The sequence below is a fragment of the Mytilus trossulus genome, chromosome 1, assembly GCF_036588685.1.
Source record: "Mytilus trossulus isolate FHL-02 chromosome 1, PNRI_Mtr1.1.1.hap1, whole genome shotgun sequence".
Taxonomy (NCBI): Eukaryota; Metazoa; Mollusca; class Bivalvia; order Mytilida; family Mytilidae; genus Mytilus; species Mytilus trossulus.
Window position 1 is genome coordinate 74,412,740 of NC_086373.1, and position 72,089 is coordinate 74,484,828.

Genomic DNA, 72,089 nt, shown 5'->3' on the forward strand with positions numbered 1-72,089 from the left:
TAACAATTTACGTTAGCTACGTCATAACCTCCCCTATTACTGTATTGTATGCCTTTAGTTATTGTATTAACAAGTGACCTTATGCCATTTAAAAAACAGCTTAAAAAAGAGGTGAAAGATACCAAAGGGACAGTCAAACTCATAAAACGAAAATAAACTGACAACGCCATGTCTGAAAAAGAAAAAAGACAAACAGGCAAATAATAACAATTGACTCTCATTCTACAACACGCACTTTTATAAAGATGAATTCCATTAAAAAATAAAACTATATTGATTTTTTTTATCATAAAAGTATTAAATTGACATATCAGTATTATACTTAATAGTGTGACTAACTTTTATTTTTTATTTTATTTTTGAAGATTGCGTTGGTACTTTCATAAACAAATAAAATAGTTTTTTGTTGTTCAAATTATAATTAAATGTTTTAGAGAAACACAGTTTATATCAATTACATGCTGAGACCAAATGCTACATACATGATGAGGATACCTCCAAATTGGCCCCCATGTCAGTTTGTACGTAAATTGATATGACTCAATAATTGCAATTCAGACTTAATCAACTTTTCGAGTTCACATTTTAGATAAGTTAAATTCGACCAATTTTACTACACGGCCAATAAATAAAATGTAATCTACTGGATAAACAGAAAGTCACATCTTACTTTGTTAACTAAGCGTTGTCTTAGGGAATCTTTATCTACGGACAAGAGGATGAATGTTATTTAAACATTGATATACCCTAATAAAATATGGATCTCATTTCAAAATAATTGATTTTGTCGAATTATTTGTAACAGATCATATATCATGTTATAGTTCATTCTTTAGATAACGTCACAACTATTTTTTTAAATTAAATGTATCAAGTCATTTGGCATATGGTTAACTAAATTTTGTTTTAGCCAATTTACTATTGATAATTGTTTTTTTTTTCAAAATGATAGTACATGTGGATGCAGATTTTGAATATTTTCTTTCTGTGGTGAAATATTTAATTTGCTCTAAATTTGCATTTAATTTGTAATCATAAAACAAAGAAGCAACATTGAGAAACCTACATTTTTTAAAGAATCAAAGACGTAAATTCGTTCTATGAAATAGCAAAATAACCAATGTTGTACTACATTTTATATCATATCGATCTTGAACTCAAAATCATATCAATTATTGATATTAGAAAGGTGCACATCATCATAATCCATTACGAAATGATAAATTTAACTTGTTAAAATGCAGTAATTGTCAGTTTTGTTATTAATATCTATATTCCAGGCCTATGTCACTTTCTTAAAAGCCATTTCTAAACGTCATAATGACCTAGGGATTAACTTTCACAGCTGTATTCAAACAGATGAGATATACATAAAAACCCTTCAAATAAATTGCCATATATATTAATTTTGGTGCAGAGTTATTAAGTTAAGAATTTAGGTTAAGTTGCCAAATAGGAAAAATCCGATTTTGGATTGTATTCTGATTTCGTTTGTAAACTACTAGGGGTTCTCCTTATTGTAAACTTTCATATCGTTATAAGATAAGCTATTGATATTTTCTTTTGGGTCTTTCCTTTTTTTTATTTTTTTCAAGTGAGTTAGGTATGGCAGTGTTACTACTAACTTTTTTGTATGTTTTAATTTCCCTGCTAACCGTTTCTGTATGTGACAAGGAATGTGGATCGCTTAATTTCTGTGATCTCGGAATGCCTTTGATATGGACAAAATGTGCGCTTCCTTGTAATGGAATAAGAAAAAGAGAAATTCTTATGTGTTGTCAACAAACCAAGCAAATTGCTTTAAGTAGACACGATTGTTTAAAAATGTGTAATAAAACATTGAAAGATGTACTAGAGGAAAGACCGTGTGCACAAAGATGCGAACATGGTACCTACGACATTAAAAAAATATGTCATTGTCAACAGGGATATGGTGGTCAATGTTGTCAAACAGGTAAATATTGTAAAGCAACTTTATCATTGAATACAAATAAATGATTTATTAAACATAAACTATATGTGATAAAATTATACTCGAACTTAATGTGTGTCTTGTAATTCTGACTTATAATCAGGGGCATGTCAATGATAACCACATATCGAAAATAGTTCAATTACAATTTGTTTTGACAAATAGCTCTTGTATATATCTCTTTGAGTGTACTTTTCAAATTGATCAATCATTTCTTTCATCGCTTTCGTCGTTTTTCGTCTGGGCTACATGTATATGTTTACTAGCTTTAAGATTGTAGGAATTATTTTGCATTTTTGGAAGACATCTCTAGTCAAGAAAAGAAACGAAACAATGAAATGATTTTTCCATATATTATGCAATACATGGTTTGTTAGAGAGTCAGTAAAAGTTAAAAAAAAAAAAAAGAGACCGAGGCAGAATCCCTTATAGAATTCGCTATTTATCTATGTATCCGTAGGTTGTGAGCTATTTAACGAATTTATCGCACATTGGATTTTTCCGGCCGCGGTTGGATGTCATATTTCAGGAGCTTATAAGTCAACTATTGTCTTATCAAAATTGACGGTGGCAACTTTGCATCTGCAGTACTGTTATTCCGATTCTAATGCATTACAAAAAGAAAAAATACGATAAAACTTGAAAAAATGTCTAAATTTGACAAATAGAGAAAAAAAACGGAAAACTTCATAAATAATTTTGGCACAAAGACGTCATGGCTAAACATAACACATGAACACTTACAAACTGGGGTTTATTACGTTACCTGTACGCTTCAAATTCGGATGAAATTACAGTAAAACGGCGAATTCGAGGTAGGTGTTGTTTTATTTTCGATTATATAGTAGTAAATCGAACATTTGTTGATTCAATCAATTCAAAATGGCGGGTCTCTCCTTAGTTACGCCTGGTCAACTGTGGACTTGACGGCAACTTTAAGCCAGTGAAAAAAAATATTACATCTAAATTGCATTAGAATATGAATTAGCAGGTCAAGGTTGCCTAGCCTGTTTCGGGAATTTTTATTACAAACAAAAAAATACATCATGCTCCTTGTATACAGTTGCCAATATAGACGGATATAAGACAGAAAAAAAATTGTTGGAAGCGTTGGATTTGGTAGAAGAGACTAATGAAAAAGGCATTATTATAACCTAAAAAAATTATCTGTTTCAGTTTAATAAAGGTTACTAGTATCATAACTGTATTTAATATCCAACAGTTAAATAACATCCCACCCAAATTCTCGAGAAAAAAACAAACAATTATTTTCGGACATACTACGGGTTGTGTGTGTCTGTATCAGAAACCCGACCCCAAGACACGCTCAACATACAAAGGTACAAATTTAATATTTAGGAACTCTCTTTTTGGGGGACAATCAGGGACCGACCAAGCCCAGTGTTCCCTACTCAAGAGAAAAAAGGGGAATATACAACCATTCAAATACATAGATCTTTTAAATAAAACTCGGTTTCAACCTGCGAAACCCCAAACCCCGGATCTACCACTGTTTAATAGGGGAGGGGTGTCCTGGAGGTTTTTATCAAATATCAATGCTTTAGAATAGAGTCATATGGCTGGGTTAAAAAAAATACATTTAAGCAAAGGAATATTTTAAAGATTATTTTTTCGTTATTAAAATAGATGCTTAATTTATGTTTGCTATTGGAATTTCTTAAAGTGTCTTTTTAATATCTTGCAACAATTTGATTGTAGTGATGACTATTAGTAATTTCTTATGATCATGCTTTTAAAAAAATAATCAATTTCTATTGTTAGGAACAACAATGGACTTTGTTTGCGGGATGTAGAAGCAGGGGTTTCCAGAAACCCCGCTCGTCATACCCTGTGGTCAAAATCCATTGTTATTCGTAACATTAGATCTATCTAATTACCACTTGTTTCAGAAATAGAAGCTATAAAGTATAACAATAGAATTGGGTGTAAGTATAAATACACAGCAACGTACGGTCGAAATTTATTTATGACGTTCCTTCCGATGACACATGAAGGAACAGTACACGTGAAAGAACTATTCCAGGAACTGCTTGAGTGGTCTGTTAATGGCTAGTTGTAAGGCAAAGTTTTCTGCCCCTATTCAGGAGACTCGTTTTTTCATTGCAGCCAAAATTATCCATCCTAAATCCCGGTCGTAGCACGTAGTAAATCCTATCTATAAAATTTATTTATATTTCGTTCATGTCGGACATTTTTATCACTGGAATTTAAGAATCAACATCCAGTGTAGAGGTATTTTTATCCAATTGACATACTAAGCTTACTTATATATTTTAGATATATACGATGTCCCTTTTTTATCATTATATAATTTAGAATACAGTTGGCAATTTATATCCAGAACATAATCTTTAATACTTCCAGATTTGGATGAATGCATTTCTTCTCCTTGTAAACATGGGTTATGTAAAGATCATTTGAATGGTTATACGTGCACTTGTCAAGCTGGATTTACAGGAACTTATTGTGAAATTGGTAAGATTTATTGTTTAATCATCAATGAAAAGGAAAAAGTGATATAATTATTTGCTTTAATCAGCTAAAATGGTCCTTTTTTGTCAAATTAAGCTAGTAAACATTGATAATTAATTATTCACTTGCAAGTGAATAATTCGACCACATTAATTCTTTATTCATGTGAACTCCAATTAAACCCCGTAGAAAGTGATAGAATAAAGCAAGCATTGTCCGTGTACGCAGTGAAGCAAATTTATCAGACCATGTCCTGTAAATTGTTTATTTGATGTTTTTGATAGTTTTGAAAAATGTTAATCTTTGTTGTAAATAAAATATGAGAATTTGAGTCAAATCGGTGAACATGAATTTGGCAGCTAGTGCCCCTTTAAGAACAGTATGAAATATATTTTTAAATTTAAGAAATACTAGTATATGATTCTACAAACTTTCAAATATTTGGAGAGGATTGAAACCTTTATATATGGACGATTGTCAAGTCAATCATCAAAGAACGCAAACTAACCTCTTAAGTTCTTTCTTATAATATACATATATAAGTCTAAAGGTTTGTCCTACTAACTAATTTCCTCATTTTCATACACGTTTCCGCTTTCGAAAATACAAAGAAAACAAGCATTAGCCTTGCAAAAAGGGCTAGTCGATTCTTAGCTGATGAAAATGGAAAGTGCTCTCGCTTTGTGGATTAATTCATTACTAGAATAGCCACGTGCATCAATCAACAAATTTTACCACACATGTGAGGTCACACGTTATGAAGTAGTATATATCTTTTAGGGTTGTTGTTTACGAAACTCCAGAAGATTCGACTATTTATAAATAAAAGTAACATGTGCACCAATATCATGAATATGCATGAAAAATGACCGGGCAAAATCTAATTGCTAAAATAGAGAGGACAAATCCGATACTCTACGGGATTGAAGAACATTTACTAGGTTTGGATTGTCCTAACCAATCAATAAACTTTGATTATTCACGTCTCGTAATATCTTCCAGTCAGGTAGCTAGAAAAATTCACGCACTCACTGTCCATCGTTCTATACTTAATATCGACTCCTAGGAGTATATATATATATGTATTCCTAGGAGTCGATAATAAATTATCGCCGTTTAACTACAGTCTAGTGGTGAACAGCTTTGACAACCAAAAGTATAAAATTGTAATTCAAAGGAAAAATGTCTAACAACCAAAATTTGATACCAGAATAGCAATGTAATAGTAGTAATTAAGATTAAGATGGGAAAAAACGGACTGACATGTCTCAAATGGTAGAAACACAAACCATTTTTTATATGTATTCAAATATTAAAAAGAAAGATGCGGAGACTATATATAGACAGCGTTTTAGGCAGAAAGGAATTGCACTAAGAAACAAGCCGATTCCCAAAACCTTATTATCGAAAGGATAATAACATCACAATAACAGTACGGGTACAAAACACCACACTATCATGAGATGATGGTTAAATATACAGACAATCATAAAAATAAAACATAGAGGGTCTCAGTTTAAATATAGAATAATGCAGGACTGATAAAGTGCTCACCAACTGGTCAACATATAAGAGAGTACTTTTGACTCTTAAAGTTTCTTACATTGACTTATTATACAGCTGGTATATATCACTTTGGTAAACGAATGAAATATACATGTTCTTGTGCAACACGTGCCAATTGAAAGGACATAATATAAACAACTGTCCAAATAATATAAATTGCAGAAAATGCAATGAATATGTTCATACAATGTTCGAGTTCGTTGACGTTTTAGCAAAACGGAAAGAACAACAATCTGAAAAGGATGCGATAAGCAACAAGTATCAACAACAGATGATGTTGATGAAGTTCAAAACACAAACAGCACTTAAGAAAAACCAACAAGCTCAATGTCTTACAGATAAAGACACAAAGGATGATAGTGATGTACCAAATGAACTTTCAAAAGATGACGTTTGAGAAAATTTCTCACTTTCGATGTCAGTAAACATATGAACATCGACAGCAAAATAATAAAAAAAAATCAAAACAATCTGCAAAAAAATTGAAAAAGAATTCAAACGATAAAAAATATTTTTCTCTTTACTTTAACAAACTGACAACCTAGATGTATAAATTAGTAAGAAATATATACTTTTCATGTTTTAGATATAAATGAATGCAAATCATCTCCGTGTCACCACGGAACTTGTCAAGATAATATCAATGGGTATTCCTGCACGTGTAATCCTGGATACACTGGAACCATCTGTGATATTGGTAAGTAGTTGCTGTCATATAATTTCAAAAAGGCCTTATCTAATTCAAACATGTCAACTTTAATTTCTGGCTAAATTACGCAGATAAATATTTTTGTTGTCGTTGGGTAATACTTAAAGTTTTTGAGATGTGATAAGATTTCCAATGAATCAGCTATCCACATAAGTTCAAATGAAGTGGATGAAAGCAAATCTAGGAAACAGTACGGCCTTCAACAATGCAATCAAAATCTGTACCGTATTGTCGACTATTAAAGGCCCGCCCTGACATGAAAATTATGAAGCAATTCAAATGAGAAAACAAACGACCTTATTTATAACAAAACATGTACTATTTAAGATAACAAAATGACAGACACAAAACACTGAAAACCACTTAACTGCTGGCATATAAAGAATGTTGCGAGGTTTAACATGTCTGTCATAATTGTTTTTCGTGAATTGCTTTGTAATAAATTGGGCCGCTTCATTTATCAAAAGATTTTTGTCATTTGTTTTATACAAATTTTATTTCTAGCACTATTTCTACAATACCTTAAAATATGGTATAATATCTTGTTGATATAAGATTATTAAAAGTATAAAAAGTATCCTTAAAATTCTGTTGGAGATGTTTGATATTTTCTTTAGTTGCTAGCAAGAGTTCAATATCCGTGTCATACACATTTCTGCTTTAGCATGACACGCAATGGTTTGAAGAACAAATAAAATTCACAAAATGTTTTTTCAATCAAACTGAAAGGATGTTCTATCACTGAAGTCAAAATAACTTTTTGCAAATACAAAGATGATCATAGAAGTCTAAATCGATTTAAAAATATATAAGATTACACGTTTTAGATATAAATGAATGCAATTCATCTCCTTGTCACACCGGAACCTGTCAAGACAATATTAACGGATATTCCTGCACATGTAATCCTGGATACACGGGCACTAACTGTGACCTGGGTAAGTGATTGTCGTGGTAGACTATTATTCAGAGCATCATCTAAGTAAAAAATGTCAACTTTAAATTCCAGGTAAACTGTATATATAGAAAAAGGACGGATTTCTGCATTTTGGTATTGTTAAATATCATAGTTAATAAGGCCGAGATGTTTGAAGTTAAAAACCTGTGATATGAAATTTTATTACACCCCAGCTCTATTGTTATACTTCATAGTTTCTATTTTTGAAACACGTGTAAATTGAATAGATCTATTGCTACCAATAACAATTGGATTTTGACCACAGGCTGTGACAAGCGGGGTTTCTGGAAACCCCTGCTTCTACATCCCGCAAACAAAGTCCATTGTGTTATTCGTAACAATAGAAATTGATTATTCTTTAAATAGCATGAACACAAGAAATTACTTACAGAGTTCACTACAAATTGTCTCAAGACACAAAAAAAAACAATTTTTGATTTTCGGGGGGGGGGGGGGGCTATGTTTTTTTTGGAATAAAAAGTTTGTTTCCAGTTTTTGCCAGCTGCCACTATATGTTATGCTAAAATTAAAAGGAAGAACATTTTTCGGTTTGTCGCTAAGAAAATAGATTGTTTTTCGCCGAAGGCAAAACAAAAAAGTTTGTACAGAAAAAAAAACCGTCAATTACTCCTTTGCTGAAAGTAATATTTTTTTTATCCCAGTCATATGTTACTATTATAAAAAAAAAAGGGGGGATTCTAATTCTCGACCCCCCCCTCCCCCGTTATCGAGTGGCCGATCCGGGGTAGGCTTCCGCGGGTTGGACCAGATTTAAAAGATCAATGTATTTGACTTATTTGAACCCCCGCCCCTTTCTTTTGAGTTTGGAACCCCAGCTGGATCAGCCCCTCTTCCTTAGAAGAGGGAGTTACGAAATATTAAATCTGTATCTTTGTATGCTGAGCGTGGCTGCAAGTCGGGTTTCTATTGCAGACACACTTATTCCTTTGTAGGTCCGAATATGAATGTTTATTCATTCTCGAGTAGTGGGGGGCTTTTTCCCCCCATAAAACCGTAAAATAGAAAATATAGTTATGATTACCTTTATTAAACTGATCCGGGTAAGTACTTTGGGTTATAATATTGCCTTTATCTTTTAAATTAGTCTCAACTACCAAATCCAACGCTTGCTAAGAAATGTCGTCCGTCTCATACCCTTCCATATTGACAACTGCATACAAGGAGCATGACGTATTTTTTGTTTTTAATATGAATACACGATACGGTCAACCTTGACCTGCTGATCCATATCAACCCAAGGATTTATTTGGAATATGCAAAACAGCCTTGACATTGGTAAAACATACTCACTTGTCAAAGTGTGAACGAAATAACCAAAAAAGGCTACTAGTGGGTTTTCATGTAATAAGAAAAAAATCTTATAAATCATGGTTTGATATTGTCAATAAAATATATGCTATCGTTGTTTTTTTCATTTGATAATCAATGTTAACAATATAGAGTTTAAAAAGGGGTGTAAGTTAGTTATACACCTCGCGGGATACGGCATGTCTGGATAAGAAACCCCTACGGCCTCCGGCCGACGGGGTTTCTTACCCAGACATACCTTTCCCTAGGTGTATAACTATTACTTAAAATCTGTGTATAGAAGTTAGCGCATCTGTTCATGCATGATTTACTAGTACATTATTTTCTGTTTATTAACTAGCTTTCAATAATATGTTAAAGTTTTTATACATAATTATTAAGTTTTTTTCCCTCCCAGGATAAAAAGTAAAATAACAAAATCATTCATCTTGCATTAATATTCCAAGTTAATGATGTCATAGGGAATTATTCAACAGTAGTGCAACACATTATTTCTTCCTTATTGTAAAAATAACGAAGAACAAAGAGAGATCAGATATTTAGTTTTATTGCATATGTTATGCCAGAGAATGAGAGCTTTTTTTCAAAAGGAAATACTCTCTGTACGCTATTGATTCATGAATTCCACTCTTTTAAAATAACGAAAGAATTAAAAATGCCACCGTAGAATGAATGTTATAGGACTCAACAAGACTGTCGATATGCAAAATAGGGGAACCACAATGAGATGTATTCATTGTACACGATCAAACATCATCATAGACATCAGGATTGGAATTTTGAATTTAAAAAGATAATCTATTCCTGCGGTTGAAAAGCCTTAGTATTTCCAAAAAGGTTTTCTAACCAGCCAATCTATATTTATGACCAAATCAATTACCAGTCATGTCAACACAGAAGTGTGACTACTAGACTTGTGATACCCTCTGGAAATAAAAACCTGTTCAGCATTGGCATCGACTCAAAAATCATATGTATAACCCGAATCGAAAACTCCTTCAGAGATGTTTGACCCATCGGTGATAGAAAGATAACCTGTACATGTCTTATGAATACTTTTGTAATTAACATCAGTCTTTAAGAAAGAGTCTTCGACATAAGTTGCTATCAGAAGTAAAATGTATATTTCAAGACCATTTCTGTTTAAGCATGATTCGAAAAGAAATCAAGAAATCATCAATTACACGATATTTTTTTTTCTCTCAATCAAACTGACACAATGTTTCATTACTGAAATACACATAACAGTTAACAAATAACGAGATCATGATGACTTAAACAGTTAAAAAAATATATATAACATTTCTTGTTTTAGACATAAACGAATGCAATTCGTCTCCTTGTCACCAAGGTACCTGTCAAGATAATATTAACGGATATTCTTGCACATGTAATCCTGGATACACGGGCACTAACTGTGACCTGGGTAAGTGATTGGCGTTATAGAAATTCAATTTGATGAATCATCGTAGTGGAGATTTTTTGCCAAATTTTTAACGAAAAATTTGAATTTTATATCGAACGTAAATACCCCCTGTAAGCCCAAAATTTGTTATTTTAATTATTGTGATAAAGTCCACACGTTTTAGAACAACAACAATAAGTATTAATGCCACTGTAATTAAAGTATTTCAGACTCATCCAAACTGGGTTATTTTGCAAACATATTCAAATGTCAGAAGACCAAATGCATTACGAAGCTACTGGGCATTTTGTATCCAATGTTCCCAGGAATAAAAAAAAGATAAATATGTATAGCTGTATATTAGTTTATTGATGTATATGACCGTGACAAATTAACTATTAGTTTTTTATTTGTTGCAAATGGTACAAGTTTAATGTTGATTATGTTTCGATAATCAAACACATAAATCGTAATAAGGTGTAAACGATCCCATAAATCGTAAATAGGTGTTGAACGTTCACATAAATTGTACTATATCTGACGGTTTTTTGTGCGAAAATTTACAAATAAACATTGTAAGGTACTTTATTTTGACAAATCTACGAGGTTCAAACAATTGTTGAAATATACTAGGTCATTAATTTGAATATATCGTCACAATACACAAATTGCACATATTTAGCAAAACATAACAAGAGACTTTCAACATTTGATTTTTATGCTTTGACGTTATGCACAAATTGCAACATATCTATAGCTAAATATTTTTATTTAGATATACGAAAAGCATACACAGTATTTATCAATTTATATATTTTCGCTTGAAAATGTAAAATCTGCGGTAACGTCGACATGCAACGTCTACAAAACGTATTAAAATTAGCAACTTATGTATTTTATAGGCATTTATTTCTTTAAAACAAAGCAAGCATAGACTTTTGTCAAATGGTTCTAAATATTTGAAGAATAAAACAAAACATTAGTTGTTTCAATTTAACGCATGGATGTAATTTTGTTACTCCCACTTATAGAATCATGAATCATGAATCGTTTGGAGGTCGGTTTAAACCCATTTATATGATTCAATATAGATTCAAACTTCAATTGGTGGAACGATATTGAAATGAAGGATACAAAAATAAAAACAGAATATACATGTAAACTTGAATATGGATCATCATTTAACGTAGTTGAATACGCTTTTAAAAAGGTGCGATTTAGGTAACTTCGCGTTTAATATTTTAACAGGCTGTCAAAAAAAGCGATTGCCATTTAACATTGCACTTCTTAGTGTATTCCAATATATATGTACAGAGACGACTCAAAATATGTTATTTGTAGACTTGACTGATATTTTTCATTTTGTTATTTTAACTTTAAGGAAACTGTGGAAACATTTTTTGTGTCAATATCAAACATTGAAATTACCCCATTAGTGAGCATCCGACAGTTATAAAACTAGTTTGTTACCTCTTATCTACTTTTTTTTAAATATTGCTTTGTAGATGATATAAACTATAACATTGTGTTTTAACCATTTTTTACTGCTTAGATTACCTCTAGCTCTAGGTATTGATTTATATCTATTGTTTGTATACAAATCTTAAATTGCATATGCATATACTGAAATATTCGAACAATGACTTTTCTTCATAAAACAATGCATGCACAAAAACAGGAATATGACAGTTGTTATATATTCTTTTTATGTGTATGAACATTTGATTTTGCCAGTTGACTATGGTTATGAATATTCCTGGGTGTCTTTTTTGTTATTTTACTTTTTTTTTACAGATATTGATGAGTGTGGTTCTAATCCGTGTGACCATGGGATATGTCAGGACCAAATAAACGGATATTTGTGTACTTGTACAAAAGGATACACGGGAGACAACTGTGAAACAGGTAAATGGTATGGATATATAAATCCTTAAATGCTAAAAAACATTATCCGTCTTCCCTAGTTTATTTTTTTCGGCTGACATTCTTTTCACATACCATTCATGATAAGCAAAAACTACTTAAACTTAAGGTAAGAATAAAGATGTATGAATACGGACCAAAGAAGGTTGAATTAATATTTAGAAAGATAAATAAACGGAAATGACTTTGGGCATAATTTATCAAATTGAAAAAAAATTGTCTGCTTATAGCAAATTGTTGTGAAAACACCCCTACGATTTTCTGCATAATGATATTTCTGTACTAAGTGTTAACCATTTGTTCGATGTATTTTGAGCATTTGAATTGGCTATTTAATAACTTTTCATTTTGAAATTTTTGGGGAGTTCTTGGGATTTTTATTACTAGTATTTTTGTTGTTGCTATCAAAGTTTTAGAATCAAAACTCGACGTTTATTCCATTCCATGGTAAATTGATTAGAAGGAAATAACCAAAAAAGGTTTACATAACAGACAACTCTTGTTTTCCCTTAGATACGCACATACTGTTCTATCGATGTACAATGCAACATTTCAAAAGTAAAGAAACATTAGGACTATGTATATGAGGATACAATACGCTTCCCCATTTGATATTGATTATAATACACGTTATACTTCATGCTTTAGATATCGATGAATGCAAACCATCACCATGTCATCATGGTACTTGTCTTGATCATATCAATAGATATTCTTGCACGTGTGATCCTGGATATACCGGAAGTGAGTGCAAGTTGGGTAAGTGCTAATGATCGTAAGAGTTCTATGTCTTTTTTGTGTATATTCAGTTCATCGAATATTGGAGTTAATTTATTTGAATATTTAACAAATGCTGGAAGAAATCCCCTTCATGACATATAAACGCTCAAGTGTAACATTTTTCTAGAGATGGTATGTTGTCTACAATAAACAATTTTTTAAGGAATTCATTGAATCTTATTTAACTACTCTTGGTAAATACACTGGCGATACTTAAACCATATAAGTGACTGATCCTTTAACTGCAAAATATAGACGGGCGTCAAGTAAGTAATTTGAGATAATTCCCCAAAATATAAGATATATAACGGTATAAAATCCATTACATATTAGCTAATAATATTAGCGTATAAAGATAGACGAATTGTTATTTCGAAGTCAAGATAGTTATAATGACCGTAGATTCAGAAATAAAAGTCCTCCACTAAGTTTGTTTTCAATAGGTCACTGATTTAAGATCAAAAGATTTGTTTAAGAGGTCACTTGAGACCATTCGCCAAATGGTGGCAATTTGTAGGGCTTGTCATGAGTAATTAGATATGTTGAGACATTTGCTTTTCAATAAGGTGTAACAACACTAATTCGGGCCCGGCCAGAAAGCACATACCAGAAAGTAGAACATGTTTAACATAAAACAGTTCCTACGCATGAGTGTTACTTTCAAAATATGTAGAATATTTATGTATTTTGTGTATCAAATGAAAGCTGAAGGACTGGTGATAATTGTAGAACACTTTTTGGCTTTTAATCTTAAGTATTAAAATAACTGCATCACACGTAAAAAGACGGCACATTTTGTCTGTTTGTCAGATCTGAAGTACCTGTTTAGGTTCATCCGAAGTTCCGAGGACCAGTTCTTTCTAATATGCCATTAAAGGTATGCTGATATTCTTCAGTACAACACATCATAAAGTGTTGTTTTGACCAGCAATGATTGCCACTTTATTGGAACTTAAAACAAAAGCGGTGTGCCTGCTTTAAATTGAGGAACTTAACATAGAAAGCAATGGGGCCATGAATTAGTGGTGTACTTCCACTACACTATTATCGTTTAATTAACATGGAACTTAAATTCAAACTAAACAAGATTTGTTATTTAGAAATAGTCATTGACTCTTATTAACTTTATCAATTGGCTTGGCTGTAGAAAGTTGTCAATAGTTTTATCAAAATGGATAGTGTTAAGGCATGAAAAATTAATGTAGAAAATATTTATGAGTGTAAATTCATCAATTGATCATCATACTTTTTTTTAACCTGGTCATTGTTTTCATCGCTTCGCATCATGGGGTATTTTTATCTATTCCATTAAATTAAAATTAGTATTACTCTGGTCTTAAAATTGATTGACTGCTTTTGAAGATCACGTAATACAGCACATGAAATATCCACTTCTGCAAGCAATGTGTCTGCTTTACGAATTACGGTTATCGTTTTTTGTTTTAGTTGTGACAAGGACTATTTTCCAATCCTCAGTCTTCGTCATGACAATTTATGAAATAACAGATTGATCACATATGCTTCGGATCTGGATTACGATATCGTAAACTATCAAGACTAAAATTGTCTGCTTTTCCACCATATAAGGACATATGTATAGTAAGTGTTGACAATAGCAGAATAGCCTCCCATTTGTTTTATTTTATTTTGTCAGTTTTATTTACCAACCCTTTTTTAATTTTACCTTGGAGAACATTTTTATATGTTTTAATCTGTCTGTTTGTACTGATAAAACATGTTGGTTCACTTGACCTATTTATGTTACCATCAGATTAAAAAGAAACATTTCATTTGTTTTTGAAAGATTAAACATTTTAAATTTGATACCACAATATCCAGACTTCATGGTGAAATGCAATTTACAGTGACAGTCATAAATTCTAAGCTCTTATTCTATTTATATTTCATATATATTTCCGTTTAAATTCTATAGACGACATACGTTTCTGTTTTTGAAATGCTTAATTTGTTTAATTTTTTATTCTTCGTTCTCCATATTTCATGTAATAATGAGTGTGGTCGGGGACTGAATTTGTGATTTTGGAGTTCATTTAATTTGGACAAAATGTGCTCTGCCTTGTGAAGGTGTCAAAAAAAGAGAAACGTTAATGTGCTGTCAAAAGAACAAACAAACTTCTTTAAGTAGAAACGATTGTTTAAAAGTGTGTAATAAGACATTAAAAGATATACTAGAGGAACGACCGTGTGCACAAAGATGCGAACATGGTACCTACGACTTTAAAAATATATGTCAATGTCAACAGGGATTTGTTGGTCAATGCTGTGAAACAGGTATTAACTATATTTTGAAGTTGACTATTGAGTAGTTGAGATCATCTCGTTTGTCATAATTGCATTTGAAGTCATCTGGATCAATTTCGAGGAAAAGTTCAAGATATGAAGCAGACCTTCCACTCTCGTTACACCATTACCTTGAATTCATTGAGATTTGAATATTTGGTTATTGAGAGACATCATCAAAATATTTGAAATTATAATTTTGCAAGATGCATTGTCCTTTCGTCTTTATGACGTTCTGTAAGTATTTTGCCTCATATAAGTATACAAAGAAGCCAGTCAGTAGTGGTGCAAAAGAAGTATCAGTTAGTATATCAATGTTTTGAAAAGTTCGATTAAAGAATAACCATTTTGAAGATTTCATCTATGGTTTAATTATCGTGATTTAGGTCGAAAGTTGCAACTGTTCAACACTGTCTAATAACTTATGCTAGTTTGTTCATGCATTGAAGCATTATTGTACAGTTATGCCAACCGTATTGACACATGTTCACTCCATTCACTGACCGCGTATTTGATCCTCACTCTTAATGTGTATGGTCCGCCCTCTGGTTGCGTAACCAACTGATGATCTATTGATATTCCATGTAGAGCACAGTTTATCTGTTTTATGTCTGCTGAAGATGGTGTCTGAAATGATATTTGTCGATACAAGAAGTGAATTAATCGAACACTAACGTTTGAAATTGACTACTGATAAAGCAATACAGCAAAATATAGCAACAACGAATATATTCATCGAGCATTAAGAAAAAAGGAAAATGGTTCCAGGCTCCGCACATCATGGCACATTTAAACTAGATGAAGCATCGGGCACTTATTATATGTATGAGCTTAAAGCTGTTGTGAATCATTATGAATCAAATCAGTTGCTCGATAAACTCATTGAATAGACATTTAAAGAATGCTACGTACAAACAAAATTTGACATTGGGATAAATGAAAGTTTTAGTGCTTCGAGAGAAATGTTGAAGCATCAATGACAGAACTAAACTCCCTTGAATTAAAAGACGTCGATCGTGACAGAAAGAAATTATATACTAATACTTCAATATGTATATATTTAACACCAAGGACACCATTTGGACTTCAAAATGTAGTTCAATTCGATATTCGCTTATATTTCTGTTGACAATGAATGAAACATGTACCGCAAATGCCAAAATCTAAGTTTTTTGTGATAAAAAAAATCACATCACTCGGCTTAAATTTATCGATAAGCTGACAAAAATCCATCGCAGAAGTAACAAAGAAAAACTTCAGGAATACTAGAAAACACTCGTTCTGATTAATGATCCGTGTCGTCCTTTGATAAAATGTATATGTTCCGGACCATATGAGTATTTGGACCATACGCGTATGGTCATGACCATATGGGTATATACTCATATGGTCCGACCATACGCGTACGGTCGGACTATACGCGTATGGTCGGGGTAATAAACACTCTGTTACAGTTTACTTTTTAACCCTATAAACTATTCATATGGTATGACAGTTCATTAAAAAGCCGCTGTCATATAGATGATTTTATTATTATATTACACTAAAAATTACCTAAACAAGAAGTAGAAGTTTCACATAGTTAATTTAATTTTATTTTACTATGCGAAAACTATGATAAACACATTTTATATCGATGTTCATAACCGATGGTCATTTCCGATTTTTTTTATTACGAGTAACTTAAATTTCTTGAACTGTTACACAAAATTTGAAGGCACTGGAAAGAAATATAGTTTATTTAATTTGTCTTGTGAATATGATGTATTGCAGTCATGTTACGATATTTGAGATCTATAGCTTTTTATAAACATCGTAGTCATATCGGAATTGCCCAAGACCTCGATATTACTATACGCAGCTACAAAAAGGCTAGCTTTTCACTCGCAAACAAAAGGTGTAAATGAAAAGGATCGTGCACAACCAAGACTTTCAAATGCAAAAATGTTTATATGATACCGTGAGGAAGTAAATGTCAGCCTAAGCCTACATACAAGAATGTAATTAGGGATGATAACTAACTATGACATCAATGTTTAATTTTTACGTAGTATTTGAATTATAAAAATAATACACTGTCATGTTGCCATCCTTGTTTTTTTTAGATAAATAATTTGTATTACTGAAACTTTTAAATGTAATTATAATAAAAATACCTATATGGTCAAAATACTCATAGGGTCCAGCCGGTTAATAAACAAACGAGTATTATACTCATATGGTCCGACAATACGCGTACGGTCGGACCATACGCGTATGGTCGGACCATATGAGTATACGCATATGGTCATGACCGTACGCGTATGGTCCAAATACTCATATTGTCCGGAACATATATAAATTAAATTCAAAGTGTGACAAACTATAGTAGAGACTCAAAGATCGGTTCTGTTATGAGGACCCTACGTGATATCTTAAAAGAGGGACGAAAGATACCAAAGGGACAGTCAAACTCATAAATCTAAAACAAACTGACAACGCCATGGTTAAAAACGAAATAAAAGACAAACAGACAAATAATAGTACACATGACACAACATAGAAAACTAAAAAATAAACCACACGAACCCCACCAAAAACTAGGGATGATCTCAGATGCTCCGGGAGGGAAAGCAGATCCTGCTCCACATGTGGCACCCGACGTTTTCCTTATGTGATAACAAATCTGGTAAATAGTCTAATTCAGTAGGTCACATTCATGAAAGGGAAGGGGATTGTAGTTACGACGTAAGAAACATATCCGATATCATATGTGAAACGGTTATTCCATAACGGTCAACCAACTCGTGATGGCGTCCGTAAAATTTATGAAGGGGTTATTTCAACTTCACCATTTGAAACTCTTGGTTTAATAGCTTCCTCGTAGGCAGCAACCCTCTATCAAGAAAATCGTGATAGGAAATGCAAGCACGGAAATACCGTATCAATTATTAACATTCCTGTAGGTGAAAGAACGCTTGGCAATGTCAAGTCATACTTGAGCAAGAAGTGCAAATTATTTGGAATCTACTAAAAAAATACTACTAAAAATAACATAAAATGCGGAACTCCGAGGAAAATTCTAAAAGTAAGGTCCATAAGCAAAAAGAAAAATCAAAAGCTCAATTTCTTATGTAGAAAAATTGTGGATTAAACCTGGTTTTATAGCTAGCTAAACCCCACACTTGTATGAAAGTTGCATAAAGTCCATGATGTTGTCATTATATTAGTTAAAAATGTCAAAAATAGAGGAACAGCAGACCATATTGTGTCATAATCTCTATCATTAAAAAACAAACAAATATGTCAAATAATAAAAACATAAAGTCAAGTCAGCAAAACCGAAAGACAATAATACGTATTTTACCTTAGCACCATTACATAATGACGGGAGCTACCGATTTATGTCAAATGGATATTACCAAGCAAAACATTCTATCCAAGTTACCGGGGATATTGTTATAGCTAAAAACTCGTTTTGCAATGCACAGATAATGGGACTACTGGGCATATGTCAGTATTATCACTTTTTTGTACCAATGCATATAATGATACTAATGATAAAATTTACGTATATGACAGACGTTAACCGAAAGCATTACGGGACCTTGTTCACGGTTTTTCTTTCAAAAATGAAGTCAGGCTTTTTATAAACAGAAGTAACGGAACAGTTGGTAAAAATTTGTAGACATAGAGTAGTGCGATTTATGTTTACGGAAGTTTCAGTAAAACCATTGAACAGTACATTTAGATTGACACCATATTTCCATGATAGATTGAACTTAAATGCTTTGGCTTAAAAGTAGTGCACGTCACGGGTCCGATATTGGCAAAGGCGGCACTTTGTTTTTCTTTGTATTTTGTCCAACATTATAGGTAACGCAACTTCGTTCTGTGCTCATGACAACGGTGCTTCCTGTTGTAGAATTATTTGGAAGATTAAGAAATAAAGATATAAAAGAAGGGCCAATAAGCAAAGTTAAAGGGATCACTGAATAACTGTTGCTTTGTAAATCACGAGTATTCGAAGATGTTTAACCATCAGTTAAAGCTATTGCTTTAGGAGGTTCATTGGTGCTTTCCGTTAACGTCTGTCTCAAACTTATCTTATCATCAATATCAGCTTTGATAGTACATAGAAAGGGATATAATTGACATATTCCAATTACAAATAAAAAGAAGATAATGACTTATGTAAAGTGACGGTAATTATCTAAGCATGGCAATACGTGTGTTTAGGTTTACTGGTGGCCCAAGATATAGTTTCTTTTGATTTCAGAAAAGTTTCACTTCTTGCTCAAGTATGATATGATATTGCCAAACGGTATATCAACAGTAATGTTAAAATACTATGTAGGGTCGTCCTCACCAAACCGATCCTTTGTACTCTACACAGTGTGTCAAAAACCGGATTTAATTAATTTACATACATCAAAGGAGAACAAGGGACAATATGCATAACCAGCATGTTCTGGCATTATTCCTTCATTTTTTTCTTTTCACCTCTGTAATGGTTTTCCGTTAGCTCCTCCAAAGTTTTTGGTTTTGTCATATGTGGCATATTTTCCATTCATTGTCGACATAAATATAAGCGAATATCGAGTTGAGCTTTATTTCGAAGTTGAATTTGTGTGCTTGGTAATACATGTATTGGAGCACAAATTTAGTTCATTTATATGTTTTGAGTTTGACTTCCGTGTTCAATTAACTAGTACACATTTTGTAGAGGGCCCATCCCGCCTTCGGGGTAAGATGTTTCGCTGTGTTGAAGACTGATGGCTTTCGGCTATTTTCTGCTCTTAGATGGAGTTGATGGCTCTTTTATTTGTTCAATTTCCATTTCAAACGTTATTATACTTCCGTCAGCTTTGTCAATAGACGTTTAATGATCAACTTAGTCCAATCGGTTTAAGTTCTGCCATTGCTGCTGTGATTTTTTTTCTGGATGCACTAAAACATTGATTAATATCAATTATATCAAATTTTTATTGTAAGGTGGAGCCTTAATAAACATGAAAATTGACATTGGGATTCAAATATGTATTCAATGAGTATGTTAAGCACTGCAGTGGATTACGGGCGCAGCATTCCCATTTAAAGTGAAGGTCAAAAGAAGTGAAAGTCAAGTTAACATGTGAATACAGTTTTGACGTTTGGTTTGCGAAGTCAAATCTAGGACATTTAGCTTAAATATTTAGACAGTGTAAACATTGTTGAATGGTTCAGGTTTTAGCCGTTCTAATGTTAGGAATGTTCTTGTCCTATACTCATGTCACGCAGTGTTTTAGCGATATTATTTTACATTGTCAAAAAGCGGGCGGTTTAGCTAGCCATTAAACAACGTTTATCGAACCAATATTTGTTAATACGTACTATACCAAGTCAGGAATATGGCAGTTGTTCGTTTCTATATGTGTTGACGTCTGTTTTTGTTGCTCTTCGGTGTTCCTGTTTTTCCTTTGTTTTCCACTTACAGTTTATGTGTTTCTCTGGGTTTTAGTTTTCAACCCAGATTTGTTTTCTCTCAATCAACGGTATACTACTGTTGCCTTTATTTACTATATCAGTATACATAAAACCTGATAATTAATATATTTTGTTATACGTTCTAATATCATACATAAATGTTATAATCACTCCAGGAAGACACGATAAATAACAACGCAGACAATTAACTGTTCTGAATTGCAATGCACACTTAAAATTCAAAAGGAATGCGGTAAATACAAAAAGCAACAGTACACAAAATATAGAAAACTAAAGACTGAGCAACACGAAAGCCACCAAAACTGGGGGTGAGTTAATGTACTCTGGAAGGTCAATAAACCCTGCAATACATGTGGCACCTGTTATGTTGCTCTTGTCAGTACAAACACGTTAATAAGTCTAATTCTGTAGGTTTATTTCATGTGGAAAGGGGGACAAGATTGTTATCAAGACAATAAGAACATATCCGCTATTAACTGCGAAACAGATATTCTATAACGGTCAACCAGCGCGTGGTGTCCGCAAAATTTTCAAAGGGATGATTACAACTTAACCACATGAAACTCTTGGTTTAATAGTGAGCGATAAAGTTCTATCATGAAAATCCTGATAGGAATTACAAGCCCTAAAATATCTTATAAAGATTCAAGAAAAAAACACGCTAAGCGTGTATGCATTAATTTAAACATTTCAATAAAGGCTGAATTCTATTTTTTTCAGATTTGGATGAATGTCTTTCATCACCATGTAAAAATGGCACTTGCCAGGATCACGTTAATAGATATACATGCACCTGTAATGTTGGATTTACTGGAAATAACTGTGAAAATAGTGAGGAACTCATATTTTCCATAGATTTGAACCTGTACTGAAACAAACCTTTGTATCTAAAGTGACCGCTGCTGTTGAAAGTTTCATCAAATAAACTGTATAATGTTTTAATACTCCGTTTGAAGGTCATGGAAGTGACGGGTTTAGTCAATTTGCATTGAATTTGTATTTTATATCCAAGGGGCACTATATTGAAAACTGAAAGCAATCATTATAGATCAGGATGTGTACATATATTTGAATACTGAATGAGATCCTGTAAAGTCCATTTACTGAAAATAAGATCAATGAAAAAAGAAGAAAAATAACCGCTTTTGAAATTGAAGGACTAAATGCTTTATAAAAAAAGTGCACGCCATGATTTATTTTTCATTTATATAAATTTTGTTGACCTCTCTATATTGTCAGTTATCAATAAAATTCGTTTCGTCATGAACATATACTCCCTTTAGTTAAACAATTGAGATAAAGTAAAATGTCAAATCAGCTGCTTCTTTTAGCGATATTGAAGGTCTGAGGTGTTGGTTTCAAACTGAATAAAATCCAAAGCTTCGAGTAGTCTTCAATCTGTCCTGACTTTTTTTTAAAAACGTTTACTAAATAAAAATAAATTAAACAAATTGGAACTATAATATGCATTTTTATCACATTTTACTAGTAAGACTTCACAATAAAGTTAAGATCATAATTAAACTATTGTAAAATTATCTCATTAACCTGTTGATATGTATTCATATACTACTACATTCGACCAACTATCTGGACTAATATCAAACAGGAATGTTAAATACACTTTAGGGTGCGCGATCGTATACAGTGCAGGAAACAAACTGTACTGAATTGCAATGCAGAATGAAAGAAATATCAAAATCGTTTTCAAAGGTTGAATACTACTTTTTTTCAGATTTTGATGAATGCGTATCATCACCATGTAAGCATGGAACCTGTCAAGATCACGTAAATGGTTATACATGTGTCTGCAATGTCGGATTTACTGGAATTAACTGTGAAAATAGTAAGGAGCTCATGTTTTTCTTATATATGAATTCGTACAAAACGAGATCTGTGTAACTATAGATGCCAGTAGTTTTACAAGTTTTTTGGAAAGAAACATTATGACGTATAAATATCACTCAAAAATTGAAGTGGCGAAATAATACATTCAATTCTAATAAAACGACTTAAAGCAACCATCAGTTAAGAATCATTTAATTGATAAATTTAACAACACTTGATATGTTTTCGGTAAATAATAAAGCATTCTCGAACAATAATGCTACAAGTACTAAGATGGTAATAAGTCCTATTCGGTAGATAATTTCGTAGAAAGGGGAACGGATTAGTATTACGACAATAAGAACAGATTCCTTGTCATATGTAAGCGGTCAACCAACGCGTGGTGTCCGAAAAATTTTCGAAGGCAAGATTTCAACTTCATCACATGGAAATCGTGGTTTGATAGCTTCCTTGTGGGTAACACACATCTATTAAGGACATACTGATATAAACTACAACATATCTTAATATAAAGATTCAATACAAAACACACTTTGCGTTTATGCATTAATTTACATATTCAATAAAGTTTGAATACTATTTTCCAGATTTGGATGAATGCGTATCATCACCATGTAAACATGGTTCCTGCCAAGATCATGTAAATGGATATACATGTGCCTGTAATGCCGGATTTACTGGAAATAACTGTGAAAATGGTGAGGGACTCATGTTTTCCATTTATATGAACTTGTTCTGAAACAGTCATTTGTAACTAAATAGACCGATGATGCAATGTTCATGAAGTTAAACTGTATACTGTTAAAATACTCCTTTTAAAGGTCATTGAGGTGACGGGTTCGTCATAGATTATAGCGTACATATATTTTAATACTGAATACAAAGCTTTAAGGTCTATCAACTGAAAATAAGATTAATGAAATATAAAAGAGAAATAACCACTATTTTTAAATCGAAGAACTGAATGCTTTGTAACAAATGTTGCCCGCCATGATTATTATTATGTATTTCATTTATATTTTTAAACAATCTCTAAACAGAGGACGATTATGCTCTTTCATCATTAAGATTAATTTTTTCATGAATTAATACTCTACATAGTAAAACAATTAAGATAAAGTAAAATACATAATCAATGATTGTTCTTTATGGAAAGTCTGAGTGTTGGATTCAAACTGAATAAAAACCAAAGCTTCAGGGAGTCTTCAATTTGTCCTAACTTTTCTACAACTTTTACTATATAAAAGTAAATATTAAAAATTTGAATTGTAATGTGCTTCTTTCATTATTTACTAGTAGGACTTAAAAAGAAAGTTAAGATCAGAAATACATCATTGTATAACGTATCAAAATATAATCTTTGTTACATAAAGCAAAAACCAAGCTCAACCTGCTTATATGTTTTCAAAAAACTGTATATAACTACAAACAGTCAAATGCTGGGCTAATATCAAACAGAAATTTCAACAACACTTCAGGGTGGCACGATCGTGAACAGTGCAGAAAACAAAAAGTACTAAATTGCTATGCGTGATGAAATAAATGTCAAAATTGTTTACAGGACTCTTAGTCCTTTCATGAATTTAAAAATTAAGCAAAAGGTTGAATACTATTTTTTTTTTCAGATTTGGATGAATGCGTATCCTTACCATGTAAACATGGTACTTGTCAAGATCACGTAAATGGTTATACATGTTTCTGTAATGCCGGATTTACTGGAAATAATTGTGAAAACAGTAAGGAGCTTATGTTTTCCATCAGGAAAGAACCATTTAACTGATAAATTCAACAAGTCTTGATATTTTTCCGTTCAAAAATCAAGATTTCTCGAACTATAATGCTAAAATTTAACCAAAAGGAACTTTGAATTAATCTTAAGTCAATATCAATAATTGTCCTTTCCTAGACTAAGATATTCAGTATTACCCCAGAAACACTACACACAAATTACGACAAAAGGGGTGAGTTTTCTTTCCCTATTGTTAAGTTTGTCTTTTTCTGACAGTGATGATCCTTTGACTCCATCATTCGGTATGTATATGTTCCCGATTCGTTCACTATGCTCGTGCATGTAGTCATGTTTTGGATTTGAATTAGCGTAATCATTGTATTACTTGTTATAGAAATATTTTAAGTCAGAAATTTCGTTACCACAAATTATACAGCTTTACTAAATTATTTGATATTGTCTGAAAGTTTGGCCGTACCTGTACAAAATCCTTCATTTCACAATGATGTTATAAATCGATCCGGGACATTAAGATATGATCCGGGTAAACTTGTCAATTATTAAAATTAACTTATTATATTAGTTTACCCATTCAACATTGTATTTAAAAAAAGAATACTGTTATTTTGGTACAAATTTTGATTTTGATTATCAAAAGTTTCTAATAAAAGTTAAAAAAAAAGTTTTAATAGTTTAAATCTCACATGTCTTTACTGCATCTATGCCGGTTTTACTGGAAAAAATTTAGAAAATGTTAAGGCGTTCTTGTTTTGCAAGGATATGCACTAATACTGAGACAGACCTTTGTATATAAAGTGACCGCTGATGTTGCAAGTTTCCTTAATGGAGATTTTAGGACGTAGACATATTTTCTTAAAATGATCTTTTAGGTGACGTGATTTACACACTTTCTATTCAATTCTTAATTTCATTCAATGGGCACAACATGCATGACTTAAGGCAATCATCATATATCAAAAGTGTTTTAATACTGAATGGCAGCTTCAAATCAGTAAACTGAAAATATTGTCAATAAGGGGTTTATGAAAAATAGCCTTCTAATGAAACTTAAACACTGAAAGCTTTGTTAAACTGATGACCGTTTTTTACTTGTTAAATTTTAATTTCTGATGAATAGCAAATCGAGTAAGAGCATTTTCATGGACGTAGCGCGCGTCTGGTGTATAAAAATATGTGTTAACCTGTTAACTTGTGATGGTTATTATTCGTTTGTTTCTCTATCCTACATTTTCTCCCATTTATCAGTTAACCTGTCGTGTAATGTTGTAATTTTAATGTTAACATGCCCTTAAAGCGGGAGGTTTTGCATGCCACAAAACCAGGTTCAACCTACCATTTTTCATTAAATGCCCTGTACCAAGTCAAAAAAATGGCCATTGTTACATTATAGTTCGTTTCTCTATGTGTTACGTTTCGGTGTTGTGTCTCTGTTGTGTCGTAGTTCTCTTATATTTGATTCGTTTCCCTCGGTTTTGATTTGTTGCCCTGATTTGTTTTTTTTGTCTATCAATTTATGTATTTTAAACAGCGGTAAACTACTGTTGCCTTTATTCATGTATGAATAAAGGTTTTAAAAAGTCAGAATGTGAATATATATGTTCAAACTCTTTTAGGTCATTTTTTAGTAGCAATAAACAAAAAAAATGCTTTGATACTATATATGCCCTTGAATTTTTACTAGAAAACATTATCGGAATTCCAATGGGGACTAACTGTGCACCACTTATTGCGAACCTGTTTTTGTATTGCTATGAGTTACAATTTATGACAAAAATAAGCAAAGACCCATCGAAACAACATCTGATAAACAAATTTAATAATACTTTTAGATATTTGGATGATATTTTGGCTCTCAATAATGACGACTTCAGTATGTATATTAAAGAAATTTATCCTGTTGAACTTACTTCAAATAAAGCTAATACTAACAATGACCACTGCCCTTTCCTCGATCTTGATATATCACTAACGGAAAGCTAAATACTAAAACTTATGATAAAAGAGATAATTTTTCATTTCCTATCGTTAATTATCCATTTTTAGATGGTGACGTTCCCTTGTCAACATCTTACGGTGTTTATATATCTCAACTTGTACGATTCGCTCGTGTATGTAACAATGTTTTAGATTTTAACGAGATAAATGTGTGCATTACTGAAAAATTATTACACCCTGGTTTTCGATATCACAAACTAGTCAAAACATTTACTAAATTTTATCATCGGTATAAGGACATCATTCGTAAATAAAGCTCAACATGCAGACTTCTTATACGTTCAGGTATTTCACATTCAATTCTTTATGGAAATATTCTTCATAAAGCACAAAGGTGTCAGTATTTACCTCAGAAACTAACAAAACCTTTGAATAGACTTATTAAGAAGGGATATAGTTACGATACTGTTGTCAGGTCATTAAAGATTGCATATGTTGGCGTTAATATTGATTCACTTATAGGGTCTTTGCATCGGAACTAAACACATTTATTAAAAAAAAACAGTTGTTGACATGACACGGGTTATGTTCTTCTCATATATTTTATGATGGTATGATACTAAACCCCTAACGGGAAGGATTGTGCCTGATGTTCATATGATGAAATCATAATCTTTCAGTCAGTTCAATTGAAGTCTGGAGCTGGCATGTCAGTTAACTGCTAGTAGTCTGTTGTTATTTATGTAGTATTGTCATTTTGATTATTTTCTTTGGTTACATCTTCTGACATCTGACGCGGGCTTTTCTTGAACTGAATTTTAATGTACGTATTGTTATGCGAATACTTTTCTACATTGGCTAGAGGTATAAGGGGAGGGTTGAGATCTCACAATAAAATCGAGAATTGAAATGGGGAATGTATCAAAGAGACAACAATCCGACCATAGAAAAAATAACAGCGTAACAAACATGTTTAACCCCGCCGCATTTATGCGCCTGTCCCAAGTCAGGAGCTTCTGGCCTTTGTAAGTCTTGTATTATTTTAATTTTAGTTTCTTGTGTACAAATTGGAAATTAGTATGGCGTTCATTATCACTGAACTAGTATATATTTATTAAGGGGCCAGCTGAAAGACGCCTGCGGGTGTGGGAATTTCTCGCTACATTGAAGACCTGTTGGTGACCTTCTGCTGTTGTTTTTTCTATGGTCGGGTTGTTGTCTCTTTGACACATTCCCCATTTCCATTCTCAATTTTATTTACTAGAATTTATACAATTCATAGTAAAAATAATTGAGAAATAGTAAGTTGAAATCAAATCCACTGCTTCTTGGACCTATATAGGAACTCAGAGCTGTTGTCTTCTAACTCAAACTATACGAAAGCTTCCACTTGACATTTGACCATTACAGCGTACATCTAAGTCTGATATTCTGTTCTTATTGGAAACCATAATCTCTTAAAGTTATGATTTTCAAACAAGGAATATTGTTTTATTTCTGTACCAAAATATTTAGTAAAAATCAAGTACTGTAAAATACAAGTACCTAAATATTACAATAGTTTTAAAGAATAGAAATAGTACTAAATATTAGAAGTAAATTTCTAGTACTGCATTTTTTTAGTACAGAAATAGTACCTATGCAAAAGTAGCTGTGTAGAGAAGTTCTTATATGCACTACGTTTCAAAGAGTTTGAAAATGAAAAGCATAACACATTTAAAAGACCAACATCGATAACAATGTAGGACTATGTTTTCGATTACAGTGGTAAACACGTTGTCAATTCAACTTGCAATATACGTATATTGTCTCTGTTAAATATAAGGGCAAGAGCTTACACTGCTTTAAGGTTACAAAAGAAATCCCCCAACTTTATTAAAAAATAAAATAGTCTTAGGCCGTCTTGAATATTACCAGTAAATAAATTGAATGTGTTATTAGAAAATCAACATGTATCACACATTGACAAATTAATTCCTACCCATTTTCATTTTAATTAAAAAAAAACTATAAACCATTACATCTTCATATTCCTTTATTTAGGAAGATATTCGCCTTCCTGTGGTTTTGTTCGCATAACAAGATTGTAAACCCTTTGAAAAATATATCTTAAGTTCCTTTTCACTTTAATAGATATAGGAAGATGTGGTGTGAGTGCCAATGAGAGAACTCTCCATCCAAATAACAATTTTAAAAAATAAACCATTATAGGGAAATGTACGGCCTTCAACACGGAGCCTTGGCTCACCCCGACCAACAAGCTATAAAGGGATCCAAAATTACTAGTGTACCATTCAAACGGGAAAACCAACGGTCTAATTTATACAAAAAAAAACGAAAAACGAGAAACACGTATAAATTACAAAAACAAACGACAACTACTGTACATCAGATTCCTGACTTAGGACAGTTGTATTTGCAGCGGGATTAAACATTTTAATGGTACATAACCTTCTCCCTTTTTCTGAAACAATAGCATAACATCACAACATGTCCATGTTGAAAAATATGAAAGCTCAGTCTTTATTGATATTTTTAGAACTTACATTTGTTAAAACTCTTTCACGGTGATGAATATTCACATTTACCACGTATACAATTTTAGATTACAAATCAAAATAAGGGTACTGTTTATCCTGATGATCAGATGCCTATCTTTAATATTCGATATCTTCATTCATTTCAAATGAACGTGTGAGAGGTCTAAAATTTATAGTTTGAGAGTGTATATTATTGGAAGGTTTCTTTCAAAGTCATTGTAAGTGATTAACTTGTTTCAAAAGGTGAGTGCATGGTTTCACATATTCCGATAATCAAATCCATAAATCTTAAATAGTTATTCAAACTTCAGTTTTATGCACATAAATTGTACTATAATCTGACGGTTTTGTGCAAAATTTTACAAATAAACATTGTATGGTATTTTATTTTGAAAAGATTTCGACGTTTCGAGCAGTTGGTAAAATTTATGAAGCAATTAATTTGAATATAAATGGAGTAATACAAACAGTCTGTCAAACTAGATTTGTTTTTATACAGAGAACCTCTGAAAACCTCATATTTTCTCGTTAGATAGGATGATTTAAATAGTAAAAGAAAGCTTTGGAGATGAAATTCACAATAATATTGCGTTTCGTACATTTCTAAATGTTTTAAAACCGCTTTGAAAACGAAGAAAATAGTCAATGTTCGCGCAAAAATTGCTTAAACAATATAATAAAATATGGACATTTGAAATTAAATGAAGTTTTAAAGTGAATGTACGATGTAACTTTCACCAACTTATTTTCCTACGTATCAGTGTCGTAATGTAACGGATATTTTTACTACATAAATGTATAATTTTGTATTTGCCCAAAAGAAAAAACAGGTAACACCACTTTGAAATATGAATTATGTATGACTTGTTGCACTGTTTGATGCTATTAATTCTTTATTTTCTTATGAAAACATGGTTGCTGATTCGTAAAAAAATCCATATACATTGTATTATATTTCGGAAATTTTTATCATGTATATTAAGACAAAACACTTTAAATTCGTCGCATTATTGATCTTTCCCGCAATATAAGATATTTAAATAAATCGTTTTCAACATATTTATTTTACAATCTTTGCATTACTTTTATTAAAGAAAAATAAAGTTGAATTACTGGTGTTGGTTTTTTAGCTTGATACAGAATAACTATTTCATGTATAACAAATATTGTTTTCTGTAAAAATTTTAGTCATAAATGAGTGTTCCTCCTCTCCTTGTAAACATGGACAGTGTCAGGATCAAATCAATGGATATTCTTGTAGTTGTAATACAGGATATGCTGGAATTAACTGTGAAGATGGTGAGTTGATATAAATGATTGTTTTCATGTTTTAAATGCAAAACAATTGTCCCAAAACTATTGAAATATTAAAAACGTCAAATTCATAGAAGCGTATGACTAATTGAAAAGAAGAATTAAAACTTAATATCATAATAAATTCATTTAGCATTCATTAAATCAAAGTATTATGTTAAATATATACCTGTGAACTTATTATTAATTATGTTTATCACATTAATTTATTTTGACATTCTATATTTTAAACAGTAGTAAAAACAACACAGTCCTCAACAAGTACAACTTTGACTGCCCTAACAACACGTACAAGTACAACTTCTCAACTGGTTACAAAGGTATCATCTGCAGCTCAGAGTCCTTTGAGCAAAATTCCTCTGACATCAACGACTCACAAGATAATTACCACAAGTACAGCAACGTCGAATTCAACAAATAACGAAACCGGTAAACACATTCTTTGGATTGACTCAGTCCACATATTGTAATGATTTAAAGAAGTTCTCAAAATAGACCGTGCTACTACTTTCGAATGATATATTTATTTTATAAATTCCTGAATTTCTTTAAATATTAATGAACATATGCCGTTCGAACCTCAATAGTGTATTTCCTTTCTAAACAAATCGAGTGGTTCTTTCGTATAACTTTTTTCTTTACTTTAAACGTCGGTTCAAAGAGCGAGCGGATATAGTATGTGCTATTGTCAATTTTCTCCGGAAACGAAGTCAAATTCATAAGTTACTCTAAACACATTGTTATTTAATGTTTCATTGACGTTCAAATACACGTGACTAAGAGAGAATTGTTAATATATTAAAGATGCAGTTAAAAGGTTTTCTGGCATGAGAAAAACAATATTTTTTCAATACATATATTTGTAGAACTAAGACGATTTTAGCAAATATGTTTTTGACTTTTTGGAGGTATTTATTTTTTTAAATACTAGTATTTCATTATTAATTTGGTACCCAATATTTTGTGTTTATTGTTATTGGGGAATTTTATTTAAAAAACACACATCGTAATTTAAAAGCAATGTCAAACAAAATATCATTTTCACCTCGCTTTATAAAAAGTTAATCTCTCATTAACAGTTCATTGTTTACAGACATTAACATTTCATATTTTAAGACATTTAAGGTTAAAGCTTATGCATTGCTTTTCTTAGTAATTCAAAGTGTTGTAAAACAACTTACATAATAGTATGGAGGACTGCAAACAGTGTGCTTCAAATAACTTTTTTAAAACTTAAAAAAATCCAAAGAAATATTAAATTAATCAATAAACCTCGACTTAGAGGAGCACTAGATATAAGATATATAAAAAAGTGAAATAGTTAAATAATATCTCGCTTTTAGCTACAATTATGGTTCAATTATGTCAAAATAAGCTTATCAAAAATGATAATGAATTATTCACTTGCACGTGAATATTTCGACCTCATTGAATACATATTCATTTGAACTTCAGATAGAAACTGAATCCGTGTTTAATAATCTAAATTTCAACATTGAAAGTGAAACAAATATTAATCCATTGATCGACTAATTCGATCCACAAAAAAATCATTCTTATACAGATAAGAACGATGATTAACATATATGTTTAATCTATGATATAAAATTATACAGACCTAGAAAAATTAAAATGCACGAGTTGAGTTTATACTTATATCTTTATTTATGTTTATGTCGCTAATATGGCAATCGGAAGTCAACCCGGCAGTTCATAAGATTGCGTATATACTAAAATACACCCGAAACAAGGCTACATATTATCGAGAAATTGCCAGTATATTATCTATCTTAAGACGTTTTTTTAAGAACTTTGATACATGTTTTACATTGTTATGAATCAAATATTGGAATTTTAGTCAAATCGGTAAACATGGATTTGATAGCTAGTGCCCCTTTAATGGAATTTCCAATATGAATTTTCCTTGAAGTTCGGAATTTAATTTATTTTACTTTATAGAAATTTATGTGGTTTTCTTTTAAAAAAAAATGTAGACCAATCAAGAACAAAGCAAAAACAGGTACACAAACTGCAAACGGAAGTTATATAGCTTTATTAATCCTCAATTCCAGGGAAATACACTTTTGAAAATTGAATCACCACGTAGTTCAAACAGTTCAGTGTTGTTCATCCGTTCTCAGTTGTTTATTGAAATATATACAGCGAAACAGAAATTTACCGATGTTTGATCTTGTTTGTCTATTAACGTGATAAAAGATACCAGTATTATAATCTAGTACGCCAGACGCGCGTTTCGTCTACAAAAGACTCACCCGTGACGCATATCAAAATATTTATAAAGCCAAACAAGTAAAAAGTTGAAGAGCATTGAGGATCCAAAACTCCAAAATCTTGTGCAAAATATGGCTACGGTAATCTATTCCTGGGACATCCTTAAGTGTTTCGAAAAATTCAAAGTTTTGAAAAACAAGTGAAAAACGTTGAAGGAATTGCATGAACTCTAAAATGATAGATACATCATGCGCTGTAGCAATTAAAAGTCATTCAATTTATTCTTATATTACTTAAATATAAGTCGAAACTCTCTCACGAAAAGCTGAAAAAGTATTGCCTTTGGTTATTATAAGGCGGTTCAGGTTTCATACATTAGTGCACTTACTTTACTCGGTCTTCCCCAGTGTACTTTAAACTCATTCCAGAACAGCAGCATATGTCGACGAAATGAACATGAATGTTTAACCGATGCCAAGTAGATCTTTCAACCAATATTTGTTTTAATTGAAATGATTTAAGACTAGATATTTAGAGTTGATATCATCATAATTTCATAATGTTTAATTGCAGTATTGTATGAGTGTATTGGCATGGATAACTACTGCGTTCATGGTCAGTGTTACAACACATCAGAGAGTCAACTGGTTTGTCATTGTCACAATGTATACACAGGAGATTATTGTGACAAAAGTGAGTAGAGCAGAAAAAAAATGTCTAACGGAAATTAGACTTTAGAAGTATTGAGAATATTTTTAAAAAAAATGAAATGGTATGAAATGAAATTGACGCGCATTTCAACAATAAAGGTCCTTTCAGTGATGCTCGCTCCAAAATATTCGTAATCATCAACCGAATACGAACGTTTATGTTAAGTTGATAAACGAAAAAGGACCAAAAATAAAGCCTTAAATCGTTTCTGGTTCAACCCTGCAAATTCCTTTTATAATCAAACATGTCTACAAGTTAATCAGCCATTAAATTTAGATTATATAAATTAATAAACAAAGAATACGAAGTACGGGTCAAAGTGTTGACAACTGCTAAATTTCTGTGTTTCTACTGTAAATAGTTATCAAAGGTATCAGGATTATAATTTAGTACGCCAGACGCGCGTTTCTTCTACATAAGGCTCATCAGTGACGCTCATATCAAAATATTCATAAAGCCAAACAAGTGTAAGTTTCAAAATCGGATGTATCCTTCGCTTTGGCGTATTTGGTTCAATATTTCTGTAAGTATCTCATTTCATCATATTTTTTTTATATTGTCTTAAAAAGCAGAATCTTTACGTAAAACAAAATAACCAATTTTAATTTTTTGTTGACGACAATAATTTGTAATACTAACTTTACTACAAAAAAAGGGGCGGAATGCTTGAGAACCTTCAAAACCCATAAAAGAGGGACGAAAGATACCAAAGGGACAGTCAAACTCATAAATCTAAAGCAAACTGACAACGCCATTGCTAAAAATTAAAAAGACAAACAGAAAAACAATAGTACACATGACACAACATAGAAAACTAAAGAATAAACAACACGAACCCCACCAAAAAATAGGGGTGATCTCAGGTGCTCCGGAAGGGTAAGCAGATCCTGCTCCACATGTGGCACCCGTCGTGTTGCTTATGTGATTACAAATCCGGTAAATAGTCTAATTCGGTAGGTCACATTCATGAAAGGGAAGAGGATTGTATTTACGACGTAAGGAACAGAGCCGATATCATTTGTGAAACGGTTATTCCATAACGGTCTACCAACTCGTGATGGCGTCCGTAAAATTTACGAAGGGATGATTTCAACTTAACCATTTGGAACTCTTGGTTTAATAGCTTCCTTGTAAGCAGTAATCCTCTATCAAGAAAATCATGATAGGAAATGCAAGCACGGGAATATAGTATCAATTGGGAGATATATACCCCGTATGCAGGTGCTGCTGGAATGTTGCTACTTAAAAATGGAAAGTTCACAATTGGAAATCTGAAATCATCTCTTTTGTCGTAAAGTTTTGTCTTCAACCGACCCTCATTGTCAATTTCTAGATGTAAGTCAAGATATGAAGCCGACTTAACTGTATCTGTAGTATCCTTTATCTCCAATTCGATGGTATAGATGCGTTCCACATAGTCACCAAATTTTGAATTGTTAGTGAAAGAACGTCATCTATATAGCGGAAAGTAGAGTTAAAGGATATTGCTAACTTCTTATCTTTCTTCCTAAGAAGTTCCTGTATGAAGTCAGCCTCATAATAATAAAGAAACAAGTCGGCAAGTAGAGGGGCACAGTTTGTTCCCATTGGGATGCCGCAGTCTGTTGAAAAACACGTCCTCCGAATACTTGTGTAAAGAGTAGAAAAGTCAAATGTTTTAATACTTTTACAAGATGAAAGTGAGTTAGACTGTATGTACTCTAAAAGATCTTAAGTATTTTTAAGTATCCACATCTGATTCACGCCACCTCTAAAATAGGCAGTTTCACAATAACTTTGAAGCCCGTCTTTGATTGCTGATAAAATAGATGTTGATAATTTAGAAAGAGGTTTCGTGGAGCACTTGGAAGACCCAGCAATATACCGTTGTTTGTAAGGACACATAAGTCTTGGATAAACTTACAGCGCAAATACAAAATAAAACGATTAAAAAGAACACCTAACAGTCTTCAAAATACTACAAAGAAAAATAGAAACTTGTAAAGACTAATCTCACTAAAGTAAGCGGTCATCTATTAAAGGTGCAGGTGATAAGATCGTATTTCATATATGGCACCAGTACAAATTTTGAAAAAAAATTCTCATTTATTACTGTCTTGAACTAGGAAAATAACGGAAATACGGTTACGACATATGCACCGCAGCGTTATTTGAAACATATTTCATAAAAGTCAATAAACTAGTCATAGCATAAAACTTTTGAAGAGCCAACTCTAGAATATCGAAAAAAACTGGATAAATATACACAAAATAAAGTTAATTCTCGAAAGGAATTGAAAGTTTAGCATTTTAAAGCTAAAATAATCTCTTTCGTCATAAAGATATGTGTGTTTAACATAGTCACCAAAACATTTAACCATTAAGTAACAGGACATCATCTATATAGTGGAATGTGAATTCATAGATAAATTTTAGCCTTCTTTTCTTCTTGATGACCTCCTGTATGAAGTCTGCCACATATAATAAAAGAAAACGTGGGGCACATGTTGTTTCGTTACAATTGTTATTTGAAAATCATGTCCACAAAACCTACCAAATATAATGTTAATCAAAAGGTGCATCATCTTGATAATGTTATTTTCATAGATTTTTTTAGTTTGATTCAGAATGTCTTTTTCAATATATTAGTCGTCCCTGTCTAAAAAAGAGATAAATGTATCTATATTGATAATTATTTTAAAGAAACATGCATTGAAAGTATATTTGATAATAAAAATGTACATAAATATATGTACAAACTTTAGTTTTTATCTTTCATTGTATTTTCTAGTGAAACCATGGATCGCTGTTATGATAACGCTGGTTGTTTTAGGTGTTTCAACTGTTGCAGTTAGTCTTGTGTGGATTCATTATCCGGTGTAAGATTTATGTAGTTATATTGAAAAGAACACACCTTGTTTAAACTAAATCAATTCATAAAGCAAAATCTGTTTTAAAATTAGACTGATGAAAAAGCATAAAGCCTAGAATAACATGAACAAAATAAAAGTGTTGAACTAGAAATATAATAATTGTAGGATTGTATGATTATCTGTCAATATATATCAATATATATTACAGTTGTTTGTGAGTTGTTTTTTCGAAATGTTAGACCAAAGTGCATGAAACAAAAACAGAAAAAGACGACGGTTTTTATACAAATGCAAGACTCAAAAATAATTAAAAAAAACTGTAGATTACCAATTATAAAAACAAGTGTTCAAATTCAAACAAGGTAAGCAGTTCTGCTTTACATCCATCGTCCCCCTGATAAAATGTATATAGATATTTTTTTATTTGAAGTAAGATCAAATAACTTTAAACAACTTACAAATGTTTTGAAGTAGTAAATTATTGTTCTCTTTCACAGGTTGAAATTGAAGTTTATGAATAGATTTCGCCCTAAAGTCAAGGATTCAACACAATTGCAAGATTCAGGACAAAGACCAGCAAACTCGAAGAGAATAGCCTACTGCTAAAATCATAGTTATCTTTTTTAATGTCCTGTTGCAGTTGTTGTATTCAATATGCTCTGTTCCGGTGACTTGTTTTACTCTTTTATATGTTTTGCTTTCTGTTAGTGTGTTATGAATTAGAAAACTGAGAATCTCAACGCCAATAATTTCCTTTTGTTATTTATTTATTTTTCATAATGAAAATAAATTTATTAAAATCAAGTAACAGTGTGTTGGTGTAAACGTATTTAAAATACTAACTTTTCCTGGAAATACCATGATGCAAGACTTTTAAATTGATATGCTAGGCGTGCCTTTTGTCTTCATAGGTCTTATATGTGCCACGCATATGATCTCATATCAAAACAGTTGGGAGCAAATATAAAGTACAAAGTTGAAGGTCTTTAAATCTGCGACTCCAAATAAGTTGTGCAAAATAGTGCTGAAACAATACATATGTAAGACAAACCTGTCTTTCAAATAATTCAAAAATTAATAAACAGTAAATTAGGAAAGAAAAATACATATCAATGATAATGCTTGACCACACAAAATGCTGACTGTTAGGTTAGTGATACACTCAGGGACGAAATTCCCAGCTTTAGAAAAAACAGATAGTATTGTTATGAATTAATGTAAACCCTTTGTAGTTGGTAAATGAAGTTGAAAAGAAGGTTCAAAAATCTAATAATTCTTTTGTTTATCCGTATTTCTATTCTGCCGAAGTGAATATCTTTGGTGAGTTTATTTACAACCACTGGGTCGATGCAACTGCTGGAGGCGTTTTTATTCCCCGATGATATCACTAACCCAGTAGTCAGCACTTCTGTGTAAGTATGAATTATTATTGAAGAGATGCAAAAGATACCAGATGGACAGTCAACCTCGTAGATCGAAAATAAACTGACAACGCCATGGCTAAAAAATGAAGATAAAGAGAAAATAATAGTACAAAAAAGTAAAATCACAAAAATACTGAACTCGGAGGAAAATCCAATCGGAAAGCCTATAATCACATGGCAAAATCAAACGACAAAACACATAAAAAAACGAATGGACAAGAACTGTCATATTCCTGACTTGGTAAGGCATTTTCAAATGTAGATTCTTATATGACCTGCTTCTTTAGCTTTGGGTACAAAGCCATGTTCTAATACGAATAGAACATGGGCTGCACGTGATTGACGTCACAATTGAAATTGCAACGTCAGATGAATTTTTAAACAACACCAGAGATCCAAATGGACATTTTTGTTGGTGTTGATCGCTAGGAAATTAAATAAAAACATTCTAAAAGTAAGTTACAATTTTTCTGTTCTTTTTTTTTTATTAATAAACTGATGATTTTTCTATAACGTTTTTGTTCATCAATCAAAATGGCGACGTTTCGAGCGTCTACTATAGGTCCGCTTCGAAGTACAAAGTTCAAAATATTCCTATTAGAATCGAAATAATTCTATCATGCTATGCTCTATGCTCATTTTAACATGGGTAGGCATTATATTTGTAAACATTTAATACCTCGCTAACGCTCGGTATTAAGATATTAACAAATATAATGCCTACCCATGTTAAAATGAGCATAGAGCATGGCATGAAAGAATTATTTCTTAAATACAAAAGACCCAACATAGAAAACTAAAGACTAAGCAACACGAATCCCATCAAACACTGAGGGTGATCTCAGGTGCTCCAGAAGGGTAAGCAGATCCTGCTTCACATGTGGAGATTATGTTAATATATATAAATTTATAAATCAACTGTTTACAAAACTTTGAATTTTGGAAATACTAATGCTTTTCTAGTTCAGGAATAGATTACCTCAGCTGTATTTTGCAAAACTTTCAGGACTGTTTGGTCCTCAATGCTCATCAACTACGTACTTGATTTGGCCTCGACTTTCAAACCTCTAGGCATTAAGGAAGGTGTCGAAAGAAACATTTATCTATTTTCCGTTAAACCTTAGTCAGTGAAATAACGACAGAGGTCATGACATATTTTTTTTGGAATAAAGGCTTCCTCAAATTTGATCAAGGAGAAATATTTGAAAAAAATCAAATATATAGCACGATTTGGAGCAAAAAAAACAATACGGTTATTTTAGACCCCATTGAGTGTTTAAGAGCTTGTGCTGTGTTTTGATTGATTGAAATAGAAACAGGTGCCAAACCTAGTTGTAACCACCCATATGTACAATGATCTTTTGACAAAGCAACATAGTAGTAGTATAGTAAGTAAATAAAGTACCCTTATTTTTCAACATTTGTACCTGTTATGTCCGTTTTGTTCACACATTGTTGTCAATATAATGGAATTTTATTTGACTGTCATACAAATAAACTCATCATAGATACCAGGATTTAAATTTTATATTTACTCCTGATGCGCATTTAGTCTACAAAAGACTCATCAGTGACGCTCGAATCATAACAGGTTTAAAAGGCCAAATAGAGTACGAAGTTGAAGAGCATTAAGGACCAAAAATCCAAAATATTCTGCCATATACAGCTATGGTAATCTATTCCTGAGGAAGAAGAGCTTAAGTTTTTTTTCAAAAATTCAAAGTTTTGTTAATTATGAATAAATCAATGATAACTCAAGTCAACACAGAAGTGCTGACTACTGGGCTGGTGATACCCTCGGGGAAATAAATCTCCAACAGCAGTGGCATCGACCCAGTGATTGCAAATAAACTCATCATAGATACCAGGATTAAAATTTTCTATTTACACCAGACGCACGTTTCGTCTACAAAAGACTCATCAGTGACGCTCGAATCAAAAAAGGTTTAAAAGGCCAAATAGAGTACGACGTTGGAGAGCATTGAGGACCAAAAATTCCAAAAAGTTCTGCCAAATACAGCTATGGTAATATATTCCTGAGGTAGCAAAACTTTAGTTTATCAAAAGTTCAAAGTTTTGTTAGTAGTTATTTTTTAATTATAAATATATCAATGATAACTCAAGTCAAAACAGAAGTGCTGACTACTGGGCTGGTGATACCCTCGGGGAAATAAATCTCCACCAGCAGTGGCAACGACCCAGTTGTTGCAAATCAACTCATCATAGATACCATATTTTATATTTACGCCAGACGCGCGTTTCGTATACAAAAGACTCATCAGTAATGCTCGAATCAAAAAAGGTTTAAAAGGCCAAATAGAGTACGAAATTGAAGAGCATTGAGGGCCAAAAATTCCAAAACGTTCTGCCAAATACAGCTAAGGTAATCTATTCTTTCAAAAATTCCAAGTTTTGTTAACAGTTAATTTAAGTTAAGTTACAGCAGATTGATCATATTCAAATTATAACTATTCACCAGTCCCTTGTGGTGATATACACAGTGTGTCCTCAACGATTTCAAGGCCTTCACGATGGCAATTCTAGAGCAGTTCTGATTTTTTTATTACTAGTATTAAGATTGTTTTGCATCTGTCTTAAAATGGTATTGTACCACTCAGGCATACACGGCCTTAGTTGTATTTAGTTATTTTTTTCGAAATTTTTTGGCTTGCGATACTCTAGATCTCCACCTTCATGTTAAATTTGGTCTTCCGTCGTTTTTTAATTGAGCGCAACAGATGTGTTTCTTGTAGACGAAACGTGCGTCTAGCGAACTAATGTGTTAACCGTGATAAATTTATTTTCATGTAGTTTTAGCTGCCAGTTGACTATCTGAAATGCATTTGTATATGGCATATATGTTTACAGTCAAATAACAAGTAAGGAAACTAAAAGAGATTCCCAAAATAGTATATATTCTACAAGTTATTGAATACTGCTCACAGTTGTAGATATAGGAAGATGTGGTGTGAGTGCCAATGAGACAACTCTCCATCCAAATAACAATTTAAAAAGTAAACCATTGTAGGTTAAAGTACAGCCTTGTTGTGTATTTTTATGAATATCAAATTACATCATTTTTTATCATTATTCAATCAAAAATATTTCATCAAAATAAAAATGACTCTGTGAAAGCTTGTAAATATAGATATCTCGACTGGATTGCTCAAATGTCAATTGTCGTTTTATTTTTGATGTTGATTAAAATCATTAACAAATACGACAGATTTAATAGAAACTTAAAATTTAAACAGCGTTTAACGTTAATTATTTTGAAAAGAATTCCTTTTTCGGTGGTTGCGTGATCAAAGCCCTGTCGAAATGCTTTGGTTTACAAAAATAATAAATTTACAAAAATACCGAACTCCGATGAAAATTCAAAACGGAAAGTCCCTGATCAAATGGCAAAAGCTTATTAAACACTTCAAACGAATGGAAAACAGCTGTCACATTCCTGACTTGGTACAGGCCGTTTCTTATGTAGAAAATGGTGGATTAAGCCTGGTTTTATAGCTAGCTTTCCTCTTACTTGTATGACAGTCATATAAAATTCCATCTTGTATATTGACAACAATGGGTGAACAAAACAAACAGCCATAATAGGTAAAAACGAAAAAATAGGACACAACAGTCAACATTGTGTTATAACCTTAATCACTTTAAAAAAAAATAAAGAAACACAAAAAAGGCTTGTAGGCAAAAATGAAAGACTCGTTAGATATTGCTACCACTGCGAAAAATAGCGTTAAGTAAATATTTGACGGGAATTTTTTTTTATAGAAATGCTGAAATAAATATTTCAAATTATACATGAAAATAAAGATTGATTCTTAAATTTTCACATTATGATAGGAAAAGAATAAAAAAATAATATTCATAGACTTAGGAAAACACCGATTATCCGGAAAAAAAAACGTTTACTTAGCGTTGTCCCATGTGACACACTCGAAACATAAAACTCGAACAATTCGCGAAATGTGCACGCAACTCTTCGCGATTTTGCATGAACATTCTATGATGTGATATATTTCAGTATTGGTTAACATGGCTGTCTTCATTTAAAATTTGCATACATATTTTCAAAAGAATTTGATGTACGGAATGTCCCATCGGAAATTTAATTTTGAAACTTAAAACATTTCAGTTCAAAAATAAAATTTTGACAAGATAATTCATTGAATTGTATGCACGATCGTTTTGTACTAAGTGTTTGCTCCCGAAATTCGAATTGAAAAATAAATTGCACAATAAATTCAAAACAATAGATTTGCAATGTCTTACGGAATTGTCCGTTATCATAATTTGACGTCGCTACAAGCGTAATATGCTCTAGGGACGCGTGTTCCTTCCTCCACTAAATATAAATGTCCTGCTTTCAACAAAACAAAATGATGCACACATTACAAAAATACATATCCATAAGACTGTCAAAAAGTAAGAAAACTTTAGTATCATAAGTATAAGCTATTGTATGTCACTGCTTGCATAAAATAATACTCGGGTTGAATATATAATGCAGCAATATTCCTCCAAAAACACATAATTACTAACAGTAAAATTGAATATACTATGTTAATTATAAAATCATATCGGATTTGATTCTCACGGCATTGATACCTGTGTGTTATAATTTGCATTTACCCAAAAAGGAAAGCAGGAAGAATTAGAGAAAGCGCGTTTCCATTTTAACGTCATTTTTATGTTACACTAAATGGTAGCAATATCTGACGTTGCGTCATGGTGCAGTTGTAACATTTATCATAGCACAATAACACGGCCCCAGCTTGTCTGGCAAAACAGCCGTTGGACGTCAGAGTAATCTCGGACTAGTTGTTACCACAGGGACTCGGTTAGCAGATTAAAATTTTGTAAATCAATGTTTTTAATTTTTTTTTTTATTATTATTTCCTGTCTATTTGCATTTCAGTATATGGATATGGATAGTAAACTGCACATTGCCAGAAAACAAAGAAATAGTGATGGCAACTTTAAATACGTTAATATAGTAATGCAAATAGACAGGAAATAATAAAAAAAATATTTAAAAACATTGATTTACAAAATTTTAATCTGCTAACCGAGTCCCTGTGGTTGTTACATATAATTGTCTGTATTTGGATCACGCCTCTATTGTGCTCTTTCCAATAAAATATTGAATTTAATTGAATTGTAAATAATAGTTGTAAAAAAAAACCTGTTGACTTAAAAAAAAATTTAGAAATATCAGCAGGCTAATAACAGCTGGATTTTTTTTTTGTAAAGTCAAGAAGTTGTACGAAGAGAGACAACTCTGTCGTCCACATTCATAAATTCAAAATCTAAACCCTCAATAGATTTTCAATTTTTTCAATCTACCAATTTCTGAATAACATTAATAATGTGTTAACTGTTGATATTTATAGCCTTTTTCTTCTTTGCTGTGAATACCACTGTCACTCTTATATAATTGTAATCAATTTAACTATTGTAAGTTTATTGTCTTAATTTTGTATGCCATAACCATTTAATGTAAATGTGTTTGTGCGAATAAAATATTTTCTACTGTATTGTCTATTGTCTATATAAAAAAAAAGCCCACGATGTTCAATTACAGAAACTGAATAATCAATGAGGTCAATGGTGTAGGCCTATAACTAACATATGCGTCCTAGATGAGGTTTATGATATATATCATATTTTTATAACACTTGTTACATATCTTTTACTCACTGTGTGTGTATTGCATATATGTTATTGTTTATAATAATATTGTCTGTATCATATGCCCTCCTGGGGCCCTAATTTGGTAAATAAAAATATTCTATTCTATTCTATTCTATCAAAACGTAACAACTATCGGCGAATATTGGTACTCGTAAAGTTTTTAAACATTCAATTGCGACATGGTGTATTTGAAGCGTATTCGGGTTACACTAAAGACCTGAAAGTGGACCTGAAAAGACCTGAAAAGACCTGAAAGTATACGACTAAAATTATTCAAATTGCAACAACTTTTTTTATTATTGGATGGAATTTCTTCAAGTTGGAATTTTATCAATTGTTAATAGCCATATTTCATTAAAATTAAAAAATTTTAAATTAAAAACAAAATTTTGATGCCAAAAGTTGAACCTGAAGGGAGAAATGAAAAGACCTGAAGGGACCTGAAAATCTATGGTCGGAATAATTCTAACTTCAATAACTTTTTTAATACACAGTGGATATCTTTCAAATTTTGTTTTTGTGAAACAAAAAGTTCAGTATAATGATAATATAAAAAAAAATACATGAAAAATATCGTTTGGGTGTCAAAACTCGGACCTGAACGTAAATTCAAAAATCTAAATGTGCCTAAAATTCCACTATTTTTTTTAAAAAGAAAATAATAAACAGAAACGAAAAATATGGTTGTTAACATTTCATGTTCGGTGTCATTTGTTCTCTTTTGGAAAACTGTCTCATTTGGATCACACTACAATTTCTTTCGGTCACCCTTCTTTCTAATTTTTATTGACGGAAGATACTAATATGATACGCAAAACTGATACAAAAAGACGGGATATACCAAAGAACAATCAAAACTCACATGTCAAAACTCATAAGTCAAAGAGACATGATATACCATAGAAATAAATAATTAAGAAAAAGATTTGGTGTCTTTAAACTATGATAACCCCATCACAATCGTTGTGTGTGTGTCCCAAGTCTGGAACCTGCACTTTGTGACAAATGTCGGACCTGCTGGATGAAAAATAAAGTCCTGAATGAACCTGTGTATATAATAGTTAATTCAACATAGCTTATAAAACATTTGCATTTCATTCAAGAAGAGTCAAAAGCAACTTAAATTGTGATAAAAATATTTAATTTTAACGATAATCCAATTAAAAGATTAGAGTGAAATGTTTATTTAGATTAATGATCCAATTATCACCTAATATCAATACAAGGTGTAAATTACAACTGGCACACGTTATGTAATTAAAAATTCCAATGGACGAACATACGTCTTTAAATTACGTATTTGGTTCATGGGGTAGCAATACTATTATTTTTATTTTATAAATAAAACAGTTTAAGATATATATTAATGCAGTATAAGCAAGTTGAATTAGTTTGAATAATTTCACCGGGCAATCTTCTTTTTCTCTTTAGGTTTAGGATTCATCATCAACAAGGTATTTTGTATTCAAATATGTTCCTGTATAAATATAAAGTCATTCTTTCTCTTCAATGGACACTGGTCTAAAATTAAAACAAATAGAAAAGACAATGCTGTGCGAGTTTAAATACATCTACCCCTATGATCCTGTTATTCATGTCTTTTATTTCCCCGACAAGGTCCGAATTTTGTAGCTCAACCATTATATTTTCGATAAAATTCTTTATCATTTTAATGATAAATTATATCTTTCCTATAACAAAATTCATACTTCAAGGAGATTGATTGAAAACAGTTAAAGATTTTGAATAAATTTGACCACAGTCTTTTCAAGCAAATTTATGTTATTTAATTTTTCCGTTCAGGTCCGAGTTTTCACACCCCAACGATATTTTTCATATCTTTTTTTTTTAATTTTATCATTATACTGAATTTTTAGTTTCACAAAATCTAAAGTTGAAAGATAACCATTCAATATTAAAAAAGTTATTGAAGTTAGAATTAGTCCGAACATAGATTTTCAGGTCCCTTCAGGTCTTTTCATTTCTCCCTTCAGGTCCAACTTTTGGCATCAAAATTTTGTTTTTTAAATTTTAATGAAATGTGGATATTGACAATTAATAAAATTCCAACTTGAAGAAATTCCATCCAATAATAAAAAAGTTATTGCAATTTCAATAATTTTAGTTGTATATTTTCAGGTCTTTTCAGGTCCACTTTCAGGTCTTTAGTGTAACCCAGCGTATTCGGCACAGAAACTCTCTACAGTTAGAGGTAGGAATCCAAGGTAAACAACAACAGTGGCGAAAAAGAAATAGTTTTGTTGCTGTTCAGTCTATCTAAGTTATTGATAAATGAATGAACGTAAGAGTTTATATCGTATGCCAATTACATATTTTGTAATCAAATAATCGAAGATATGATTAAAATGACCCAGTAATATTTAAAAGATAGTTTACATCATTCAACTTTTCCAACAGGTGCATGTTGGAACCATTCACACAAATGGGATCACGTACATATACTTTTTTTTTTATTTTTGCATACTAATATTATTTGGGGGAAATGTTGAAAAGTGCAAACAGTTATTGCTATTCAGTTTCTTGAGAAGTTTTTGCACTATAAATAATTTAAAATTTGTATCCGAAACAAGTTACAAGTTAGTACCTTTGTTGGTGAACGGAGCGGAGCGTCTTTTTACCACAGAACACAGCAGAAAAAATGTTTCATATGAAAATTAACTGAACTGTCATTCACACCAAACAATCAGAACTTTATAGTTGGTAGTGAAAAAAACCCATCATTATGTATAAATAACAATTCCATATTATGAGCTATCTGCAGCTTTCTTAATAGTAGTAAAATAATGTTGTGACATATTTGTATGATCTTAAAAGATAAGAACTTCAAAAGCTACATTGTATTTCACTACAATTATCTTCAAACTTTTCTTAAATATTTTGACGTGTAATCTGCAAAGAAAAAAACTGATTGCTTTTATATATGTCTTATGAATTGTACATATAGTGTTTCAGCTCTAATTACAAATTAAAAAATGTTTCTTTCTAAATATACTTCCATCAGGATTTTTAATAGATCAGAATGCTTGTTTTTTTTATATTTTTGACTGAAGTACAAAAAAATGTATCTATGTTTCTTGTTAAATTGTCGTCCTGAACTATGCATGAAATATTTGCCACTGGACAATAAGCAATCAACAATAAATCTTGTTATTTTTTCATATTAAATGTACATGAATGGTTAACATTGGACCCAATTAAAAACTTCACTGGTATAAATAAAATTTTCAGCAATTTTAAAAAATCACTATGTACATTGTAACTTCACAATGTCACCTCTTACATCGTAACATGTACTAAATAAATTGCTACAGTGCACATTAAAATTGTGTTTTTGATGTACATGTATGGCCATTCAGTTTATTTTTTAGTGGAATAACAGGTTGGTTCAAAATATTCTTATGATTACTTTTAGCAGGGTATACTGCATGGAACATGAACTTGCAACAGAAATGTTTGCATACGGTTAAAAAAAAAACACTATTGTATTGGATAATTTCTTGTTTGCTCAATGCCTTGTTTGTAACTTAAATGTTCAATGTTGGCTGCCAATATTAAAAAAATGAAAACTCAGTGGTCTGTATCTCACATCTTTCATGTTCCATTTTATATCATGTATATTCTCATGTTGTATTTACGTGTAAATATTGATGACCTTAATTTTTCTTATGTTATGTTAGATTCTGTTTTCTCTACCGCCTTAGGATAAGAATAAGTAAAAATGAATGTGGAAGTAATTGGTCGTATCAGGCCACCTATAAGAGCCGAAGGACCTGAAAACCTCGTTATTGAAGGCCACAGGGTAGCTGCACAAAGTAAAGGACCATTTATAAAGTGAGTTTTTTTTATTCAAAGTACTATTTTGACAGTTTTATAAAATTAACATATCAAGATGAATCATATTCAAATATATTAATCTCACACTTAACACTGTTATGGTTATTTGATTTGTATTTAACTCTTAACTATCATAGTTTGAAGGAACATGTCTTAATTTTGAAATCACAACCAACTACATATACCTAGTCTAGTCCTCTGGATTGTGAATTGGCTGTAGGTCTGAACATTTTTACAAAAATACTTGTTTACTGTACATTTGTTTTGGATACTTTATATCATAAAATTCTTTTAAATTGATATCATACTACTTAATAGTGCATCAAAGATAAATATTAATATGTCCTGTTTCAGTTTCGCTACACTCCATAGAAAGGACACAGATAATTATGGTATTTTTAAGAATACTATAGAAGACTCATTGCTGCACATGCATATGTCAAGATTTAATGTTTGTCTGCTGGTGATAGGAGAGACAGAATCAGGGAAGTCCTACACTCTAACAGGAGAAGGATCATCAAAGACTGGCATTGTACCTATGGTCTTAGATTACCTCTTCTCCAAACTACAGGATGGTAAGTCATAACTGTACTATAGGGTATAACGGACTCACTATAACCCCATGTACAGAGTTACAATGGAGTTAAAACATGAGGTTTTGGGTACAAAAATGATAATGATCATCTACATATAGCAAGTGTACTAGTCCTTCTTCCACCTCAACTGATATTGAAATGGCAATCTGATATGCATATAGCTATTGATTATAGCTTGTTCTAAAATCGAGTAGCAAGTATTTCATTTATATTCAGGACTACTTATAGCTAGTGTACTTGTATGTATATTTTTTAGATCAGTATATGATGGACACCAGAGTGAGACGACAGAATCCAACTGTTACCCTACAGATGTATGAGGTCTATAATGAACTTGTAAAGGATTTATTACAAGTTCCAGGTGGAGGTGCTTCTTATTGTGATCTGGCAGAATCAGCAAATAGAGGAGTGTATGTCAAGGTAGATATTTCTAATTTGTTAATGCATTCTTTTACTACTTTGGATTTAAATGAAAAATAATATTTGACAATTTTTCTATTTGTCTTATTTCAATGTTCCAAGCATATTCTTAAGTTTGATCTATGCCGAAAAACTGAAAAAAAGAATTAGATGTATATGTAGTTATTTATGTTCTTAATAAAAGTTTGTATAAAAATATTAAAACCATGTTTTAAAAATTATTGTTTAAGAAAAGATAACTATATAAATTGTTGCTGTTACAGAATGGAAGTGAGGTTCCACTGAGAGATTCCAATGATGGCAATGCTAAGTACCGTCAGGGTATGTCTCGTAGGACCCAGGAAATGAATGACTTTGGACCTGCATCAGCTAACTCTGCTACTATTATTTACATTGACCTCTCCATGGTAAGTGTAATATCAGTAAGATTTCAAGGTACTGATACAATAAGGTTTTTAACTGCAGTCACTTTGATTTATATAATGTAAGATGTGTCACAGAGCATACATCTACCCTTCATGTTCTGTTGTCAATGTTTCGACTATGTATATAATTGTCCCAAGATCACTAATATGTGTACTATTTTGTAATTGTTAATGTTTGGGATTCAGGAGTCATGTGCTACACAAATTTTCTTCTCCTTTTACTATAACTTCTATAGTTTTCACTTATTACTTTCACTTTAATCAACATATAATTCACTATAATAATGAAACGTTGCGATCATTATATTATGTCTCTAAAAAAAATTATTTGTTCTTTTAAAGATTTTTTTTTTTTAAATGTTTCCAGTAAAAAATATATAAAATGAACTTTATCAGTTATAGTGTAAGATAATGTTCTTAAGGGTCTATGTTTAATATAATTGTTGTGTATTAAAAACCATAGCCAAATATTTGACCAAAAGATCATTTAGTTTTTGTCTCACCTCCATAACAGATGCTGCAAGATCAATAATGTACACATGTGTGACTAAGTTAGACTTAGATGAATAACTAATGATAAGTCAATGATATTTGGTATGCAGTTGTACTTGCACACCACATTTCCATGGAGATATTCTGAACTTACCCCCTCAGTCATGGTTCTTTGACTTTGAAACATTTGCATAGTTTAATACATTCTAAAGTTTGTAATAAGGTCTGTTTAAAGAGAATTATAAGTAATAAAAAGTCAATGTTATTTAGAAAAATTGGTATGAGGCTCCCACAGGGTACCCTCTCAAGTCTCAAGGTTGCTTTTTAAATTCATCACAAGGTCATTTTTAAGGGAAATGTACAATATTTTACCTCTGTCAGTCAGTCTGTCCCATGAATATTTTATGTCCCATTTTTCTCAGGAACTACAATACAAGGATTTCTGAAATTTAGATTCAGGGTTTAAATAAGTCTACAATACTGTGTGATCTGTTTTCAGATTCATCACTCTACAACTTCCTGTTTACTGAACACTTGTATGATTTTACACATGATAGCCAAGTTGAAAATTTTCGTCACATTTTTCTCAGGAACTTCAATACAAGGATTTCTGAAATTGGGTTTCAAGATTTATACAAATCAGCTATACCGTTTGATGCATTTTCATATTCATCACTCAACAACTTCCTGTTTACTAAACACTTGTATGATTTTACACATGATAGCCAAGGTGAAAATTTTCATCACTACATCAGGAACTACACTACAAAGATTTCTGAAATTGGGTTTCAGGATTTATACACGTCAGCTATACAGTATGATGCGTGGGGGGTAAGGGGGGGGGGGGGGTATCATCAGTGAGCAGTAACTAGCAGTTTCACTTGTTAAACCAGGTACATATATATGTTCCAGATTAAACCTTTAAAGTTTGAATAACATACATGGACATTTTAATGTGCCCTTGGATTTCGGTTATTCTTGTTTGCTTTATTTAGCCATACATGTTGAAAGGGAGATAATCATAGTTATTTTCTTCACTATACTTATATTAGTTGTATTGTGATACAGGTGTCCTTTTGTGGGATCACTCACATTCACATTTATTTCAATAGTTTACTTCTTCTTATCAGAATAGTCTCTATTTGAAAAATGTGTTACAAAATGTAAAACATGCTTGTATACATAGGAATTAATTTAAAGGTCTGGAGGTCGTTGGGGTGGGGTTTTGATTTTTGGGTTAATTCTTTTCTTTTATCTGGGTCAGGATTTTTTTTAGCTTATTGTTAATTTGTTGTAATCAATTTAAAAATTTGGGAGGGGGGAGGGGGTGTTTATCCTTTTTAAATGTGTTTCAATCAATTTTAAAATCTCTAAATTACAAACAAAAAGCACAACAAAGATAGATTTTTCAAACAAGTCAGTATACTAGATTAAGATAACATGAATATATAAATGCTTGTAACTTATCTCCACTAGAAACTTTCTGTTTGTATTTCTATATACATGCAGCATGAAAAATCAATAAAATTTATTTAGTATATATTTCTATTGGTATTGACTGGTTATATTGAATGCTTGTACACATGATTGGTTTTCACTTAGAAATGGATGTTATTTAAACATGCATGCTTATTTAAATGTAGGGAAAGTAAACTATATAGAATGAATACCACTAAAGAAACCCTTTGAAATCTCTTTGTTATTCATCATCATTCATTTTTCTCTTTATCAAAGAAATTCTTTAATAAAATGTCAAACTTGTTCACCTAAGTTACATAAATATTCTAAAGGTAAATATTACACCTTATCTTATACATTGATACTGTCTGTCCGAATCAAACTTTGTTTACAAAGTATCATGGCCTTTTGGTGATTTTTACCTGTCAAATAAAAGGTAATGATAATATTTTTGTCCTTAAATTGAAAATTTTGACCCTTTGTGATAGTACAATATGGTTTTTAATTGTATTTTTCATGATAGACAGAATCATTCAATAAGCGATTTGGTTTAATTTCAATTGATAAAAGATTTGACTTTAACATTTAAATACACTGGATAATTTATATGAATTCTTCATAAACTATTTTCAATGTGTTTGTGGTAGGATATTATTGCAGAAGTTGATCATGATTCAGAGGTATGATTTTAGTCTATGTTCTGTTTGTTTATTTCTTCTTTTCTTCTTGTTAAAATGTTGATTACACCATGCATACTTTCCAAAATATATATAGTAATGTGAAAAAATAATATCAATAAGAAGATATCGCTTGAATACATGAAAAATATTTTCATGTGACGATGATATCAGAGCGTTAGTTTTCTCATTTGAATTGTTTTACATTGTCTTATCAAGGCCTTTTATAGCTGACTATGCGGTATGGGCTTTGCTCATTGTTGACTGTACAGTGACATATAGTTGTTAGTGTTTGTGTCATTTTGGTCTTTTGTGGATAGTTGTCTCATTGGCTATCATACCACATCTTCTTATTTATATAAGCATTGTACTTTTTACATGATGCTTTGAAAGTGAGAATAATTATACACATGTGAAAATGTATATCATTAAATATAAATGCTGTGTTTAATCTCCATATTAATTGAACAATATCCTGATGAAAAGTTAAAATACTTTTCATGTTTTATGCCACTACTGTAGTCAAGGAGGCATTACATTATACCTTTGTTCTTTAAAATATGTTCGTATGTCTCAGAATTGGTTTCTGTTCATTAATTTAAGTTTGCCTCAACCAAATGTTATGAAACTAATACTCAATGATTGTTATCACAAAAAACAGACCAAGTTTGAATATTGGTGGTGTCACTTATACCTGTCTATGGTTATGCCCCTTTTTAAATGGAAAAATTTCTGAATTACCTAAAAACTCTGATTTTGAATGATTTTTTTACCATTCTTGAGTTATGTCCCTTTATAATATCATTATATGGAAACAGTCTTAGTCACATCATCTGTGTCCATGGACTCTTGCAAAAAATTGATTTATTTAGAATTTAAAAAACAGATCTACAGAAAAACTTGATCACTGGAAAATTCACTGCATTGTCATGTTTTAAAATTACCAATATTATATTTCATAAAAAATAAAAAGTTTTCTACTTAAAAAAAAGTTATTATAAAATTAATCACTAGATATTGAATACAGTAATTATTTAATTCATGTTTGCTTTCATTAGCAGGATTTCTATATAAATATGTGAATAAATAACTTTTCAGCTGTTTACTTGAAACGGTAACTTATTACAGGAATTAAATGAAAATTGAATAGAATTAAAAGTTAACTTATTAAAATGCATGTGTTATATGTTGTAGGAAGTTGGAAATGATAGAAACAGCAGTAAATCTCGGTTTACTATAGTAGAGATCCCTGGTCTAGAAAAGTTATCTGATAATCCATCATACCTTAGACAGAGAGAAACTTCCACTTTAAGTAAAGGACTTATAGCATTCAATTCTGTAATAACGTCCTTAGCCAGCAACCCATTTCCTGATAGAGTTATCAGTTACAGGTAAGTTTAAGTTGTATTTTTTGTTTAAAAGAGCAGTTAATTCATTCTATGATAATTACAGGTTCATGTAGTAACTTCAGCTTTCTTATCCAGGTTTTTAAACAGAACTTTCAATTTTTTTTTTATATAATATGGTGCAAATACTTTGCATTTTATTTTTCCGCCTTTGACAATAGAGGAGCAATATTTATTTTGTCACAACCTCCATCCTGTTCAGGTTTATTTTTCCTGTTTGATGTCATTTGTGGTCACATCAGAGTACATATGTTGAGAAAATAGCTTGTTCTAATTTTGTGAACAGCTCCTTTAAGAAATATCAGGAGGTGAAACCAAATTGCTTGGATAGAACACTAGTACCTTAGTCTAAGTTAAAGTCTACCAAAGTTAGCTGTCTCACTCAAGCAAATTTTAAATTGAAGGGACCAGTGCCGGAAATATGATTAAAGCTGTATAAATATTGATGCACATGTATTACAAGATTATTAAAAGTAACACTGAGAAAAAAAATAGCTAGGCAATTGGGAATTGTAAAAGTGAGAAAAATGCACAGAATTTACATATATTGTCTTCAACTAAAATTCCTCTACATAAATACAACTTTAGAAAATAAATTGCTACATATAGGAAATTGATTACTGGGTCTGGACCAAGATCCAAAGCATTGCAACTTGAAAAAAAACCACCTTAGTAATAAATCAGTATTGAAAAGAATAAACATGATGTAAGGTACTTTAATCCTGTCGACAATAACATTTGTAATTTATAAAATTTGTCAAATACTTGTCTTGTGAAAAACAAAATAAAATTTCAATTTTTTATACCTTTTATTTACAGAGATTCCAAGTTAACCCATTTACTGAAGGAAGAATTAGGTGGAAATTGTAAAACAACAGCTTTGTTGTGTCTGAAACCTCAATCAGATCCCAATACATTGTCTCCAATACTCACATTTGCAACTAGAGTTGGACAAGTTAAGAACTTTCCAATTGTAAATGATTTATATGCACAGGTAAATTTTAATTTAATTTAGGTATACATTGGTTAAGTGCTTAATTTGATAATTTCTGGGTCTTCATAAGAAGTAAGTGATTTGTCATGTTGATATGAATTAAGCAGTATTATTTTTATATAGATTCCACAACTGCAACAAGTGTGTAACAATATTTCTCCACTCGAGACAGTTAAATTTTAATATTAAAAGCTCGAGGTTGCCAAGATTTTTGAATAGTTTTAAAATTTAACTGCCGAGAGTGGAGAAATATCATAATACACAAGTTATAGTGGTTGAATCTGTTTCTCTAATGATTTTTATCCTTCTTTTTCAAAGATTTGAAGACATTTGTGTACTTTTTTATGTGATGTCATCAGGCATGCTTGCCTTTTTTCATGACATTACAGTAGGAAAATTCAATAGAAACTAAGAAAATTTAACATCACAATTAAATTTCGACCAATCATTTGCCGAAAAATATTTTTCACTAGTGAGGAAAAATATTTTTCTCACACCAATCAAGAAATGTGAAAATAGCGCAAAAATTAGAGAAATGACTGTGCAAATAATGTTCTTAAAAATTTTGAGATAAATTAATGATATTATATGAATACAGTCCTAATGGTGCAACATTTCTCTACACTGAAAACAGTAGGTGAACTCCTGGGGCATCAGTCAATAAACTTTACTCGGTACTCAGTTTGAAATAGAGATTGGTCAAGTTTGTCCCTAAGTAAATTGGCATTTGATAACAACTATCCTCTGCTAGAATATATAGATGTTTCGTTTATTTTTTACATTATTTATTAACAAAATAGCTAAGCAGACATTTTGACTTTGCAGAATTTGATAACCCAGTACCGGGCCAGGATATTAGAGTTACAACAACAGAGTGGTGTAGGACCTTCAACAATGGACACCAAAGTCTCCAATCTTAATGACATAAAGGAGACCATCAGGCAGTTAGAAACAGAAAATGTAGGAAACTTTGTGTACTCACTAATTTAACATGTTTGATTCATCTTTGAAAACTTTATTTTGAGGCTCAAGTTTTATACAAATCATTCTTGTGTCTACAGGACACTTTAACACTTCGTAAGAAATGAAAGACTTACAGCATAAAATAAAATATTGTTATCAATTTCCTTGTCATCATACAATTTTGTTAAGATTGTTATAATGAAGCAAAAAAAAAGAGAGACTCCTGTAAATTTAGCTCTGATTCTGACATGATGCTCTTGTCTATTTGATAAACAAAGCCAAATTATAATTGTTAAATGGTTGGTTTCTAAAACCTTTTTGTTGAATCAAATCAACATTGCTGCCTTTTGCAAATGTTTAGAGGTATGAATTTAAAGGAAAATTGTAATAGAATGAAATTGATTCTTTCATTTCATGCTTTATGCTTATTTTATTACAGGTAGTTTTTTTTTAAATAGGTATACACATGATAGTGGCAATCTAGATATAAAAAAAGGGAAAATTAGGCTTGTTGACCCTAATTTTTGTTCAAACTACAATTGCAAAACAAAAATAAATGTCATCCAATAAGAAATGCCCTGTTATCCTCTTCAAAAACAGTTATAATAGTTAGATATCAATATAAAAGGTTGAGATTGGAGCCTCATCGTTTATCTTTTGCTTTGCTTTTTGTTTGCATTGCATTTGTGGCTTTTAAAGAATTATTTAGCTTTTTTTAATTTTACATTTGAATTATCATTTCAACATAAATGTATCTTTGACCAAAGTTTTCACATTGATATGAAAACAGAAATTAAAATTTCACAATTTGTAAGACCTTTATAAATCACATTTTTTTTCTTCAATAAAATATACTATTCTTTTCAAAGGCACAATGAATTAACTTCTCTGTGGCATCATTTTAGAGATAAGATCAGAAGATTAGACAGTTTTAGCAAAAATAGGAAGAATTCAAGGGCATTTTGGCTAAACTATAAATAGACCCTAGTTGTCATTCAAATATTTTTGGCCAACAAATAGATTAACATGAAGCACTCTTCCTGTGTTGGGGCTACTGTGGTCAAGTAGTCTTAGTAGTTAGAAAAAGTCTTTCAACACTAAAATTGTAAGTTCAAACTCTGCTGTGGTAGTTACAATATCTTTTTGACATCGTGTCCTTTGAGTGGTACATCTTTTTGGCTAGCTTTCAATATCAGTGTTAACTATATTTGTGAAAGACTTCTGCTCTTCAGATTTATCCCCCTTTGTATTGAAAAGATCATGCAAAAGTCATAATTGTGTGTAGTTGTTATCAATTGCTTCATCTGTTGAAATGGTTAGGATTGCTGTAAGGTTGTGTGTATACTGTGGAATAAACTCACTTTTGAACTCACTTGAAAAAATTACATTGTACTAGTTTTATTTTCTATCTTTAGGTACATATAGATTAGTTATACATGTACTTTAAACCTTATTATTGTTGATAGTTAAATGCATGTTTCAGATTCCATTAAATTCTCCACAGGTGGTATGTTAAGTCTTATCAAGACTATCTTTAGAAATCAAGCTAGTGCAGTATATATATAGTACATGTGAATGTGTAGTTTTGTCACAAACAAGCTATAATTTATAATAGTTACCGTATAATGCCAGACTTTTAAGATAAAAAAAAAATTGTTTAAAAACTTAAGCAAGCTCATAGTAAAGTAGTAAAGGTGAAAAATGTTGTTCCATAGATAGCATGGATGAAGATAAATTAGATGTTTATACTTGAATGGTATACAGTGAACTTGATAGAGTTATTCAAAATACATGAGCAAAAGTGTTTGATTGGCAAATTATGCAATAAATTACTGTGAAGTTTATACAAAAATATGAATTACAGGATATTTAGGGTATACATTAGTGAAACAGATAACTCAACAACACAAAAATTCAAAGGTTAAAATTTATTCCAACAAGATGTGACCAAATACCAGAATAATAATTCATAATGTATGGATATCGGGTAAGTGTTACTAAGTTGTTTTTCAATTAAAAATTCCAACTTGTGAACTAAATTGTACAATCTGCTTTGTTTACAAATCTGATAAGGTCTTCAAATGTTACAATGGTTTGGACCTACTATGATGCAAAAAAAAACTTCTATTTTCCTTTGGATGTTTACTGCATAGATTTTAGATTTATTCATTTTAATTTTTTGCATATATAAGTTTGATAAAAAAATTTTAATTTTTAGTTAAAACTCAAGGATGATAATGAAAGGTTGAGAAGTAAAGTAGACCAGTTGCAATCTAGGTTTGGTAACATGGCTAGTACTAAAACAGATCTCTCTCAACAACTTCTCATGACTGAAGAGGAAAAACTAAAGGTAAATATTCGTTTCATGTTTTTATTGTATCGCTTTTCTAAAATTGTTCAATTTGAAAAAAATACAGTTAGATGCTTATTAAAAGATCATGGTGCAGCTGAGTAACTTAAGATATTAATGCATACAAAATATAAACAAAAATAATATTGAAAAGGGTTCACAAATATCAAATACCAAATTTTGACCAAATAATTTTGGGTTGTTGACAAACATGACTTGACCAATGACCTGTAACCTTAAAAAATGTGCAATCTTAGTCTTAATTAAACTTCCATTCAATATTAAAAGCAACCTTTCTATCTTAATGGGGTAATACTCTTCTTGAGCAACACTTATAGTTAAAACAATGAATTTGATCTTGTTTTAATCTGAAGTGAGAGTCAAACATGGCATAGACCAAATTAACAAATAAATAATGTTTTAATTATCAATATTGATATATGTTTGAACAATGTGATTTTATTCATTGTGTTTTACAATCGATGTGTATTGCAGGTATCCCAGTCATTGGTAGAGATGCAGATAGAAAATAACAAGATCAGAGAGGAAGCTGAGGCTACCAAGTTTGAACTTACAAACAAGGTCAGTTAAATAATCCTTATTAGACAAATTTGATGCTCTAACATACAAAGTTGACCTTTAGATGGACCTCAGATGGATTTTTCTATTTTCAAGGTCTTTTTTTGGTTATATGGCTCTTCAACTGCTTATAGGTTCTTATACATCATTGGCTTTCAAATATTTGGCTTTCAGCGTTCCATATGAAGGTAAATTCAAAAGTGCTTCAGACACATGAAATTTTCAATGTGTTGTTTTAATTTTTTCAAGATATAACCATCAAATCCATGTGGCCATCTCTAAATTTTTAATTGTTTGTAAAAACTTCTTAAGAAATGGTTGATTTAGAAATGTGATCAAACACATGTATGTTTATGTTGACAGATATTGATGTTGGAGAACAGTTTGATGGAAGCTGAAGCAGAAAGAGATAAATTTACTAGGTCAGCTAGAAATGCCAAAGAGAGGCTCAGTGAAATGGAAAAGGATAGAAAAGATCTGGCTGATGAATATGTTGTCCTGAAAACAAACTATCTTGCTCTTGTTAGAGAAAGTGAAAAAGAGGTAAATTAAAAAGACTTCAATGTAAAACCCAGATCCTACAAACTTCACAAATAGTTGCCCATATTTTGAAGTTGTGCACTACTATTATACAAATGTTTTTGCATTTTTTCCCCATTTATTTTCAAAATTGGGAACTTCATAATTTTTTCAGCTAGATTTACAAAAAAAGCATCTACAAAATGAACTTTGTAAAGTCAACTCTCCTTACAGTTTTAAACCCAGATCCATTTCACAGATTGAGTGTTCAAATAAGTTCACCTTGAATTATAGAATTGTTTGAAGAATGTATCCTATTTTTTTTTAAATTGATACCTTTGTCCTTTTTCATAAAAAAAGTTTAAGAATTAGAAAAAAATGTGTGATCAACATTACACCTCCTGCAGGTTCAACCCAAATCTTTGAAACTTTACAGAATATAAAAAAAGAAGATGTGGTATGATTGCCAATGAGACAATTCTCTGCAAGAAACAAAAATAACACAGAAATTAACAACTATAGGTCACCGTACAGTCTTCAACAATAAGCAAAGCCCATACCACATAGTCAGCTATAAGAGGCCCCCAAAATGACAATGTAAAACAATTCAAACGAGAAAACTAACGGCGTAATTTATGTAAAAAGTGAACAAAAAACAAGACAACCACTGAATTACAGGCTCCTGACTCGGGACAGGTACATACAAACAGAATGTGGTGGTGTTAAACATGTTAGCGGGATCCCAACCCTCCCTTAACCTGGGACAGTGGTATAATAGTATCACATAAGAACAAACTATAAAAATAGAGGCTTAACTCATCAAATGGACAAAAATACAAGTGGATGTGGATGGATTACTAACCTATCAAGTTGTATATCTTTAATTATGACGTTTATTAAAAATTCTCTCTCCTATTTTTTTTTACATTTTATAGTTCAATATATTTAATTGTTCATTGTTCATTATACATCATTCTCCATTGTGGAAACAACATTCTATGCAACTTGGCCATTCAAATTTTTGTTAGAAAATGTAATTATGATTATCATATTAATTTCAGTCTAAACGTAATGAGGAATTGAGCATTGAGTTATTGAACTTGGTGAATGCTAAAGCGACATTAATGAAACAAGTTCAAGCTTTATCAGACAGTGACCATGGTCTGGGTGATCCTGATGCTGAAATAAGCAGAGTCAAAGCTATAGTCATCAAGAACTCTTCTGGAAGGATCAAGGTAAGTAAAAATGGTTATGAGTATATTTTTTTTCTGGTTGTAAAAGGCATTTTACTATGATGTTCAAACTTGTAATAGTATTTTTTATTGATCTAATTGTTAGTCTTTCAAAGGGGATACATTGTGTAATGTTTCCTTTAAATAGATAAATTATGCTTAGGGATGTTTCGTCAAGATATAGCCATTGATTGAAAAGATTTTAGAACTGAAATTAGGAATGTCTAGTAAGCCGCTAGTTTGTCAGTAGTTCTCAAGTATGTAGTAATTTAAAGCATCCATTCAACCACATGCCTGATGAAAGGTTCCAATAAAAAAAATCTTTCATCGTATTGTTTTACAAACTAGAAGATGTTCATTTACTTTAAGGCTGATGAAATATTAGGATCACAAGAAAACAGAAAAGATGTAGAAAATACTGTAAGTTTATTTAAATGATACAATGATTTAAGAACACAAACACTTGTGTCTTAACTAAGAAGATGTAATTTAATTGCAAATGAAACAACTCTCCTTTGGAGACCTAACATTGCATTTAAGATATTTCTTTCACATTGGAAAATATAAAAATTAAATCCTATGAAATCAAAATTGAAAAATCATAACATTTTAATCACTCTTTTTCTACAGTATATAAATGATGGATGGTGATTATAATTTAAAGTTTTTGAAATGAGCAAAAACGTTTAGTTTGAAGTTACATGTTAATCAATGCAAATCATTATCTTGCTAAACAAAGATTGTTTTAGATTCTGTTTACACAGTTATGGGATTTCATTTGACTGTATATTTGACTATATAATTTTAGCTGTTTACAAATAGAAAAAGATATGAGAAAGATATGGACAAGCTTAAAAGAGAATATGGTGACGAACAACAAAGGCTGGAGAGTAGAGTGTAAGTTTACAAAAGTAATTAGCAAGTAGAATTCTTCCTACAGATACATATATATTCTACTATCAGGGTTTCTTTCAGAATCATATTGAAGTCAGAATTTTCTTAATAGAGTGTGGCGCTCATATTCGCCGTGGACACAATTTCGCAGTTTTATGATTTTGAGGTGTAAAAAGTTCAAAGGATGGTTGAAATGGAAGAGATATGCCGTTAAATTATATTTTTATAACAAATATGATTATTTTTGAAAATCAGACTAAATTTCTGCTCTTACGGCAAAGGACCGAAAAATGGACAACGATTTTCAACCTTTCCTGAATGACAAAAACGATTTCAAAGAAGCATTCCTTAGTAATTCTTTTACTGATTGCCCTAAATTTCAGTTTTTTACACCTTTCAAATGTCTGCTATTTGTCTATAATGAAATTTATATGATAAATATTGATTAAAGCTGCAGTAATTTGGTTTTAAATAGATATGTGAAAACGGCGAATATATGTCCCCTGTTGACAAAAAATTAGGAAATTTCAAACTCCCTTTAATCCAACATTTCAGATGATTTTACCCAAAACAAACACGTTTTCAAGCTAAGAATATTTTGCATTTGAAGTTATCTTCATAAAGAAATATCAGTATACTTCAAAAACATAAAGACCTGAACATAAACTGAAGAAAACATGGAAAGATATGGTGAAAATGAGCACCCCACTCTATAAAGTAAGTTAAATTGCACATTCACTAAAAAAAAAGAATTATTTTCATTTATCTTACTAGTAAGTGGAAGACATATAATATATATCCTAATGTGGATAAACACATCATCAGATTTCAGCTCTGCATAAACAATTTCACCTTTATGACACAACTAGGTAAACCTTATGCTGTTCTATGTTTCAGAACATTGATGCAAAAGGAAATACAGGAATCAAGAAACTTGGCCAGAGATAGACAAAGAAGAATTGCTGAATTAAATGCTGTAAGATATTTGCTTGCATTTAGAAAGGAAATTGTAAAGATATTGGGAACATCTTACAACATAGCAAGACATTATATGACATAGGCGCTTATTGTGTGGTTGATAGTTTAAAAATTTTATATTTAAAACAATTAAAGGAAGATAATTTCATACAATTAAATCTCCTAGTCTAGGATTTTTTCGCTGCATGAAAGACCCATTGTTGGGTGTGGACTTTTTTTGGCTCTTTGGTCAGGTTATTGTCTCTTACATTCCATAATTCCATTCTCAGTTCTATGCTAACAGTTGAGTTCAATGTAGTGAAGTGAGTATGTCAACATCCAGGCGAATCAGATCAGACTTCATTACTTTTTATTCTATTGTGACTTTAATATCTAAACTTACAACTTGTTTTATTAAAAAGGAAAGAATTCAATAATGGTCAATTATTCTGATTTTATTTTCATTTTCAGACTTCTCTGATAAATACCTGCATCAAAGTTCAAATAACAGAAGCTTGATGTGAGATCGTCTTTGAAATTACAATCTTAAATTATTTCTGTTCAGTACAATTAGTGATGAACTAACAATTTTACTGACTTGATACATTTGATTTATTGAGATTTTTTCCCCCATATAGGCCCTTATAATTGCAAGAGGTGAGAAGGAACAATTAGAAGTGTCCAACAACAGAATGCATCACAAAGTAAAAGACATAGGAGAAGATTACAGGGCAAGGCTCATCAAATATGTGGAGGATATTGCTGTGAGTATAAGAAAATAAGTATTTTGTGCATAGGTTGCATGCAACTTTTACTTTCAGAAATGTATTAAGGCTTTATATATTAGCTTGTTATAAAATGCAAAATCACAAAAATACTGAACTAAGAGGAAAATCTAATCAGAAAGTCCATAATCACATGGCAATTTAATTTTATGATGAAATTGTAATGTAAGTAATTTAGTACATATATCTCATATCTATGATTTGTAGATTAAAATCACTATTTGGAATATGAATGAAAGGACATATGGATCAGCTGATATGGATATATGTTGAAAAGTCGAGTACTAAACAACTTAACTTACTAAAGTTGACATACATAAGACTAAATACTCTTCAACACCCACACCATATGACAAGTCAAATTATTCAGGAATATAAAAAATAATAACTTTAAATACAACCATTTGCCTCAGAAGATTTCTGCTTGGATCTGTAAAGAGAACATGATAATGGTTAATTCATACATGTTCATAAATCATTTATAGTTTAACAAAATTTTGTTCCACAAATTGTTATTTAGTGATCATGTCAAAATTACAATATTTAGGAATATGTAGACAAAGGATCAGGACCAGATCCACGACAGTCTGTTCACATGAGGGAATATGTCGATAATATGCTGAAAGATATATCTAAATCCCACAAAGAAAGAGAAGAACAACTGAGTATGGCAGCTCAGCAGTACAGAGAAAACAAGAAAGCTTTGTTACACAAATATGAGGAATTATTAATACATTACAGGTAAAGATTTAAATAATGCTCAAAATGTAAATGTTTTGTGATAGATATCTAGCAACTGTGTGTGTACCATTTCTTTCTTCACAGTTTTTTTTCCAATGGCACTTGCACATTGCAATTGTTGAATTTTCTTATGATTGGTAAAGTGGTTAAGGTAGATGCATAAGGAAAATCTATAGCAAACTAGACCATGGGAAGGCAATAATTCAATAGCATATCCCATTTTGATAAGATAAAGATTTTTTTCTTTTTTAAAAGAAAGTACATGTACACATGTTTTATAGTAAAACTAAACCAATCAAGTATATAAAACTTATTTAACTTTTTTTAAGATTTGAAGTATCATGTGGCTTTAACATAAACTATAGAAAGTTCACACTTTGATAGATTATTTCTACTTTGTAATGTATTTTGCATATATTTATAACAGGAATTTACGACTCCTGAGTGAACAGAGAGGAATAGATGATATAGACATGGGACCAGATGAAACAGAGCTTAAACTTAATGAATCAGAGATAGATTCTGCCAATCTAAGGGAGATAACTCGACTGAAAACGACTAATAATGAACTTAGGAAAACACTGGATAATATGAAAATGAGAGTAAGTATTTCTTTATTTTGATTATGGATCAAATAGAGATTATACCAAACCATTTTTTGTCCAAAAATTGAAAAAAAAAAAGGTATTATATATCAATCAAATGACATTGTTCAGAGTAGCAACTGCCATATTTATCAGTCTTGACAGATTTTAATATGAATTATCAAGATACATATTAAAACCTCATAATTTAAATATTGGTACCTCATAAATAGCATGCCATGTATAGAATCATCCAGTTGTTATTCTAAGGTTCATGTAAGTTATAAAACTTGTATTATGGGAATAGCCTGCAATATGCAGGTCCTCGATCCTTCTTAACAGTGTTATTATTGAGGGTTATCTTATCCTGCCCTTTTCTTATTTGTTTTTTCTACCAAATGAAAATATTGTCTTTTAAAGGTCTGTTTTGCAGACCTGAACATAAATTTCATTAACTAATTGAAATGTTTTATTAAATTAATTACTGTGGATTAATAATTATTCGTTGGATACCAATTTTAGTGGATTTCATGTTTAACCTGGAACCATGAATTCTCATTTACATAGAATTACAGCTTTTCTATATATATATGTATGCAGACTTTGGCAAAACCTCTAAATCTATTATCCACAAAAATACCAGTTTTCCTCAGTCCACAAAAATTGGTACCCATTTTTGAAAGAATGAAATACCATAGAGACAATCTGAGACACCCTTTTGAAGCCCATGATGTGTTGTTTAAGATTTCGCTGAAATTTTCTGTATAGTTAAAGAGATGATAGAGCTAAATTCATTCAAGTGAACTTACCCAGATTTTGCCACTAATTACATAATAATTGATTACATAATAATTGCATAATAAAAATATTGTATTCATTTAAAAGATTAATTTTTTATCTATCTATATATACCTCTTTTATTATTTTCTATGCATTCATAAGAAAGTTACAGTAGGTTAGTGATTGGAAGTAAAAAAATCTTTGTATTGTGCTACCTTAAGTGACCATATTGTATATCAACTTCATCCATAAAAATAGGTTAACAAGATTCTAAAAGAAGAAAGACTTTTTTCCTTCTCAGTGTAGCTATTTACATACTTTTTCCTCTCATTTTTCAATATATGTGTCTTTTTTCTTACTAACTTGTTTCTGAAAGATTTGAGTAGGTGAAATTATTCTCATAACTAAAATCTAGTGAAGCTAGGAAAGGATTATGTATCATATAAATTCCACAACTGCAACAAGTGTATTACAATATTTCTCCACTCAAGACAGTTCAATTTTAATATTTAAGGCTTGCCAAACATTTTAAATAATTAAAATTTAACTGTCGAGAGTTGAGAAATATAGTAATACACGAGTTACAGTGGTGGAATCTGTTTCTCTAATGATTTTTATCCTTCCTTTTCAAAGATTTGACGAAAGTTGTGTACTTTTGATGTGACGTCATCAGGCATGGTTGTCTTTTTTCATGAAGTCACAATAAGAAAATCCAAAAGAAAACAAGAAAATTTGACGTCACAGTTAAATTTCAACCAATCATTTGCTGAGAACAATTTTTTCACTAGAGATTAGAAATATTTTTCACACACTGGTCAGAAAATGTGAAAATAGCATGAAAATTAAAGGAATAGAATTACACAATGAGTTGCAATGACTGAAGCTCTCCATATAATATTTAATATTGATAAAGATTACATTTGTTTCAGTATGGTGTAAAGGGTGACACAGATGACTACAAAATCAGGTAATGATATATAATTAGTTTTAAATCTATTAAATAAAGAATAATATAGGTGGTGTCCTGCATCTAATAAGTTTCTGTGATAGCATCAACAATAAATATGCACTTCTTACAAAACATTCAAAACTTATGCTGCTGATATAGCTTATAAGAATATATACTTATTCAAAACTGATAAATAAAATAAAATAAAATCAAGTATTATGGTCCCACAAGGGAAATTAACGATACTTATAGATTATCTGTTATATTATAATGGCTGCAACAGAAATCTTACTCCTGTCAAAAGCAGATTAAAGTAAATCATATAACTAAATTAAAAATTTGTTTACATTCTTAAATTATGTATTCTGGCTTTACTCTTTGTCATTTGTTCAATTTGAATGTCTTATCTGTCAAAATTACCATATTAGTCAAGAAAAGAAAAGGTGAAGTACATTTTGTGTAGACTCCAGAGGTAAGTCTTTCGTGATGAAATTAAAGCCTTAATGACATGAATTGATTCTGTTATTGAAGTACTATTTCCTTGTCAGAGAGAATATGACCGTTTCAAATACCAGTTTGGTCATAATTTCTAAGAAATTACCAATATGGGAATAAGTATACTACTTACAACCTTTTCATTATTTATTAAAGGTAATCAGTCATATTTATAATCATTTGAAGGTTCATTAACAATTGATGAAACATTTTAATAGGCCTGGAGAGAAACCAGCAGAGACGTGGGCAGCTCTACGTAAACAGTTACGTGAGTACACACTGAACACTCAACAACAGCTAGAGGATGAAAGAGCCAAACTGCTCAGTGAGAATTCTATGTTGAAGGAACAGCTTAAAGAAAGCCAAGAATATATAGATCACCATCTTATTAGGTATATACTCACCATCTTATTAGGTATATAGATCACCAGCTTATTAGGTATATACTTGTTATCTTATTAGGTATATACTCGTTATCTTATTAGGTATATAGATCACCATCTTATTAGGTATATAGATCACCATCTTATTAGGTATAAAGATCTCCATCTTATTAGGTATGTAGATCACCATCTTATTAGGTATATACTCACCATCTTATTAGGTATATAGATCACCATCTTATTAGGTATATAGATCATCATCTTATTAGGTATATACTCACCATCTTATTAGGTATATATATCACCATCTTATTAGGTATATACTCACCATCTTATTAGGTATATAGATCACCATCTTATTAGGTATATAGATCACCATCTTATTAGGTATATAGATCACCATCTTATTAGGTATATACTCACCACCTTATTAGGTATATAGATCACCATCTTATTAGGTATATAGATCACCATCTTATTAGGTATATACTCACCATCTTATTAGGTATATACTCACCATCTTATTAGGTATATAGATCACCATCTTATTAGGTATATAGATCACCATCTTATTAGGTATATAGATCACCATCTTATTAGGTATATACTCACCATCTTATTAGGTATATAGATCACCATCTTATTAGGTATATAGATCACCATCTTATTAGGTATATACTCACCATCTTATTAGGTATATAGATCACCATCTTATTAAGTATATAGATCACCATCTTATTAGGTATATAGATCATCATCTTATTAGGTATATACTCACCTTAATAACCTGTAAAATATTTACCTTTTGTGTGTGGCCTTTCAAAATGAATAAAAAAGCTCATATCTAATACTATAGTATAGGTTTTTAATTCTGCAATTTCCTTATTTAAGAAGTCCTCTAGATTAAAAAAAAGAATGTGTTTATGTATTTCAATTTTGGCAATATTTACTTTTGACAGTTCTGATATATACAATTGAGTTTAAACACTTTTTTGCTCAAATGTCATTAATTATTTTAATGATAGTAAAACAAATTTTTTGACATGTTCTTATTTGATTATCTTGTGTGCAAACCTAAGGCACTACATGAATAATCAAAAATTATGACATTTAGGTGTTGTGACAATTCAATTTGATTTGAACAATGACACTACAAGTGTGAGTCTACAACCTTTGGGTACTGCATGTAATTGGTTAGTTATCTTTTCTGTTAATAAAAGATGGTTTTGTTCAGAAGGGATCTGTATTAATATGTATGTTTAATGAAATTATCCTGTTGCTTATATTTTCTATTTTCATTTTCTGTATACACAGTCAGATTATCATTCATGCATCTCTGTGGGCTGCAGCAGTGCCGTATCCAGGGGGAGGGTTCCCGGGTTAGACCTCCCTTTTTTGGATGATCAATGCATTTGAATGGGGACATATAGTTGGAACCCCCGTATGTCCTGGGTTGTGAACACCCCTTTTTAAAATGGCTGGATCTGCCCCTGGCTGCGGTATACAAGGTCCTATCCTGAATACATGCCCTCTTTAATTGAAATTTATAATTGTTTAAATGTGAAGTGGTTTTAATGTAAAGTTTTCTTAATGAGCGTATTTATGATAAGTCATTGATATTTATGAAAAGTTATTTTTACAGACCATTGAATCTATTTGGTATGCCAACACTAAAATATTGTGTTACATGTTTTCTTACTACTGGACTGGACTAGTTGTTATTTAGTAAAATCATTATCATGATTTTCAAGACAAAATATTCTATTCTTCATTTGATTTAATTAATTTTTTTAGATATAAACAGGAAATTGTCAAATTAAGAAGACTTCTGGGATATGAAGATGATGGTGGTGGAGTAGTACACACAGATCGTAGCTTTAGAAAAGGAAGAAGAAAATGATCTCAAAGGGAGACAATCTCTCTGTCATGTGCCACAAATAACAATTCCAGTGCTATTTGACATATATTTAACTGTGATATTGTATAAATGTTATATTTATTTCAAACAAAAACAAAATTTTGTATGTTTTTTGTCAGATTGTATGTATATGCATTCCGTCCATATTATCTGTGATAAAAAAAATAATTTTATTGCTATGATCAATGGAATGAATATGTGGAGCATCATTTAGATTTTCATCATATACCAGGATCAGACTTGTTTCATAAAGTCTGAAACTTAAAATGACTTTCACTATTTTTTGTTACGTTATTTATAATGTAAAGTAGTAGGACTGACACGATATGTTCTTATTCTTATAAACTTTTCAGTTCTCCATGTATGTTATTGCAAAGGGATACATAAATAGGTGATTATGTGTAAAATGGTCTTATGATTTTAAATGCAACTTAAAGAACATTTAGACCTAAAAAAATGTTTTTATTATTATTTAAAAAAACATTTTGTTACAAAATTATACAGGTATAGATATATAGAATAATGATTCTCATAAATTTAATACAGGTTATTATTTGATTTTAGATTATTATTTATGAAAACTTTTCTTTCAAGGTTTTTTTTTAAAAAGTGATATATTTTTTTTATAGACTTTCTTTCACCTTCTCAGATTTTCAGAACAGTGTTATAATTTAGTTCTCCTTTTAATGTGTGTCATTCATTTCAAAAGAGTATATTATTTTGTACAGTTACTTAATTATAAATGTCAAAGATTAGATCTTTATTTTAGGTGCAATATGAATTAGAATTTCTCATCAAATCATATAAATAAATCCATTTATTCCTTCTTTCAATACTCAAGTCAATGCTTTCAATGCATCGATATTTCTTTGAACAATTCGTTTAAGATCATAAACACATTATTTATGTAACAAGATGTTGACTTTATAATCTTTGTTTCTTTTTTTCTATAATCCATTTCAATCGTATATCACAGAAATTTTTTCTAACTTGAAACTTTCCATTAATTTACTGTCATATTTGTTAAAAGAATTATATAATGAAAAGGAAGAATTGTGTCTGATCTTATAACAATATCTTAAAACTTATTAAAAGATTGCAACAGATTTTATAGTATTTGACAATATTAAAATATTCTCATTTTAAAGGCTTTACAAAAAAGAAAGTATTTCTTCCATAAAATGAACTGTTATTTTCATAATGTTATACATTTAACATTGTAGTAGTACCTGTGGATTATATTAAAAATTTCTACACAAGGCTATTATTGCTCATTATTGAAGGTCGAACAGTGACCTATAGCTCTTAATTTCCCTGTCATTTGGCTTCTTGTAAACAGTTGCCTCATTTGCAATCATACCACATCTTTTTGTATATACATTTGGACATTAGTTTTTTATGCAATCACTTGGCGTCGTCTGTCCGAAGTTTTGATCTATCAACAAACATGGTCGACATTGCTAAAAATAGAACATAGGGGTCAAATGCAGTTTTTGGCTTATATCTCAAAAACCAAAGCATTTAGAGCAAATCTGACAAGGAGTAAAAATGTTCATAAGGTCAAGATCTATCAGCCCTGAAATTTTCAGATAAGTCAAACAACCCATTGTTGGGTTGCTGCCACTTAATTGGTAATTTTAAGGAAATTTTGCATTTTTTGGTCATTATCTTGAATATTATTATAGATAAAGATAAACTGTAAACAGCAAAAATGATCAGCAAAGCAAGATCTACAAATAAGTTAATATGACCAAAATTGTCAATTGACCCCTTAAGGGGTTATTGTCCTTTAATGACTTTTTCACAATTTGTTCATCATATTTGCTAACTTTAAAAATCTTCTCCTCTAAAACTACTCAACCAAATTCAACCAAACTTCAACTGAATGATCAGTAGGGTGTATAGAATAAAGTTTGTGTTTTATTGTCTATTTTGTCAAAAAACATGAGTCATGGCTAAAAATAGAACACAGGGTAAAATGCAGTTTTGGGCTTATATCTAAAAAACTCCAGCATTTAGAGCAAATAAGATAAGAAGTTAAAGTATTTATTAGGTCAAGGTCTACCTGTCCTGAAATTGTCAGCCGAATTGGGTAACTGGTTTTTCAGGTATAATGCCCCTGAATTGATGATTTTAAAGAAATTTTGCAGTTTTTGGTTATTATCTTAAATATTATTATAGATACAGATAAACTGTTAATAGCAAAAATGTTAAGCAAAGTAAGATCTACAAATAAGTGTATTGACCAAAATTGTCAATTGACCCCTTGAGGAGTTATTGCCCTTTAAAGACTTTTTTCACAATTTGTTCATCATTTTGACTTACTTTAAAAAATCTTTTCCTTTGAAACTGCTGTATCAATTTCAGCCAAACTTAGGCTAAATGAGTTTCAAAGTATCTAGTATAAATTTTATATTTTATTTCCTTGTATGTCAAGAAACATAGCCCCTATGGCTAAAATAGAACATAGGAAAAATGATTTATTTTTTTTGCTTTTGAAGAAAATAGGACGATTCAAAGAACATTTAAATAAATTGAAAAGCCAAAATAAACATTGATGAGAGATTTAACCAAAAAAATTAAGGTGAGCAATTCAGGCTCTTCAGAGCCTCTTGTTTTTATTTCTATAAAGCGATACACATATTAAATTATTTTCAATATTATTCAACATATGTTTTATAACTAGAAAAATAAAGTTTGTTTATACAAATGTACCGGTACCTGTAAATGTAGTGTGTAATATGTGGAGAAATGTGTTTGCGGAGCTTATCAGACTGTAACATCACTTAGAGAACAAATAAAAAGTTGCTATTATGAGTGTTTTTCAACATTTGCTGCTAAAGGGAGAGACTGGTAGTTATTTTGGTAACTTTTGTAAAAGTTAGGTCAGTTTAATGCAAACCAGTAATTTTGTCAATGTTGTTTTTTTCGGTATGCAATTGTATTTGCATTGGCACATATCTTTCTCTAGAAGATAATTTAGTCTGTCCCTTAGTCATGGTTCATAGCCTTTAAAACATAAGCATAATTTATATGATAAAAATTGTGATACTGTCAGTTTAAGGAGAAGCAAAAATGGTAGGTATGCAGTTGTAGAAGAATTGGTACGTCTCATTTCCATAGAGATTATTTGTCCTTCATATTCTATGTAAATTGAAGGCTGCATTTAATGTGTGAAAGCGACAATAACACAACCATGTATAGAGCAGACAACAGCCAAAGGCCACTAATGAGTCTTCAATGTAGCGAGAAACTTCCACACCCGTAGGCGTCCTTCAGCTGGCCCCTTAAAAAATATGTATACTAGTACGGTGATAATGGACGTCATACTAAACTCCGAATTATACACACACTATTTGTGTGACAACTTGAGAACCTCTAAGCCAATCCATTTCAAATTTTGATATTTTTCTCATCACAAAACCGAATAAAGACCTGTTTTGACAATTTTTGCATTGCAGTTCATAACAAATGATCCCCAATGGATTGGAAAAAAGGATTTTTTGTTGGTTTTTGGTAATATCTAGAACACTGGTGAACTACTCCTTTACTATTTTGATTTTGATCATTTTCACTTCAGGCTAAGTTGAGCAGTTCATGAGTTATGGTCCTTTTTTGCTTTATTTGATTTCTGTTTTATAACTGGAGAACTGTTCAATCAATTTCTTTTAACTCTATATGTTGTTTCTTATGAGAAAAAAATGTAGGTACAAAAAATTAATATAGTTGTTAATGTCCCTGTCATTTTGGTCTTTTGAGGATAGTTGTTTCATTGGCAATCATACCACATCTTCTTTTTATAAGTATAATTTAGACTCTTTCTACTGATGCTGTTTAAAAATTATGACACCTAATTGCTTTTATATAGGTTAACAATTGTAAAGAGAGATTTGCTGACATTTTGAGAATCTCTTGTATAGTTTAAGTAGATATTAATTACAACTTGGAAAAGGTTAAAGGTTCAATAACAAGTGTGTTGTTCAGGTAGATAATTTTACAAAAAAACACTTCAAGGGGCAAGGGTTACACAATAATTAAATGACATATCTTAAGCTTGTCACTGGTTATTCAGATGAATTTAATTTGTTATACTTGTATGGTTTGATTATCCCTAGGTTAGACTAAGTGGTCAAATGTATGCAACTAGAGTCCATGTAACAAACAAAAAGTTGCAAACTTTAGCTTACACGGCAATTAAGTCATGAATTTATCAAATTCCTCTGTGTAAAACATTTATTTTCATTTTGCTGGGTGACTACAAAAATATTCTCTGGCATGAATGGAGGGAAACACAGATTATTAACTGGTTTCATGTTTGTGAGGCAACTCAAAATGTGATAAAAAATATGCAATTTTCCTGTGTCTAGACCCCAACACACTGTTTTCTGTACTCTCCTCAGATTTTCCTGTGTCTAGACCCCAACAC

General features: G+C 31.1%; 2 protein-coding genes across 3 annotated transcripts; both read left to right on the top strand.

Moving 5' to 3' along the window:
• Positions 1-1,824: 1,824 nt before the first annotated feature.
• On the top strand, positions 1,825-36,690 carry LOC134694057 (fibropellin-1-like). The gene is made up of 15 exons (XM_063555081.1): positions 1,825-1,954; positions 4,358-4,468; positions 6,618-6,728; positions 7,568-7,678; positions 10,343-10,453; positions 12,227-12,337; positions 13,004-13,114; positions 21,623-21,733; positions 22,638-22,748; positions 23,338-23,448; positions 24,376-24,486; positions 30,164-30,274; positions 33,095-33,214; positions 36,003-36,090; positions 36,582-36,690. The coding sequence occupies exons 1-15, from the start codon at positions 1,825-1,827 to the stop codon at positions 36,688-36,690; spliced, it is 1,668 nt and encodes a 555-aa protein (XP_063411151.1).
• Positions 36,691-45,416: 8,726 nt separating this feature from the next.
• On the top strand, positions 45,417-68,923 carry LOC134685012 (coiled-coil domain-containing protein 78-like). Of its 2 annotated transcripts, XM_063544348.1 has the most exons (22): positions 45,417-45,513; positions 46,934-47,063; positions 47,421-47,641; positions 47,919-48,082; positions 48,346-48,489; positions 52,329-52,525; positions 53,360-53,534; positions 54,360-54,494; positions 55,981-56,004; positions 56,716-56,847; positions 57,343-57,429; positions 57,790-57,969; positions 59,007-59,180; positions 59,547-59,597; positions 59,986-60,074; positions 60,969-61,047; positions 61,667-61,792; positions 62,361-62,554; positions 62,982-63,156; positions 64,848-64,885; positions 65,581-65,754; positions 67,540-68,923. In XM_063544348.1, exons 2-22 carry the CDS (start codon positions 46,951-46,953, stop codon positions 67,643-67,645), a joined length of 2,778 nt encoding a protein of 925 aa, XP_063400418.1. In that variant the 5' UTR covers positions 45,417-45,513; positions 46,934-46,950; the 3' UTR covers positions 67,646-68,923. The 2 variants fall into 2 exon arrangements, with proteins under 2 accessions (XP_063400418.1, XP_063400428.1); XM_063544358.1 differs by lacking the exon at positions 55,981-56,004.
• The last annotated feature ends 3,166 nt before the right edge of the window (positions 68,924-72,089 follow it).

Excerpts from the sequence above, each read along its gene's own strand:
- LOC134685012 (XM_063544348.1), top strand. The coding sequence starts at position 46,951 with ATGAATGTGGAAGTAATTGGTCGTATCAGGCCACCTATAAGAGCCGAA. Across the intron at positions 47,064-47,420 it reads AGTAAAGGACCATTTATAAA|TTTCGCTACACTCCATAGAA; the intron begins GTGAGTTTTTTT and ends GTCCTGTTTCAG. Across the intron at positions 61,048-61,666 it reads GAATTGCTGAATTAAATGCT|GCCCTTATAATTGCAAGAGG; the intron begins GTAAGATATTTG and ends TCCCCCATATAG.
- LOC134694057 (XM_063555081.1), top strand. The coding sequence starts at position 1,825 with ATGTGTAATAAAACATTGAAAGATGTACTAGAGGAAAGACCGTGTGCA. Across the intron at positions 12,338-13,003 it reads GGGAGACAACTGTGAAACAG|ATATCGATGAATGCAAACCA; the intron begins GTAAATGGTATG and ends TTCATGCTTTAG. Across the intron at positions 24,487-30,163 it reads TGGAAATAATTGTGAAAACA|TCATAAATGAGTGTTCCTCC; the intron begins GTAAGGAGCTTA and ends TAAAAATTTTAG.